Here is a 51,542-nt window from a genome sequence, read left to right on the forward strand (position 1 = left end):
CCTGGCTCCTCCTAATGATCTCTCTTCTCTCCTTTCTCTGTGACAGCCACGGTCACAGTTTGTCCTGAAGACCACCTGCTTTTATATCAAACCTTCAATCAATTATACTTGAATTAATTGTTTATTGACTAAATACGAAGAGGTCAAATCATTTGACCATAGAGCACAGTGTATACAGTGAAACACCATAACGCATCAGGAGGTCTCAACAACGGTCCATCAAAAAGACACCTGGGATTTGGTAAATGGTTTGTAGAGCACAATGGAAAAGTCTAAGTTTAATCACAAGAATAACATTAAAAAATACTGCTGTCCTACTATATTACCATAATGATATACATCTGTATCAGGTCCTTAGAGGAGCACTGTGAATGTATTATAATTTCACACAGAACAAGGAGACCCATTTTGTCTATAACCAGACCCAGCAGACTTTTCAAGATGGCCGCCATTTATTTCAATGGGGAGAAACTTAATTTATGTTTTAATGGCCATAACTGAATAAATAGTTGGTGTTATAAGACCAATGATGGCTTAAAATGTACAATGAGGACAACACAACATGATGGCCCAAGTATGTCATACAGTGCATTCGGAAAGTATTCAGACCCCTTTACTTTTTCCACATTTTGTTACCTTACAGCCTTATTCTAAAATTGATTAAATACATGTTTTTCCTCATCAATCTACAAACAATACCCCATAATGACAAAGCAAAAACAGGTTTTTAGAAATGTTTGCAAATTGATAAAACATTCAAAGCAGAAATACCTTATTTACATAAGTAATCAGTCCCTTTGCTATGAGACTCGAAATTGAGCTCAGGTGCATCCTGTTTCCATTGATCATCCTTGAGATGTTTCTACAACTTGATTTGAGTCCACCTGTGGTAAATTAAATTGATTGGACATAATTTGGAAAGGCACACACCTTTCTATATAAGGTCCCACAGTTGACAATGCATGTCAGAGCAAACACCAAACCACGAGGTCGAAGTAATTGTCCGGAGAGCTCAGAGACAGGACAACACAGTGGCCTCCATCATTCTTCAATGGAAGAAGTTTGGAACCACCAAGACTCTTCCTAGAGCTGGCCGCCCGGCCAAACTGAGCAATCGGGGGAGAAGTCAGGGAGGTGACCAAAAACCCGATGGTAACTCTGACAGAGTTCCAGAGTTCCTCTATGGAGATGGGAGAACCTTCCAGAAGGACAACCATCTCTCCAGCACTCCACCAATCAGGCCTTTATGGTAGAGTGGACAGACAGAAGCCACTCCTCAATAAAAGGCACATGACAGCCCGCTTGGAGTTTGCCAAAGGGCACCTAAAGGACTCTCAGACCATGAGAAACAAGATTCTCTGGTCTGATGAAACCAAGATTGAAATCTTTGGCCTGAATGCCAAGCGTCACGTCTGGAGGAAACCTGGCACCATCCCTATGGTGAAGCATGGTGGTGGCAGCATCATGCTGTGGGGTTGTGTTTCAGCGGCAGGGACTGGGAGACTAGTCAGGATTGAGGGAAAGATGAACGGAGCAAAGTACAGAGAGATCCTTGATGAAAACCTGCTCCAAAGCGCTCAGGACCTCAGACTGGGGCGAAGGTTCACCTTCCAACAGGAAAAATACCCCAAGCACACAGCCAAGACAATGAAGGAGTGGCTTCGGGACAAGTCTCTGAATGTCCTTGAGTGGCCCAGCCAGAGCCCAGACTTGAACCCGATCTAACATCTCTGAAAATAGCTGGCAACCTGACAGAGCTTGACAGGATCTGCAGAGAAGAATGGGAGAAACTTCCCAAATACAGGTGTGCCAAGCTTGTAGCGTCAAACCCAAGAAGACTTGAGGCTAAAATTGCTGCCAAAGGTGCTTCAACAAAGTACTGAGTAAAGGGTCTGAATACTTATGTAAATGTTGTGTATTTTATTTTTTTTAAATATAAATTTGCAAAACAATTACAACCTGTTTTTGCTTTGTCATTATGGGGTATTGTGTGATGATTGATGAGGGGTAAAAAAAATTAATTGAATCAATTTTAGAATAAGGCTGTAACGTAACAATGTGGAAAAAGTCAAGGGGTCTGAATACTTTTCGAATGCACTGTATGTATTTAGCTAAATATTATCAGAATATTGGTAAAATATGCCCAAAAAGTTTTGTAGCCGTTTCAAATATATTACATTAAAAACACTTATAAAATGTTATAGAAGCATACACTGATGTCTGATTAAAATGATATGCAATATGATTCTATAAATTGCGTTAATATCAAGAAATGTGACGTGAAACCTGCGCCGTACATTGCCCCCTATATGAAATCCCATTGGAATGCATTGCGTCCAGCAAATAGGTACAGGTAATCAATTTTAGCAAAATGCCTTCATAATGAGTGCACCAAACTTCACATATATCTAGGAAGTCTAAAGAATGATGCCTAGTAGCCATTGCTGAATGAACCACAAGGTACACATTTTCCAATATGGCCACCAACAAGCTTCATTAGTTTTTAATGTATTGGTCTGCCATCACCACAATATGTCAGACCATATTGGTAGAATATGCTTAATGATAACAAAAAAGTATTATAGTTATGCCGATAACACAACCAAATACACAATTATTCAAATATTTTGCCAAAAACACTATTTATATAACTGTTTTTTGTCAGCATTAGTATCCCTAATTTCTATATATTATTTTTTTTTACAATAAAAAATGGATCTATAATATTCCTTAAGGAATCTTTCACTGGTTTGTAGTGATTATAATGATATACAATATTATGCCATATTGTTAAATATAAAATCTCTATCTTGAATCCTGTCATATACACCGCATAACATTCTTACAAACCGAAAGATGATGAGGGCATCAACTTACATAGCTGGTGAAGGATTAAAGCCTTAGGTTTACAGCCTTTATAGACGGTGTCTCGTTACACTATTAATGGACAAATTGTATATTGTTGTATAGGGCCTACTGAAAAATGTATTGGTTAGTGGCTGCTGAGGGTTGTCGAGGGCATCAGCAATGATCCAATTGCTAAAAGGCTGGATTTTTTTCTAATCCCCAATTGCATAATTGTATATTTTAAATTTACATTTTTGGCATTTAGCAGACGCTCTTATCCAAAGTGAGTTACAGTTAGTGCATTCATCTTAAGATAGCTAGGTGGGACAACCACATATCACAGGCATAGTAAGTACAATATTCCTCGATAAAGTAGCTATCAGCAAAGTCAGAGCTAGTAAGGGGGGTAAAAGTCAAGGGTGAGTATTAGTTCACAATATATATATACAGTGGGGAGAACAAGTATTTCATACACTGCCGATTTTGCAGGTTTTCCTACTTACAAAGCATGTAGAGGTCTGTAATTTTTATCATATGTACACTTTAACTGTGAGAGACGGAATCTAAAACAAAAATCCAGAAAATCACATTGTATGATTTTTAAGTAATTAATTTGCATTTTATTGCATGACATAAGTATTTGATCACCTACCAACCAGTAAGAATTCCGGCTCTCACAGACCTGTTAGTTTTTCTTTAAGAAGCCCTCCTGTTCTCCACTCATTACCTGTATTAACTGCACCTGTTTGAACTCATTACCTGTATAAAAGATACCTGTCCACACACTCAATCAAACAGACTCCAACCTCTCCACAATGGCCAAGACCAGAGAGCTGTGTAAGGACATCAGGGATACAATTGTAGACCTGCACAAGGCTGGGATGGGCTACAGGACAATAGGCAAGCAGCTTGGTGAGAAGGCAACAACTGTTGGCGCAATTATTAGAAAATGGAAGAAGTTCAAGATGACAGTCAATCACCCTCGGTCTGGGGCTCCATGCAAGATCTCACCTCGTGGGGCATCAATGATCATGAGGAAGGTGAGGGATCAGCACAGAACTACACGGCAGGACCTGGTCAATGACCTGAAGAGAGCTGGGACCACAGTCTCAAAGAAAACCATTAGTAACACACTACGCTGTCATGGATTAAAATCCTGCAGCGCACGCAAGGTCCCTCTGCTCAAGCCAGCGCATGTCCAGGCCTGTCTGAAGTTTGCCAATGACCATCTGGATGATCCAGAGGAGGAATGGGAGAAGGTCATGTGGTCTGATGAGACAAAAATATAGCTTTTTGGTCTAAACTCCACTCGCCGTGTTTGGAGGAAGAAGAAGGATGAGTACAACCCCAAGAACACCATCCCAACCGTGAAGCATGGAGGTGGAAACATCATTCTTTGGGGATGCTTTTCTGCCAAGGGGACAGGACGACTGCACCGTATTGAGGGGAGGATGGATGGGGCCATGTATCGCGAGAAGATGGGTCGTGGCTGGGAATTCCAGCATGACAACGACCCGAAACACACAGCCAGGGCAACTAAGGAGTGGCTCCGTAAGAAGCATCTCAAGGTCCTGGAGTGGCCTAGCCAGTCTCCAGACCTGAACCCAATAGAAAATCTTTGGAGGGAGCTGAAAGTCCGTATTGCCCAGCGACAGCCCCGAAACCTGAAGGATCTGGAGAAGGTCTGTATGGAGGAGTGGGCCAAAATCCCTGCTGCAGTGTGTGCAAACCTGGTCAAGACCTACAGGAAACGTATGATCTCTGTAATTGCAAACAAAGGTTTCTGTACCAAATATTAAGTTCTGCTTTTCTGATGTATCAAATACTTACGTCATGCAATAAAATGCAAATTAATTACTTAAAATCATACAATGTGAATTTCTGGATTTCTGTTTTAGATTCCGTCTCTCACAGTTGAAATGTACCTATGATAAAAATTACAGACCTCTACATGCTTTGTAAGTAGGAAAACCTGTAAAATCGGCAGTGTATCAAATACTTGTTCTCCCCACTGTATATATATACAGTGAGGGAAAAAAGTATTTGATCCCCTGCTGATTTTGTACGTTTGCCCACTGACAAAGAAATGATCAGTCTATAATTTTAATGGTAGGTTTATTTGAACAGTGAGAGACAGAATAACAACAACAAAATCCAGAAATGTATAATTCTTTTATGAATTGATTAGCATTTTAATGAGGGAAATAAGTATTTGACTCTCAAACAGAAAGATTTCTGGCTCCCAGGTGTCTTTTATACAGGTAACGAGCTGAGATTAGGAGCACACTCTTAAAGGGAGTGCTCCTAATCTCAGCTTGTAACCTGTATAAAAGACACTTGTCCACAGAAGCAATCAATCAATCAGATTCCAAACTCTCCACCATGGCCAAGACCAAAGAGCTCTCCAAGGATGTCAGGGACAAGATTGTAGACCTACACAAGGCTGGAATGGGCTACAAGACCATCGCCAAGGAGCTTGGTGAGAATGTGACAACAGTTGGTGCGATTATTCGCAAATGGAAGAAACACAAAAGCACTATCAATCTCCCTCGGCCTGGGGCTCCATGCAAGATCTTACCTCGTGGAGTTGCAATGATCATGAGAACGGTGAGGAATCAGCCCAGAACTACACGGGAGGATCTTGTCAATGATCTCAAGGCAGCTGGGACCATAGTCACCAAGAAAACAACTGGTAACACACTACGCCGTGAAGGACAGAAATCCTGCAGTGCCCGCAAGGTCCCCCTGCTCAAGAAAGCACATATACAGGGCCGTCTGAAGTTTGCCAATGAACATCTGAATGATTCAGAGGAGAACTGAGTGAAAGTGTTGTGGTCAGATGAGACCAAAATGGAGCTCTTTGGCATCAACTCAACTCACCGTGTTTGGAGGAGGAGGAATGCTGCCTATGACCCCAAGAACACGGCGGCAGGTGGGCGGCAGGTGGCTTAGTGGTTAAGAGCGTTGTGCCAGTAACCGAAAGGTCGCTGGTTCTAATCCCCGAGCCGACTAGATGAAAAATCTGTCGATGTGCCCTTGAGCAAGGCACTTAACCCTAATTGCTCATGTAAGTCGCTCTGGATAAGAGCGTCTGCTAAATGACTAAAAAAAAAAAAAAAACACCATCCCCACCGTCAAACATGGAGGTGGAAACATTATGCTTTGGGGGTGTTTTTCTGCTAAGAGGACAGGACAACTTCACCGCATCAAAGGGACGATGGACGGGGCCATGTACCGTCAAATCTTGGGTGAGAACCTCCTTCCCTCAGCCAGGGCATTGAAAATGGGTCGTGGATGGGTATTCCAGCATGACAATGACCCAAAACACACAGCCAAGGCAACAAAGGAGTGGCTCAAGAAGAAGCACATTATGGTCCTGGAGTGGCCTAGCCAGTCTCCAGACCTTAATCACATAGAAAATGTTTGGAGGGAGCTGAAGGTTTGAATTGCCAAACGTCAGCCTCGAAACCTTAATGACTTGGAGAAGATCTGCAAAGAGGAGTGGGACAAAATCCCTCCTGAGATGTGTGCAAACCTGGTGGCCAACTACAAGAAACGTCTGACCTTTGTGATTGCCAACAAGGGTTTTGCCACCAAGTACTAAGTCATGTTTTGCAGAGGGGTCAAATACTTATTTCCCTCATTAAAATGCAAATCAATTTATAACATTTTTGACATGTGTTTTTTCTGGATTTTTGGTTGTTATTCTGTCTCTCACTGTTCAAATAAACCTACCATTAAAATTATAGACTGATCATGTCTTTGTCAGTGTGCAAACGTAAAAAATCAGCAGGGGATCAAATACCCTTTTCCCTCACTGTATATATATATATATATATATATATATTGGCTTGAGGTGGGGATGCAGGATTATTTAAGATACTATTTGGAGAAGTAGGGTTTCAGACGTTTTCGGAAGATGGGCAGGGACTCTGCTGTCCTAGCTTCAGGGGGAAGCTGTTTCCACCATTGGGGTGCCAGGAAAGAGAAGAGCTTGGATTGGGCTGAGCTGAGCAGGAGTTGCCCACCCGTAGGGGTGGGAGGGCCAAGAGACCAGAGGTGGCTGAACAGAGTACTCGGGTTGGTGTGTAGGGTTTCAGCATAGCCTAAAGGTAGGGAGGGGCAGTTCCTCTTGCTGCTCCGTAGGCAAGCACTATGGTCTTGTAGTGGATGCGAGCTTAGACTGGAAGCCAGTGGAGTGTGCGAAAGAGCGGGGTGACATGGGAGAACTTGGGAAGGTTGAACACCAGGTGGGCTGCAGCATTCTGCATAAGTTACAGGGGTTTGATGGCACAAGCGCGAGCCCAGCCAACATTGAGTTGCAGTAGTCCAGACGGGAGATGACAAGTGCCTGGATTAGGACCTGCACCTCTTCCTGTGGGAGGTAGGGTCATACTCTACAGATGTTGTAGAGCATGAACCTGCAGGAGCGAGTCACTGTTTTGATGTTTGCAGAGAACAACAAGGTGTTGTCCAGGGTCACACCAAGGTTATTTGCACTCTGGGAAGGGGACACCATGGAGTTGTCAACCGAAATGGAGAGGTCTTGGAGTGGGCAGGCCTTCCCCGGGAGGAAGAGCAGCTCTGTCCCACCTGGATGTCAGAAGGGGGAAGGAGAAAAGTAGTTGAGTGTCATCCGCAAAGCAATGATAGGAGAGACCATGTGAGGATATGATGGAGCCAAGTAACTTGGTGTATAGAGAGAAGAGGAGAGGGCATAGAACCGAGCCCTGGGGGACACCAGTAGTGAGAGTATGTGGTGCAGATACATATCCTCTCCACGTCACCTGGTAGGAGCGGCCTGCCAGGTAGTATGCAATCCAAGAGTGTCAGGAGCCTGAGACACCCAGCCCTGAGAGGGTGGAGAGTAGGATCTGATGGTTCACGGTGTCGAAGGCATTTTTAACATTTTTGAAATGCGTTTTTCTGGATTATTTTGTTGTTATTCTGTCTCTCACTGTTCAAATAAACCTACCATTAAAATTATAGACTGATCATGTCTTTGTCAGTGGGCAAATGTACAAAATCAGCAGGGGATCAAATACATTTATTCCAATATGGATTCAATTGTTTTTTCCCTCATCAATCTACACACCATACCCCATAATGACAAAGCAAACACAGGTTTTTAGAAATTTCTGCAAATTTATTTAAAATAAAAAGCTGAAATACCACATTTACATCAGTATTCAGACCCTTTACTCAGTACTTTGTTGAAGCACCTTTGGCAGCGATTACAGCCTCGAGCCTTCTTGGTTATGACGCTACAAGCTTGAAACACCTGTATTTGGGGACTTTCTCCCATTCTTCTCTGCATATCCTCTCAAGCTCTGTCAGGTTGGATGGGGAGCGTCGCTGCACAGCAATTTTTAGGTCTCTCCAGAGATGTTAGATCAGGTTCAAGTCTGGGCTTTGGCTGGACCACTCAAGGACATTCAGAGACTTGTCCCGAAGCCAATCCTGCGTTGTCTTGGCTGTGTGCTTAGGGTCGTTGTTCTGTTGGAATGTGAACCTTCGCCCCAGTCTGAGGTCCTGAGCGCTCAGGAGCATTTTTTAATCAAGGATCTCTCTGTACTTCGCTCCGTTCATCTTTCCCTCAATCCTGACTAGTCTCCCAGTCCCTGCCTCTGAAAAACATCCCCACAGCATGATGCTGCCACCACCATGCTTCCCCGTAGGGATGCTGCCAGGCTTCCTCCAGACGTGACACATGGCATTCAGGCCAAAGACTTCAATCTTGGTTTCATCAGACCAGAGAATCTTGTTTCTCATGGTCTGAGAGTCATTTAGGTGCCTTTTGGCAAACTCCAAGCGGGCTGTCATGTGCCTTTTACTGAGGAGTGGCTTCCGTCTGGCCACTCTAACATAAAGGCCTGATTGGCGGAGTGCTGCAGAGATTGTTGTCCTTCTGGAAGGTTCTCCCATCTCCACAGAGGAACTCTGGAGCTCTGTCAGAGTGCCTATTGGGTTCTTGGTCTCCTCCCTGAACAAGGCCCTTCTCCCCCGATTGCTCAGTTTTGCCGGGCAGGCCAGCTCCTAGAACAATCTTGGTGGTTCCAAACTTCTTCCATCGAAGAGTGATGGAGGCCACTGTATTCTTGGGGACCTTCAATGCTGTTGACATGTTTTGGTACCCTTCCCCAGATCTGTGCATCGACACAATCCTGTCTCTGAGCTCTTTGGACAATTCCTTCGACCTCATGGCTTGGTTTTTGCTCTGACATGCACTGTTAACTGTGGGACCATATATAGACAGGTGTGTGCCTTTCCAAATCATGTCCAATCAATTTAATTTACCACAGGTGGACTCCAATCAAGTTGTAGAAACACCTCAAGGATGATCAATGGAAACAGGATGCACCTGAGTTTAATTTCGAGTCTCCTAGCAAAGGGTCTGAATACTTATGTAAATAAGGTTGTTCTGTTTTATTTTATATTTTTATCAATATGGGATATTGTGTGTAGATTGATGAGGAAAAACATTAATTTAATCAATTTCAGAATAAGGCTGTAACGTAACAAAATGTGGTAAAGGTCAAAGGGTCTGAACACTTTCCGAATGCACTGTATACAGTACATTTTATCAGGGGCTTGTGGGGAACAATTTAATACCATCAAACCTTTGCCACCCCAAAGTGGACCAACTTTTGGTCTAGACCATGGACTAACTATCTAAAGGGCTAATTTAGAATTCTAAGAATATTCCAATTAGACTGTGATCCATTGACTGGGTTCTCTGATTTCCACAGTGTTAATTATGGAGTTTGGAGCACTTGAGTCTTCCTCCAGCGCATTGATAGCTGAGTGATTAATGTCTGTTTATCTAGCAGGAAGCTTTGAAAGATCTGAGAGCTCCTGTGTCTTTTCACGCCTCTTTTTGCTGCTGCCTCTCATCTGAGTGTTTGAGCTGCAGATGATGATGTTTGTTGCTCATCTCTTACCCTCCTCTCTCATTTTATCTCTCTGTCTCTCTCTCTGTCTCTCTCACTCCCTCTTCCATTCTGCATCTTGGAGAGGGGAGGGAGCTGGCGGTGAAAGAGAGTTCAATGGTTCACATGTTAATTCTGCCTGCCAAAACAACCCTCTCTCTCCCTCTCCCTTCTCTCTCTCTCTCTCTCTCTCTCTCTCTCTCTCTCTCTCTCTCTCTCTGTCTCTCTCTCTCTCTCTCTCTCTCTCTCTCTCCAGAAAATGAGGTTTCTATGGTTACCACCAGTAGGGGACAGGTCTCCATGGCAACAGCCTTCTGATAAACTCATTTTGCAGAGGTGGAGGGTGGAAACAGTGGGGGACCATGAAGGCAGGATGAGTGGGGTTCCTTCTGTCCGACAGACAACGGTTCAATGGACTGTCAGAATTCTAACACACACACACACAAACCTTTTCTCTCTCTTGGTGTCAACGTCAATGAGGTGAGATGTTTCCCCTGAACCCTCCTCTGATCACAGGTACACTGTCAAGACAAACTGCAGCTGCACTGAAAGAGCACACCCTGTGTTCCAGACACACCACCAAACAAACATATACACTCACAGACATCCTGGTCTGCATGCGTGGGAACAGCATCTCAACTCTCCCCAGAGCATTCACAAAGGGGGTCCTAGCTTTCTTAATTTCTGCATTTTGTATTATTTCAACTCTCTCAGTAATACAAACAAACATACAAACGAGGGGGAAGGGGAAATCGTAGCCAGCAGCGTTTGGTCTGTAGAGTAGTGAATCGCTCCAGTTAATGAATATGGATATGCATTGTGGCAGAACTAACAGACCTCCAGCACTACTAGCAATATGGTGCTGTACTAACAGGGATCTCTGGTCTCTCTTCTACACAACCATGATCTACTTATATGCCATCCACAAAGATAAATAGGAGCCCATTTAGTCCCACACAACATTACAATTAATACTAGGACTGGTTTTGAGAGAAGGAATATAAAAAAAGGCCCTGAGTGACTCCAACCCTTCAGCTCACTGCAAAGAATAACTGAATTAACCCTGAAAATGGAGTTTGGGATTGTGGAGAGGGAGATGAAGGAGTGCTGCTTAACCTGAGGTCAGGACAACTGCTGACCTGAAGCACTGGAGGACTGAAATGCAAAAAGCAGGTAAGGTTCTGTGCAATGCATACTTCAATGACTGAAACCCTTCACTTTCTTTTTGAAACATTTTTTAGTCACTTTAGCAGACACTCTTTCCAGAGCGACTTACAGTTAGTGCATACGTTATTTTATTTTTATTTTTCATACTGGCCCCCCGTGGTTACCTCACTTATACTCCCACTCCATTCAATATAAAAGTTCATAGTTGCTTATTATTGCTTTTAACCGAGTATTTGGGATGTGAATGTATACTCTACCGGGTTTGAGTATTTGGTTTTGCAATATAATGTTTCAGGGGGTAAGGGTTTGGGGGTGTCTGTGGTGGTGGTTGTCATGTGGGGTCTGCCAGCTCTCCAGCTGCAGTGACTCAGCAAGAACAACATCCTGCTGAGAGAAGCGAACAGGGTGGGTCAGAGACATGACCACAGCCACTCAGACGCGGAGATTAATGTCTGTAATACATCCACTCTGCAGCAACAATGCCAACGAGAGTGTGAGAGAGAGATAATGAAAGAGGGGCAGACAGGGGGACGCGACGGGCATTAAAAATTAAGTGACTGACGGTAAACTCACATCGTGTCTGCGGAGAGGGAGCGGGCAAGGACAGAGTGTGTGTGGTGGGTGTGTGAAGAAGTGAAGTTCAGACAAGAACTTCACCATAAACCCAATCCAAATGGAGTGAGTGTGTGTTTGCACAGCTCTGATGAAGGATGCAATGTGTACTTTTGATTTTAATAAAGCTCCATATATTTCTATGGAGTGTTGTGTCTGTCATTTGCACAGTTTGTCATTCATCACATTTAACTCTTACGGTATTTCCCTACTCTATAGCAGAGCAAGGTAGAGCAGCACAGCGCTGTCCATCTCTGATGAACAACCAACCGTCACGGTCACATTCACAGCCACACCGCAGAGGTCACCTGGCTTGTGTGTCGTCTGATCCGCTCCAGGCTATGTGCCAGGGACATGACTGTAGCTGGAAGGTCATAAGAGCGAGGGCACAGTGAACAGGGCACAGGGGATGTCTTAAAAGGGCTGATTAGACCAAACAAAATGGCTGCTGATGCTATCTTGGCCGCAGTGGCCAGAGAGACTGGTCTAATGAGGAGCCCAGAGACTGCAGGGATGAAATGTATCAGATTTGACCACGTTTCACCCGAGTCCCTGTTCTCTATTCTCTCTCTCTCGCTAGTTCTCTCTCATATAGTCTACTCTATAGAAGACATAAAATGCTTTCCCACTAGGCACACACTGGTTGAATCAATGTTGTTTCCATGTCATTTCAATTAAATTACGTTGAACCAACGTGAAATAGACGTTGAATTGACGTCTGTGCCCAGTGGGTTCTCAGTGTTTCTTCATAGACCTAAATGAGTTGGCTATAGACGTAAATCTGCCTGCTACCAAAAAGCCCTTGCTTGTTTTGTACTGACGAAAATGCGAAGACTACGCGCCCCGTGATGCAACGGGTGGACGACGCAACACTTGCTCCTATCTCCCGGAAGCAACACTTTATCATCACACACAAACAAACAACTTACAGGTTGATAACACGCGTCTGACATTCTGTATGCAATTTAGATAAGCTTTATACCATCAACATAACATGTTGTAGAGCACAATTAGTTGGAAGACCGTTTATCGCTCTCATCTGTTTCACCCGCATTGAGTCTTGCTGGCTCGCGCTGTGAGTGAAAGGCGCTATCTGCTGGAGAAACACAGCACACACGGACAGAGCAGGGATGTATTCATTACGTCTTGCAACGGAAACCAAACGGAAGAACCAAACGGAAGCAAACAGAGCAAACGGAACGAAACGGGGAGGGAACTACCTGAATTTGTTTTTCGAGTTTTCGTTGCAAAACGTTTTCTGTTTGGAGTAAACTGTATTGAATACACCCCTGTTAAGGCCAAACAGGGGGACCAGCGTGGTTACAGTTGCTTTCGTCTACAACCAATAACAGGTAATGAATGCATTTACAACACAGTATCATCAACCTTGCCCAAAAATGCATGTTCACACGAGAATAGTCTGATTGAGCCAAATGCAAGTTTAGCATTGCATGCCCTGACCAGTCCCTTTGGACAGTGGGTCTATCATGCTAAACTGATTCGCAACTTTAATATGACCCCAACACTATTTTCCGATGTATGCCTACATATCAGATAAACATGTCTGTTACTGTCACTTTCCATTATTTGCAAGCAAACAGCAATATGTAGGCCTACACTGTGCTAGCAATTATATTTAATGAGCTTATTTTATCACTGCAGGTTGTTTCCTATTCCACAGTCACTGGATCAGATGCAAGGAGGATGTCGTCATAGATCCCACAGAGAAAAGGTGGGGTGTTATGTATTGATTCATATAACTGTTGCTGGAGGATTAACAGGTGATGGCTATGCCTCGATGTATGTCTATTGGAATGTGGAATAAGAGTGGCACAATGCTGAAGCTTCGTGTGTTTGGAATGTTGCCTTACAGAAAATAAATGTTTAGGCTAAATGTGTTTTGAAGAATATTGTCTAGTCCTCGCAAACCCGAAAACAGTAGGCTAATTGTTGTTTAGTGTCACAGGATTCAGTGGATAACGTGCATTCAAATACTAAGGCTAATCATTGGGTCAACTTCAGTCAGTCGGTGCCTTCATTTAATCGCCGTGTGCAGTTCTAAAATGTCTCTCTGCGTGCCGCTGTGTAGCATCAGCCGCGAGCTGCTTTCAATTAAGTGCGCAGGCGCGACTCTTTCCCTCCCGCCCTAGCTCTCTATCCCTACAGTAAATACTGTAATGCGAGCGCAGCACTTGTGAACTATGTGTATTAGCCTACACACCGTGTACAATGTGTCCGTGTCCGGCTCTGTCCCATCAGTTCATCTGGTTGACATGCAGCTTCTTTATAGGTTGGGATTTAGCTCTTTTTAATCCACTATCTCTCTGTCACTACATTGGGCCTGGAATGGCAGCATCTTGCAGTATTACGTTTCCAGGTCGGAAACCAAGGCTATTTGCTGACATAGGGACGAGAAGAGGAAGCGTGAGAGTATTTCTACCACTTCCCCTGGTGACCGCTGTCCAAGGTGCTGAAAGTCCAAGGTGCTGAAACATGGTAGTTAAAGTGAACCATTGGGTTACTCTGTATTAATAATGGCTTTGTTTCCTCGTTAAATAGGCCTGCTGGTTACTATGAGTAGGCCTATACATAGATATACATATTATTTAACCTACATGTGTTTTAATTACGTGTGCGTAAATGTTTCCTGCATGCTTAGCAGTGTCATGTAAGTCTAATATGTCATTTCTAAAGTGCCGCTGTTCACCAGCTGAGGTTGAATATATAGTACAGCTCTCCTCCCACTGCTGTCGTATTCAGAGCTCAGGGTATGCCACTGATGCAGAAAACCGTGGAAACAGTCAGATTGCGCATTTTCTGGGTATATTTTGGCGTGACTTTTATCAAACCATATATCAGCCTGTGGAATATTCTTATGCTTCAAGTGATCTAAATGCAAGGGTATTTCTCCACCGTATTCTACGGATATAACACAAATGATTCTTGGTGACAGGCATGGTCGGCTGCGTTGCTTTCTTTCTGATGACGTTGCAGTCCACCTATGGAGACGTGAGCTATTATTTTCAGGAAGAGATGAAACGCGGATCTGTTATTGGAAATATAGCTAAGAATCTCGGGCTGGAGGCGAGCAGACTGTCCGCTCGTAAGGCCCGTATTGATACCGAAGGTAACCTTAAACGTAATTGTGAAAATCTGAATACCGGGGATTTTTGATTGTTGCAGAGTGGATTGACAGAGAGAGGCTTAGTGGCAAGAAGACTTCCTGCGTTTAAAACAGGATATTGTGTTAGAGAATCATTTGAAGCTGCAACGTATTAGTCTTCATGTTCAAGATATTGATAACTCTCCACAATTTAAAAAGGAGTTGATTCAATTTGAAATAGTAGAATCAGCAGATCAGGGGGCTCGCTTTTTACTAGATGAGGCCCGAGATGCGCATATAGGACAGAATACTGTTAAAAACGATATACTACAAAGGAATTACCATTTCGTTTTGAATGTGAATACAAAAAGTGGTGGACGCAAATACAGTAAGTTAGTCTTAGATAAAGAACTAGACCGTGAAAAACAGCAGGAGATGGAGGCATTCCTCAGAGATCAGGTACTGTAGTCATACACGTCACTGTACTGGATGCTAACGATAACGCCCCAGTGTTTAGCCATGTCATCTATAAAGTCAGTCTTCCTGAAAACTCTCCATTTGATAAGCTAATAATTGCCATGAGTGCCAACGATTTAGACGAAGGACCCAATGGCGAAGTTACATATGACTTCGACCATGTTTTATTTTGACCATGTTTCAGTTGAAAATGACATTGTATTTTCTATGGATCAAAATACTGGAGAAATAAGAGTTTGGGTCAATTGATTATGAAGAGGAGTCATCGTATGAAATGCAGATCAGTGCCAAGGATTGGTTAGGGTCAGCATCATATGCAACGTTGATAATAGAAGTAACGGATCTAAATGACAATGCCATACCTGAGAACACATCACCTGGTACAGAGGTGGGCATCATTAACGTGCAGGACAGAGACTCTGAGAATATCCGTCAGGTCCGCTGCTCCATTCAGCAGAACGTTCCTTTTAATCTGGTGCCATCCATCAAAAACTACTATTCTCTGGTGACCACGGGAGAACTAGACCGTGAACTAGTGTCTGATTACAACATTACAATCACTGCCACCGATGAGGGCTCTCCGCCTCTGTCCTCCTCTAAAACTGTTCAGTTATCTGTAGCTGACGTCAACGACAATCCACCTGTGTTTGAGGAACAGTCCTATAGCACCCATGTGACTGAAAATAACAAACCTGGTTCCTCTGTGTGTTCCGTTACTGCTCGAGACCCAGACTGGAGACAGAATGGTACAGTGATTTACTCTCTCTTACCCGGTGATGTGAACGGTGTCCCGGTGTCCTCGTTTTTATCCGTTAACGGAGACACGGGGGTGATCCACGCTGTGAGGTCATTTGATTATGACCAGTTCAGGAGCTTTAAAGTCCACGTCCTGGCCAGATACAACAAATCTCCAACACTCAGCAGCAATGTGACTGTCAGTGTGTTCATAACCGATGTGAATGACAACTCTCCTCAGAGACTATATCGCGCTCCGGACTGGAACTCCTTCATGACCGAGCTGGTCCCCAAAGCTGTGCACGGGGGCTCTCTGGTTTCCAAGGTAATTGCGGTGGACGTGGATTCCGGCCAGAACGCCTGGCTCGCCTATCATATAGTCTAATCCACTGACTTTTCACTATTGGTCTGCACAGCGGAGAGATAAGGACACAGCGGGACATTCTGAATCTGACAGCATGAAACAGAACCTTATTGTGGCAGTGAAAGATAACGGACAGCCCTCTCTATCTGCAACATGTGCCATGTATTTAGTGATTTCTGATAACTTGGCTGAAGTGCCAACTGAAAGATATATCTTATGATGAGAACAATTCCAAACTCACCTCTTATCTGATCATCTCGCTGGTCTCCGTCTCCACCTTTTTCCTCACCTTCATTATTGTCATCCTGGCCATGTGGTTTTGCCGCAGGAGAAAACCCAGACTGTTGTTTGATGGAGCGGTCGCCATCCCCAGCGCGTATCTCCCTCCCAACTACACAGAGGTAGATGGCGCGGGAACTCTTGGATGCACCTACAATTATGACACATACCTGACGATGGAGTCACGCATAAGTGACTTCAATGTAAGATCTTACATTGACAACACCCTGCCCGCGGATCAGACTCTGAGAAAAACTCCAACAGACTTTGTTGAAGAACTTGATGACACGGATGAGTCCCCAAAGATAGGCCTTTATTGTAAATAGAAATAAACTACATTTGTTTTCATAATATTGTGGAATAGAGCTATATTAGTAGACAATTACATGCTTTACAACATTTTCCTGGATAAAATGACCATTCCCCAGGACTATGTTAATGCAGATTGTCTATTTAGCTGACTTATTTGTTCCCCAGGTTGATATATATATATATATATATATATATATATATATATATATATATATATATATATATATATATATATATATATATACAGTGGGGGAAAAAAGTATTTAGTCAGCCACCAATTGTGCAAGTTCTCCCACTTAAAAAGATGAGAGAGGCCTGTAATTTTCATCATAGGTACACGTCAACTATGACAGACAAAATGAGAAATTTTTTTCCAGAAAATCACATTGTAGGATTTTTAATGACTTTATTTGCAAATTATGGTGGAAAATAAGTATTTGGTCAATAACAAAAGTTTCTCAATACTTTGTTATATACCCTTTGTTGGCAATGACACAGGTCAAACATTTTCTGTAAGTCTTCACACACTGTTGCTGGTATTTTGGCCCATTCCTCCATGCAGATCTCTTCTAGAGCAGTGATGTTTTGGGGCTGTCGCTGGGCAACACAGACTTTCAACTCCCTCCAAAGATTTTCTATGGGGTTGAGATCTGGAGACTGGCTAGGCCACTCCAGGAACCTTGAAATGCTTCTTACGAAGCCACTCCTTCGTTGCCCGGGCGGTGTGTTTGGGATCATTGTCATGCTGAAAGACCCAGCCACGTTTCATCTTCAATGCCCTTGCTGATGGAAGGTTTTCACTCAAAATCTCATGATACATGGCCCCATTCATTCTTTCCTTTACACGGATCAGTCGTCCTGGTCCCTTTGCAGAAAAACAGCCCCAAAGCATGATGTTTCCACCCCCATGCTTCACAGTAGGTATGGTGTTCTTTGGATGCAACTCAGCATTCTTTGTCCTCCAAACACGACGAGTTGAGTTTTTACCAAAAAGTTCTATTTTGGTTTCATCTGACCATATGACATTCTCCCAATCCTCTTCTGGATCATCCAAATGCACTCTAGCAAACTTCAGATGGGCCTGGACATGTACTGGCTTAAGCAGGGGGACACGTCTTGCACTGCAGGATTTGAGTCCCTGGCGGCGTAGTGTGTTATTGATGGTAGGCTTTGTTACTTTGGTCCCAGCTCTCTGCAGGTCATTCACTAGGTCCCCCTGTGTGGTTCTGGGATTTTTGCTCACCATACTTGTGATCATTTTGACCCCACGGGGTGAGATCTTGCGTGGAGCCCCAGATCTAGGGAGATTATCAGTGGTCTTGTATGTCTTCCATTTCCTAATAATTGCTCCCACAGTTGATTTCTTCAAACCAAGCTGCTTACCTATTGCAGATTCAGTCTTCCCAGCCTGGTGCAGGTCTACAATTTTGTTTCTGGTGTCCTTTGACAGCTCTTTGGTCTTGGCCATAGTGGAGTTTGGAGTGTGACTGTTTGAGGTTGTGGACAGGTGTCTTTTATACTGATAACAAGTTAAAACAGGTGCCATTAATACAGGTAACGAGTGGAGGACAGAGGAGCCTCTTAAAGAAGAAGTTACAGGTCTGTGAGAGCCAGAAATCTTGCTTGTTTGTAGGTGACCAAATACTTATTTTCCACCATAATTTGCAAATAAATTCATAAAAAATCCTACAATGTGATTTTCAGGATTTTATTTTCTCAATTTGTCTGTCATAGTTGACGTGTACCTATGATGAAAATTACAGGCCTCTCTCATCTTTTTAAGTGGGAGAACTTGCACAATTGGTGGCTGACTAAATACTTTTTTCCCCACTGTATATATATAAAATAAAAATATAAAATATAAAAAATATATATATATATATAAACCTTTATTTAGCTAGGCAAGTCAGTTAAGAACAAATTCTTATTTACAATGAAGGCCTACACCGGCCAAACCCGGACGACGCTGGGCCAATTGTGCGCCGCCCTATGGGACTCCAAATCACAGCCGGTTGTGATAGAGCCTGGAATCGAACCAGGGGGTCTGTAGTGACGGTTTCATGTAGGTTTCATGTACAGTTGAAGTCAGAAGTTTACATACACTTCGGTTGGAGTCATTAAAACTTGTTTTTCAACCACTCCACAAATTTCTTGTTAACAAACTATAGTTTTGGCAAGTCGGTTAGGACATCTACTTTGTGCATGACACAAGTAATTTTTCCAACAATTGTTTACAGACAGATTATTTCACTTATAATTCACTGTATCACAATTCCAGTGGGTCAGAAGTTTACATACACTAAGTTGACTGTGCCTTTAAACAGCTTGGAAAATGTGAGAAAATGATGTCATGGCTTTAGAAGCTTCTGATAGGCTAATTGACTTAATTCGAGTCAATTGGAGGTGTACCTGTGGATTTATTTCAAGGCCTACCTTCAGACTCAGTGCCTATTTGCTTGACATCATGGGAAAATCAAAAGAAATCAGCCAAGACCTCAGAAAAAACCTCCACAAGTCTGGTTCATCCTTGGGAGCAATTTCCAAACACCTGAAGGTACCACGTTCGTCTGTACAAACAATAGTACGCAAGTATAAACACCATGGGACCACGCAGCCGTCATACCGCTCAGGAAGGAGGTGCGTTCTGTCTCCTAGAAATGAACGTACAAATCAATCAATCAATTGCAAATCAATCCCAGAACAACAGCAAAGGACCTTGTGAAGATGCTGGAGGAAACAGGTACAAAAGTATCTATATCCACAGTAAAACGAGTCCTATATCAACATAACCTGAAAGGCCGCTCAGCAAGGAAGAAGCCACTGCTCCAAAACCGCCATAAAAAAGCCAGATTACGGTTTGCAACTGCACATGGGGACAAAGATCATACTTTTTGGAGAAATGTCCTCTGGTCTGATGAAACAAAAATTGAACTGTTTGGCCATAATGACCATTGTTATGTTTGGAGGAAAAATTAGGATGCTTGCAAGCCGAAGAACACCATCCCAACCGTGAAGCACGGGGGTGGCAGCATCATGCTGGGGGGGGGGGGGGTGCTTTGCTGCAGGAGGGACTGGTGCACTTCACAAAATAGATGGCATCATGAGGAAGGAATATGATGTGGATATATTGAAGCTACATCTCAAGACATCAGTCAGGAAGTTAAAGCTTGGTCGCAAATAGGTCTTCCAAATGGACAATGACCCCAAGCATACTTCCAAAGTTGTGGCAAAATGGCTTAAAAACATCAATGTCAAGGTATTGGAGTTGTCATCACAAAGCCCTGACCTCAATCCTATAAAAGATTTGTGGGCAGAACTGAAAAAGTGTGTGCGAGCAAGGAGGCCTACAAACCTGACTCAGTTACACCATCTCTGTCAGGAGGAATGGGCCAAAATTCACCCAACTTATTGTGGAAGGCTACCCGAAACGTTTGACCCAAGTTAAACAATTTAAAGGCAATGCGACCAAATACTAATTGAGTGTATGTAAACTTCTGACCCATTGGAAATGTGATGAAAGAAATAAAAGCTGAAATAAATCATTCTCTCTACTATTATTCTGACATTTCACATTCTTAAAATAAAGTGGTGATCCTAACTGACCTAAAACAGGGAATTTTTACTAGGATTAAATGTCAGGAATTGTGAAAAACTGAGTTTAAATGTATTTAGCTTAGGTGTACGTAAACTTCCGACTTCAACTATAATCTCGTTATGTGGTTTGATTTGTGACGGCCTATTTTGGGATTTATGTATTGGATTTTTCACATTCACACTGCACAGATTTGATGTTACAGGAAATGGGTTGATATAAGAGTTTGGCTCTGTTGGAGTCTAAGCTTATTTGGAATGAGTTTAGAAAAGAGAGAAATACGTTTTTGGAGAGCTACACTACATTACCAAAAGTATGTGGACACCTGCTCGTCGAACATCTCATTCCAAAATCATGGACATTAATGTGGAGTTGGTCCCCCCTTTGCTGCTATAACAGCCTCCACTCTTCTGGGAAGGCTTTCCACTAGATGTTGGAACATTGCTGCGGGGACTTGCTTCCATTCAGCCACAAGAGCATTAGTGAGGTCAGGCACTGGTGTTTGGCAATTAGGCCTGGCTCGCAGTCGGTGTTCTAATTCATGCCAAAGGTGTTCGATGGGGTTGAGGTCAGGGCTCTGTGCAGGCCAGTCAAGTTCTTCCACACCGATCTCAACAAACCATTTATGTATGGACCTCACTTTGCGCACTGGGGCATTGCAGTGCTGAAACAGGAAAGGGCCTTCCCCAAACTATTGCCACAAAGTTGGAAGCACAGAATCGTCTAGAATGTCATTGTATGCTGTAGCGTTAAGATTTCCCTTCACTGGAACTAAAGGGCCTATCCCGAACCATGAGAAACAGACAATTATTCCTCTTCCACCAAACTTTACAGTTGGCACTATGCATTGGGGCAGGTAGCATTCTCCTGGCATCCGCCAAACCCAGACTCAACTGTCGGACTGCCAGATGTTGAAGCGTGATTCATCACTCCAGAGAACGCGTTTCCACTGCTCCAGAGTCCAATGGCGGCAAGATTTACACCACTCCAGCCGACGCTTGGCATTGCGCATGGTGATCTTAGGCTTGTGTGTGGCTGCTCGGCCATGGAAACCCATTTCATGAAGCTCCCGACGGACAGTTCTTGAGCTGATGTTGCTTCCAGAAGCAGTTTGGAACTCAGTAGTGATTGTTGCAACCGAGGACAGACGATTTTTACGTGCTATGCACTTCAGCACTCTGTGGTCCTGTTCTGTGAGCTTGTGTGGCCTATCACTTCGCAGCTGAGCTGTTGTTGCTCCTAGGCGTTTCTACTTCACAATAACTGCACTTACTGTTAACAGGGACAGCTTTAGCAGGACAGAAATTTGACAAACTGACTTGTTGGAAAGGTAGCATCCTGTGACGGTGCCACATTGAAAGTCACTGAGCTCTTCAGTAAGGCCATTCTACTGCCAATGTTTGTCTATGGAGATTGCATGGCTGTGTGCTCGACTTTCTACAGCTGTCTGCAACGGGTGTGGCTGAAATAGCCTGATCCACTCATTTAAAGGGGTGTCCACATACTTTTGTATATATAGTGTATTTTTCACAGCGTAGGCCTAATGAGCGATACAGTGTGAGAGTGTCTGACGTGCAGCGGCCTCGCCATGTCGCTGACCATGGTGCTGAACACTCATACACTCCACTTTTAAGCCAGTGGGGTTTACTCAATGATTGTTGACTCTTATGACTTTTTTTCCCTTGCCATATTCTCTGCTTTTGTGTATTGCATTATAATATTTTCCTGGCTGAAGGACCAGCACTATAAATTGCATACATCTAATATTTGCATTGTAGTTTATATGCCCGATCACAGATCCGTTCCCTTTTGTAATGTATTAATTCCACCTGATCCTAACTCATATTAATAGAGTCCGGTTGATTGACAATTATGGATGTTTTTGTGGTTTTATTTGCTGCCGTTTGCTGTTTTTTTCTTTGGTTATTTCCAATAGTTTTTCGATCAATTCAGCCTAGGCTACTCATAGGCATTTTGAACGACTTTTCGTGAAATATTTTTTTGAGTCCGATTATACGTGTAATATATGAAGGGTACTCACTGTGTCGCTATTCACCAGCTATGTTTTTATAGATCAGTTCTCCACCCACTTGTGTTGTTACAAGGTTTGCGTGCTCTGGTGCCATTTAGCTTCAGAAAAGATTGGAGACGGTCAGATTGCGTGCACATTTACAGAATATAATTTTGATCAAACTGTATATTTTTGTGGAATACTATTTGTTAAAATTGTACTATCTTAATAATAAGGTGTTTTGACGTTTTAATCCCATGATGGGTCACAAAGGGTTTTCGGTGGCAGTCTTGGACTACTGGCTTGCTTTCTTTCTTCTAACGCTGCACTCTGCCTATGGAGACGAGAGCTATTCTTTTCCGGAGGAGATGAAACGCGGGTCTGTGATTGGAAATATAGCCAAAGATCTCGGGCTGGAGGCGAGCAGACTGTCCGCTCGCAAGGCCCGTATTGATACCGAAGGGAACCGTAAACGTTATTGTGACATTAATCTGAGCACCGGGGATTTGATTGTTACGGAAAGGATTGACAGAGAGGGGCTTTGTGGCAAGAAGGCTTCGTGCGTTTTAAATCATGAACTTGTTTTAGAGAATCCTTTGGAGCTGCAACGTATTAGTCTTCATGTTCAAGATATAAATGATAATTCCCCACAATTTAATGAGCACATGATAGATATGGAAATAAGCGAATCGGCATCTAAAGGTGCTCGTTTCTTATTAGGGGAGGCCCATGACGCAGACATAGGACATAACTCCGTCCAAACATACACGCTAGAAAGGAATGATAATTTCGTTTTGAATATTGACAGTAACAATGTTGAGCTTGTTCTAGAGAAAGAGCTCGATCGAGAACGAAAGAAGGATCTCAAATTATTACTGACAGCGATGGATGGTGGCACTCCACAGAGGTCAGGTACTGTAGTCATACACGTCACTGTACTGGATGCTAACGATAATGCCCCAGTGTTTAGCCAGGCCGTCTATAAAGCCAGTCTTCTGGAAAACTCTCCTTTAGATACTGTAGTGGTAACAGTGAGTGCTACAGATGCAGATGAGGGCGTGAATGGAGAGATGGCGTATGATTTCGATCACATTTCAGATGAGGATAAGACAGCATTTTCTATGGACCGTAAGACAGGATTAATTAAAGTTATTGGTGCAGTTGACTTTGAAGAGGTTCCGTCATTTGAACTGCGCATTAAAGCGAAGGATGGTTTAGGATTAGCCTCATATGCCAAAGTGATAGTAGAAATTACTGACATAAATGACAACGCCCCAGTTATATATCTAAAATCTCTGACTAACCCCATACCTGAGAACGCGTCACCTGGTACAGAGGTGGGCATCATTAACGTGCAGGACAGAGACTCTGATAATAACCGTCAGGTCCGCTGCTCCATTCAGCAAAACGTTCCTTTTAAGCTGGTGCCATCCATCAAAAACTACTATTCTCTGGTGACCACGGGCGAACTGGACCGTGAACTAGTGTCCGATTACAACATTACAATCACTGCCACCGACGAGGGCTCTCCGCCTCTGTCCTCCTCTAAAACTATTCAGTTATCTGTAACTGACGTCAACGACAACCCACCTGTGTTTGAGGAACAGTCCTATAGTGCCCACGTGACTGAAAATAACCAACCTGGTTCCTTAGTGTGTTCCGTTACTGCACGAGACCCAGACTGGAGACAGAACGGCACAGTTATTTATTCTCTCTTACCCGGTGAGGTGAACGGTGTCCCGGTGTCCTCATTTTTATCCGTTAACGGAGACACGGGGGTGATCCATGCTGCGAGGTCGTTTGATTATGAGCAGTTCAGGAGCTTTAAAGTCCACGTCGTGGCCAGAGACAACGGTTCTCCTCCACTCAGCAGCAACGTGACCGTCAGTGTGTTCATAACGGATGTGAATGACAACTCTCCTCAGATACTATACCCGGCCCCGGAGGGGAACTCCTTCATGACCGAGCTGGTCCCCAAAGCTGTGCACGGGGGCTCTCTGGTTTCCAAGGTGATAGCGGTGGACGCGGACTCCGGCCAGAACGCCTGGCTCTCCTATCATATAGTCAAATCCACTGATCCGGGGCTGTTCACTATTGATCTCCACAGCGGAGAAATCAGAACACGGCGGGACATTTCTGAATCAGACAGCATGAAACAGAACCTTATTGTGGCAGTGAAAGATAATGGACAGCCCTCTCTCTCTGCGACGTGTGCCATGTATTTAGTGATTTCTGACAACTTGGCTGAAGTGCCAGAACTGAAAGATATATCTCATGATGAGAGCAATTCCAAACTCACCTCTTATCTGATCATCTCGCTGGTCTCCGTCTCCACCTTTTTCCTCACCTTCATTATTGTCATCCTGGCCGTGAGTTTTTGCCGCAGGAGAAAACCCAGACTGTTGTTTGACGGAGCGGTCGCCATCCCTAGCGCGTATCTCCCTCCCAACTACGCAGAGGTGGATGGCGCGGGAACTCTCCGCAGCACTTACAATTACGATGCATTCCTGACGACTGGTTCGCGCACAAGTGACTTCAAGTTCGTCAGTTCTTACAATGACAACACGCTGCCCGCCGACCAGACTGTGAGAAAAACTCCCACAGACTTTGCTGAGGCTCTTGGTGACTCGGAGGGGTCTCCAGAGGTAGGCCTTTATTGTTAATAAAACCACATACATTTTACCCATTCATTTTCATCATAACATATCATTCTTAGTATATAATTGTCATGAGATGTTTTTTCCCAATTCTGCAGCCTATCTTGAATTATGATGTACTTGTTTTTGAGTAAGATTTATATATTTATAGGTTATATAGATTTTTTTTTTTTTTTCTTTGAGTGTGTGACTTTCAGGTATTTAATATTTTCGGGATGCTTATTGTGGATGAAATAGTGTGCGTATAATATGCGTATCGGAAAATCAACTAGGATTGTAGAACGAGAAGAGAAGTGATACTTTCCCTCATCTGTGTTTTTTTTTTCTTCTTCAGCCAGTCTATTCCTAGGCTTCATTGATATTTTAATCTGAATCTGATGAAGATTTGGTGGATGAAAGATCGACACATTAAAATAATGAAATTGTATTTAAGCTGTCTTCCCTCGGATTCCTAAACTTTACTGAGTGTGGCATATTCATCCCCCCACACACACCTTTTCGTCCAGTTGTCATGCCATAACCAATGGTTTATTATTGACTTTATCTTGATGTGTGTCGTTTTATTTGGCTTTAAATCGAAAGTGTGACGAGTATTTTTTCAAACTGAAGTTCGATGTGGTCAGTAATAAATGTCATTTCTAAATGGTCCTCACAGTGTCGCTGTTCACCAACTGAGCTAGGATAACTTCTGCTCTCCACCCACTCAGATTCACGAATAGCCTACACAGCTCTGGATTTGCCACTGCGCTGCAGAAAACCGTGGAAACAGTCCGTGTGTTAGTGTTTTCTCTGGTTAATTGGAATTAGGCTATTTTCGAATGAACAAAATACATTTTTGTGGAATATTTACATTACATACATCGATACACATAACTACAGCCTGAATATCACGCCGTTTACATGTAAGGATGGGACACAAAGGATTTTGCGTGGCAGGCCTGGTCTGCGGCTTTGCTTTCTTTCTTCTTACACTGCACTACGCCTATGGAGACGTGATCTATTCTTTTCCGGAGGAGATGAAACGCGGATCTGTGATTGGAAATATAGCCAAGGATCTCGGGCTGGAGGCGAGCAGATTGTCAGCTCGTAAAGCCCGTATTGATACAGAAAGGAACCGTAAACGTTATTGTGACATTAATCTGAGTACCGGTGATTTGATTGTCGCGGACCGAATTGATAGAGAAGCGCTTTGTGGAGAAAAGGTTTCTTGTCTTCTCAGATTCGAATTGGTCCTCGAGAATCCCTTGGAATTGCATCGTATATCACTTCAAATACAAGATATCAACGATAATGCACCCATTTTTCCAAAAGACATAATCAAACTAGAAATTACAGAGTCTGCTGTCAAAGGAGCTCGTTTTCTTTTGATTGAGGCCCATGATGCGGACATAGGACAACACGGAGTACAAAGCTATACACTGGAAAGGAATGAACATTTTGTGCTGGCTGTGCAATCTAGCGCAGATGGGGGTAAATATGGTGAGCTAGTTTTAGACAGAGAGCTAGATCGTGAAGAGAAACATGAGTTGAAACTATTGCTTACAGCGATGGATGGTGGCACTCTGCAGAGATCCGGTACTGTAGTCATACACGTCACTGTACTGGATGCTAACGATAATGCCCCAGTGTTTAGCCAGGCCGTCTATAAAGCCACTCTGATGGAAAACTCTCCATTAGATACTGTAGTGGTTACAGTGAGTGCTACGGATGCAGATGAGGGAGTAAATGGAGAAGTGACGTATGAATTTAGTCGAATTTCTGATACAGCTAGACACATTTTTGCTTTAAGCCAGAAAACAGGCGACGTAAAGATCATAGGGCCTATAGATTTCGAGGAAGAATCTGTGTATGAAATGCGAATAGAAGCGAAAGATGGATATGGTCTTACTTCCAATGCTAAAGTCATTATTGATGTTACTGACATTAATGACAACACCCCTGAGATATATCTGAAATCTCTGACTAACCCCATACCTGAGAACGTGTCACCTGGTACAGAGGTGGGCATCATTAACGTGCAGGACAGAGACTCTGATAATAACCGTCAGGTCCGCTGCTCCATTCAGCAAAACGTTCCATTTAAGCTGGTGCCATCCATCAAAAACTACTATTCTCTGGTGACCACGGGCGAACTGGACCGTGAACTAGTGTCTGATTACAACATTACAATCGCTGCCACCGACGAAGGCTCTCCGCCTCTTTCCTCCTATAAAACTATTCAGTTATCTGTAGCTGACATCAACGACAACCCACCTGTGTTTATGGAACAGTCGTATAGCGCCCAAATGACTGAAAATAACAAATCCGGTTCCTCTGTGTGTTCCGTTACTGCTCGAGACCCAGACTGGAGACAGAATGGTACAGTGATTTACTCTCTCTTACCCGTTGAGGTGAACGGTGTCCCGGTGTCCTCGTTTCTATCCGTTAATGGAGACACAGGGGTGATACACGCTGTGAGGTCGTTTGATTATGAGCAGTTCAGGAGCTTTGAAGTCCAGGTGCTGGCCAGAGACAACGGTTCTCCTCCGCTCAGCAGCAACGTCACCGTCAGTGTGTTCATAACGGATGTGAATGACAACTCTCCTCAGATACTATATCCCGCTCCGGAGAGGAACTCCTTCATGACCGAGCTGGTCCCCAAAGCTGCTCACGGGGGCTCTCTAGTCTCCAAGGTGATAGCGGTGGACGCGGACTCCGGACAGAACGCCTGGCTGTCCTATCATATAGTCAAATCCACTGATCCGAGACTTTTCACTATTGGTCTCCACAGCGGAGAGATCAGGACACAGCGTGACATTTCTGAATCTGACAGCATGAAACAGAACCTTATTGTGGCAGTGAAAGATAACGGACAGCCCTCTCTATCTGCAACATGTGCCATGTATTTAGTGATTTCTGACAACTTGGCTGAAGTGCCGGAACTGAAAGATATATATTTTGATGAGAACAATTCCAAACTCACCTCTTATCTGATCATCTCGCTGGTCTCCGTCTCCACCTTTTTCCTCACCTTCATTATTGTCATCCTGGCCGTGAGGTTTTGCCGCAGGAGAAAGCCCAGACTGTTGTTTGACGGAGCGGTCGCCATCCCCAGTGCGTATCTCCCTCCAAACTATGCAGAGGTGGATGGCGCGGGAACTCTCCGCAGCACCTACAATTATGATGCGTACCTGACAACGGGTTCACGCACAAGTGACTTCAAGTTCGTCACATCTTACATTGACAACACCCTGCCTGCGGATCAGACTCTGAGAAAAACTCCAACAGACTTTGCTGAAGAACTTGATGATTCTGATGGGTCCTCAGAGGTATGCATCTACTTTAAATGGATATACAGATTTTATTTATTTATTTTGTTATATATAACAGTAGCCTACACCCGAATATGTATAATAATGCGTAAAAATGGAATACGCTTGGCTTAGACATTGTTGTTTAATTCTCATAGGGTTAAACCAACTTGCTTCGTACTGATAAGATAGGGGATATCATCTCATGACAACATGTATCCATTTCCCTTCAACATTTACATTTATCAAGGATTTATTTCATAAACGGGATGGTTTTTAAGATCGCTAGTTGCTTGAATAATGCATATTGGTTGCGATAAGAATGCAAGGAATAGTTAGTTGTTCATGTGTCTCTCTTGCTGCTGAGTGTAGCTGTACTTGGTGCTGAAATAACAGTTTCCAGAGCATTTGGGTGAAATGTTGTTCATTGTTCTCTCTGATTTATTCCGTTTCCTGACAAATACTTTAGGCCTGCAGAATTTTTGTCCCTTTATTATTGCCCATAGTCAAGTGAATGTTCTTTGCAAAACATATCTGTTTAAATGCGTTGATGGAGTTGATGTGGTTTATACTAGCATGGTTTTGATAAAAACGGGGTCAATATATGTTACAATATTGTATCATGCATTCATGTATTTAGCAGACTGTATGATATGTGTAATTTCTGAAGGGTGCTCCCAGTGTCGCTATTCACCAGCTGAGCTAGAGTATATTCACTCTCCTTCCACTGCTCAAGATTTGCCATTGCGCTACATCTGTGGAAGTGGAGTGTTTCCAGCTCTTTTTGGTTTGCTGCAGTTTTGAGCTGAAAAATATTTAAACATTTGGATTATTTGTGTTTGTGGAACAGTCCTATAGAGCTCACGTGACTGCAAAACAAACCTGGTTCCTCAGTTTGTTCCCTTACTGCAGACTTTGCTGATGATCTTGATGACTCTGATGGGTCCCCAGAGTGACGCCTTTATTTTCAATAAAAACAGACTAGCTTTGGTTTTATTCAGCATATAATAGAGGCTATACTCTTTTACCGTTTCAGATAAGATTCTTTGCAAAACAAAATCATGCAGGGAACAATCAGTAGGCCTATTCGATCGGGATAAAATGTTATTACACCAGGTCGTCTATTAATGCAACATATTTTTTGCTACGGTTTTATTTGCAATGCATTGTAATTTTTCAATCCCCTTATGATTGAAGTAATACATCTTAAAATGCTTACATATGATTTGATTTGTGATGTGGCTATCTTCTGTTGGTTTATTGATAGTTTGACTGGGTTTGTTCACATGCACATTGCAGTTTGGAGAATATGTTTCTGTTTAGAGCTTGGCACTGCTGGAGTGAAAGCTAGTTTGGAATGGGGTAAAACAAGCAAAATACTGCATGTGGAAAGCTATTTAGACAGAATGATGAGAGTGGTTGTGCTAGTGTCCATGCCAAGTGCCGCGCTGCAGTCACTGTCCAAGGTGCTGAAATTGGAGAAAACAAACTCACAATCACTGTAAAAGCAGTAGGGCTTAGTCTATATTTATGGCTACTGATGAACTGCATTACTTTCCTTCTTTGCCACATCGACTTACTGTTTTATGTACTGTCATTTCCTATCTTTCTATTTGGTTGTATTAGCTAGGAGTAACACGTATTCCAATAGTTGCAGTAATCAATCATGCAGCCTACTTATTGGCCTTATCACGACTTTTCGTGAAATAAACATTTAATATTAGTTAAAAAGTGGAGCTTCTGGAAGGTTCTCACTGTGTCGATGTTCACCAGCTGAGTTTGAATATATACTGTTCTCCACCCACTGGTGTTGTCATAAAGCTCAGTGGCTTGGCTGCAATAGCGACGAAAAAGATTGGATTCGGTCAGATTGCGTGCACTTGTGGATATTATTTACATTGAACTACATATTTTTTTGTGGAATACTATATCTGTTTACACTGAAGTATATAGGCTATACAATTTGACTATTTTAATGACAGGATGGGGCACAAAGGAATCCTGATGATAAGCCTGGTTTGCGCTTTTACTTTATTTCTCTTATCGCTGCACTACGCCTATGGAGACCTGAGCTATTCTTTCCGGAGGAGATGATTCGCGGATATATGATTGGAAATATAGCCAAGGATCTCGGGCTGGAGGCGAGCAGATTGTCTGCTCGTAAGGCTAGTATTGACACAGAAGGGAACCAAAAACGTTATTGTGATATTAATCTGAGTACAGAGGACTTGATTGTTGCCGAGAGGATTGACAGAGTGGGGCTTTGTGGCAAGAAGGCTTCGTGCTTTTTACAACAATAACTTGCATTAGAGAATTATTTGGAGCTTCAACGTATTAGTCTTCATGTTCAAGATGCAAATGACAACTTCCCACAATTTAACGAGGATTTGATTAAGATGGAAATAAGTGAATCAGCAGCCAAAGGTGCTCGTTTCTGATTGGAGGTGGCTCAAGATGCAGATATAGGACAAAATGCGGTTCAAGGATACACATTAGACAAGAATGACAATTTTGCTTTAACTGAAATACATTTGAGCTAGTTTTAGAGAAAGAACTTGATCGTGAACAAAGGCAGGAGTTCAAAGTATTACTGACAGCGATAGATGGAGGTATTCCCTAGAGATCAGGTACTGTAGTCATTCACGTCACTGTACTGGATGTTTAGCCAGGCCTTCTATAATACTAGTCTACCTAAAAATCTCTCCTTTAGATACTGTAGTGGTTACAGTAAGTGCTACAGATGCAGATGAGGGAGTGAATGGGGAAGTGGCATACTGTATGACTTCAATCATGTTTCACATGAGGATAAGAAATGTTTTCAACCGACAAACTGGAGAACTTAGAGTTATTGGCACAGTTGATTTTGAAGAAGTCTCATCATTTGAATTGCGTGTTAAAGCGAAGGATGGTTTAGGGTTAGCTTCATATGCCAAAGTGATCATAGACCTGACAGATGTAATTGACAAAGCCCCTGTGATATATTTAAAGCAGGGGCGCAACTTTGGTTTTAGAAGTGGGGGGAACATATTATTATTTTTATTTTTATTTATTTTTATCCAGTCGGATAAACACTCCAAACAGCCTACCCGACCGCTCGGAGGCGTCCGCATGGTCCTAAAGCACACGGTTGACTCATTTTCTATCACATTCCAATGATAAAACTGGGGGGCACAAAAATGCAATTTCTGAATGTGGGAGCGATATGTCTCTTCCATCCCCAGTGAAAGTTGTTCCCCTGATTTAAAGTCTCATATTAACCACATACCCGAGAACGTGTCACCTGGTACAGAGGTGGACATCATAAACGTGCAGGATAGACTCTGAGAATAACCGACAGGTCCGCTGCTCCATTCAGCAAAACGTTCCTTTTAAGCTGGTGCCATCCATCAAAAACTATTATTCTCTGGTGACCACGGGCGAACTGGACCGTGAACTAGTGTCTGATTACAACATTACAATCATTGCCACCGATGAGGGCTCTCCGCCCCGGCCCACAGCTGATGTCAACGACAACCCACCTGTGTTTGAGGAACAGTCCTATAGCGCTCACGTGACTGAAAATAACAAACCCGACTCATCATTGTGTTCCCTTACCGCACGAGATCCAGACTGGAGACAGAACGGTACAGTGATTTACTCTCTCTTACCCGGTGATGTGAACGGTGTCCCAGTGTCCTCGTTTTTATCCGTTAACACGGGGGTGATCCATGCTGTGAGGTCGTTTGATTATGAGCAGTTCAGGAGCTTTAAAGTCCACGTCGTGGCCAGAGACAACGGTTCTCCTCCACTCAGCAGCAACGTGACCGTCAGTGTGTTCATAACGGATGTGAATGACAATTCTCCTCAGATACAATATCCCGCCCCGGAGGGGTACCCCTTCATGACCGAGCTGGTCCATAAAGCTTTGCACGGGGGCTCTCTGGTTTCCAAGGTGATAGGGGTGGACTCGGACTCCGGCCAGAACGCCTGGCTCTCCTATCATATAGTCAAATCCACTGATCCAGGACTTTTCACTATTGGCCTCCACAGCGGAGAGATCAGGACACAGCGGGACATTTCTGAATCTGACAGCATGAAACAGAACCTTATTGTGGCAGTGAAAGATAACGGACAGCCCTCTCTATCTGCAACATGTGCCATGTATTTAGTGATTTCTGATAACTTGGCTGAAGTGCCGGAACTGAAAGAGATATCTTATGATGAGAGCAATTCCAAACTCACCTCTTATCTGATCATCTCGCTGGTCTCCGTCTCCACCTTTTTCCTCACCTTCATTATTGTCATCCTGGCCGAGAGGTTTTCCCGCAGGAGAAAGCCCAGACTGTTGTTTGACGGAGCGGTCGCCATCCCTAGCGCGTATCTCCCTCCCAACTATGCAGAGGTGAATGGCGCGGGAACTCTCTGCAGCAGTTACAATTATGATGCGTACCTGACAACAGGTTCGCGCACCAGTGACTTCAAGATCTTACAATGAAAACACGGACCAGACTCTGAGAAAAACCCCAACTGACTTTATAGAAACTTTTGACGATTCTGAGGGCTCCCCAGAGGTAAGGCTTGAACTCTAAATAAAAATAAATTATAGATGTATTGTATTTATCATAGAATAGATGCCAAACTTTTCATACAATTACAGTTAAGCAGCTTTGTACAATAACGCATTTTTTGAAATTGAGAAAATCATGTAGCCTATTGAACGGGAGTACATTAATACCACAGCTTGTCTATAAGGCAACATGTTCATGCTTTAGGTTTGATGCAATTTGTAATGTAATTATGATTTTTTAAATCACCTCACAATTGAACTAGAAAAGATTGATGCTACTGCCTTGAGTTGTGTGGTTTGAGTATGCGGTTTGATTTGTGATGGTTCTGTTTGTGATTGGTTTTGTTCTTTGACATGCACACTGCACATGTTTGAGGTTAAAATGTGTTACTATTACGAGTTTTCCCTGTTGGAGTGGAGGCCTTTTTGGGAAGGGATTACGAAAAACAAATACTTTATGTATACAGCTATTAAGACAGTGATACGTGGTGTGATAGTGTCTGAAGTGCAGCAGCATTGCTGTGCCACTATCCATGGGGCTGAAATCCCATTTGTAGCTAGCAGTGTATACTTCTTATTGCTGTATCACTGTAATTACTTTAATTCATTGCCATACTCTCTGTTTTTGTATATTGCATTGATGAGTGTTCACTAAAATACCAGCATTATACATCTGATACTTGGAATGTAGAACTATAGCCTAATTTATCACAGATGCCTTCCTCTGTGCAATGTATTTCTTCTACCTAATATTAACTCATGAAAATAGTATGATGATGCTTTGATTGCCCTAATTCATGCTTTAGGTCTTTTATTGCCGTTTCCTGTGTTTCTTTTTGGTTATTTCTATAAGCTTGGGGTGATTTCCCCCGAATAGTTACAGTAATCAATCATGCATTAGGCTATTTATTCAACACATTGAGTAGGCCTACTGTTTAGACACTACACATATGAACAAACATTCTTCTAAATCTATATTTGGTGAAATAGAATCTACATTTTGTGAAACATAGATTTAGAAGAATGTTTGTTAATACAGTATGTATGTGTAATATCTAATGATTACTCGCTGTGTCGCTGTTCACCAGCTGTGTTTGGGTAGATCCAGTTCTCCACCCACTGGTGGTGTTACAAGACTCAGATGCCATTTAGCTGCGGAAAAGATTGGAAACGGTCAGATTTCTGGCACATTTTGTGGATTTAATTTAGATCATAGTGAATCTTTTGTGGAATACGATTTCTTTACATTGTAATATTTAGGCTTTTCAACGTTTTTAATGCCAGGATGGGGCACAAAGAAATATCGGTGACAGGCCTGGTCTGCTGTGTTGCTCTCTTTCTTCTTACACTGCATTCCGTGTGTGGAGATGTGAGCTATTCTTTTCCGGAGGAGATGAAACGCGGATCTGTAATTGGAAATATAGCCAAGGATCTCGGGATCGATGTGCGCAGACTGTCCGCTCGTAAGGCTCGTGTAGATACAGAAGGGAACCGTAAACGTTATTGTGACATAAATCTGAGTACTGGGGATTTTATTGTTGCCGAGAGGATTGACAGAGAGGGGCTTTGTGGAGAGAAGGTTTCATGTGCTCTAAAATTCGAGTTTGTGCTTGAAGATCCACTTGAGTTGCATCGAATCACATTGCAAATTCAGGATGTTAACGATAACACGCCTATTTTTCCAAAGGAGTCTATCAAGCTCGAAATTAGTGAGTTGGCTGTCAAAGGCGCTCGCTTTCGTGTGAATGCTGCCCACGATGCAGATATAGGACAGAACGCAGTACAAAACTACATGTTACAAAGGAATGGCCATTTTGTGCTGAATGTTCAAACCAATACGGTTGGTAGTAAATATGGTGAGTTGGTACTAGATAAAGAATTAGACCGCGAGGAGCAGCGGGAGTTAAAATTATTGCTTACAGCTGTAGACGGTGGCTCTCCGCAGAGATCAGGTACTGCAGTCATACACGTCACTGTACTGGATGCTAACGATAATGCCCCAGTGTTTAGCCAGGCCGTCTATAAAGCCAGTCTGCCGGAAAACTCTCCTCTAGATATTGTAGTGGCTTCAGTGAGTGCTACAGATGCAGACGAGGGAGTGAATGGGGAAGTGATGTATGAATTCAGTCGCATTTCTGACATAGCCAGAAAACTATTTGCATTAGATCAGACAACTGGAGAAATTAGACTAATAGGAGAAATAGATTATGAAGAAGAAGCTAAACATGAAATAATTATTGAAGGGAAAGATGGTTACGGTCTTTCATCTGACACTAAAGCGATTATAGACATCACAGACATAAATGACAATGCCCCTGAGATATATCTAAAATCTCTGACTAACCCCATACCTGAGAACGCGTCACCTGGTACAGAGGTGGGCATCATTAACGTGCAGGACAGAGACTCTGATAATAACCGTCAGGTCCGCTGCTCCATTCAGCAAAACGTTCCTTTTAAGCTGGTGCCATCCATCAAAAACTACTATTCTCTGGTGACCACGGGAGAACTGGACCGTGAACTAGTGTCTGATTACAACATTACAATTATTGCCACCGACGAGGGCTCTCCGCCTCTGTCCTCCTCTAAAACTATTCAGTTATCTGTAGCTGACGTGAACGACAACCCACCTGTGTTTGAGGAACAGTCCTATAGTGCCCACGTGACTGAAAATAACAAACCCGGCTCCTCCGTGTGTTCTGTTACTGCTCGAGATCCAGACTGGAGACAGAACGGTACAGTGATTTACTCTCTCTTACCCGGTGAGGTGAACGGTGTCCCAGTGTCCTCGTTCTTATCCGTTAACGGAGACACAGGGGTGATACACGCTGTGAGGTCGTTTGATTATGAGCAGTTCAGGAGCTTTAAAGTCCAAGTGGTGGCCAGGGATAACGGTTCTCCTCCGCTCAGCAGCAACATCACCGTCAGTGTGTTCATAACGGATGTGAATGACAACTCTCCTCAGATACTATATCCCGCTCCGGAGAGGAACTCCTTCATGACCGAGCTGGTCCCCAAAGCTGTGCACGGGGGCTCTCTGGTTTCCAAGGTGATAGCGGTGGACGCGGATTCCGGACAGAACGCCTGGCTCTCCTATCATATAGTCAAATCCACTGATCCTGGACTTTTCACTATTGGTCTCCACAGCGGAGAAATCAGGACACGGCGGGACATTTCTGAATCCGACAGCATGAAACAGAACCTTATTGTGGCAGTGAAAGATAACGGACAGCCCTCTCTCTCTGCGACGTGTGCCATGTATTTAGTGATTTCTGACAACTTGGCTGAAGTGCCAGAACTGAAAGATATATCTCATGATGAGAGCAATTCCAAACTCACCTCTTATCTGATCATCTCGCTGGTCTCCGTCTCCACCTTTTTCCTCACCTTCATTATTGTCATCCTGGCCGTGAGGTTTTGCCGCAGGAGAAAGCCTAGACAATTTTTTGACGGAGCGGTCGCTATTCCCAGTGCGTATCTCCCGCCCAACTACGCAGAGGTGGATGGAGCGGGAACTCTCCGCAGCACTTACAATTATGACGCCTACCTGACTACGGGGTCACGCACTAGTGACTTCAAGTTCGTCAGATCCTACAATGACAACACGCTACCCGCGGACCAGACTCTGAGAAAAACGCCAACAGACTTTGCTGAAGAACTTGACGATTCTGAGGGATCCGCCGAGGTAGGCCTTTCCTGCAAATAGAAATTGAGGAGATTTGCTTTTATGTTTTAAGAATATTATTTCACAGCAAGTTCTGTACAATGAGAGATAAAATGCAACGATTCAATCCCCTTTCATTTCAAAGGGAGACATTTTATTGATGTTGAAATGTTTGTGTTGTGACCGGTTTATTGTGCTTGTTTTTGTGATTGATAAATTGGCTGGATACTTGTACAGCATGTACGCTGTACAGATGTTACAGAGAATGTGTTCATGGTAGTTTTGTAAATTTTGGTTGGTAGTTAGGTAGCCTATTGTGGTACAGTTTACTTGTAGACCTGTTTGTATAGAATCATTTAGCGAGCTAAAGTGATGAGAAAATCAGCTATAACTCAGCAGTAAAAACAGCAGCAACTCTAAACGATTAGTGCTATCCGAGATCCTTGGGGCGTCCCTACCCTAAACCCTAACCATAACCATAACCATAACCATAACCCTAACCCTAATCTAACCCTAACCCTAACCTTAACCCTTACCGTAATCATTTTAAACGTGAACTTCAGTGTGCTAGGGACGTCCCAATGATTCCACATAGCAAGGACCAACTCTGAACTGAGTGTGGCTGTCCGAGGTGCTGAAATCATGTATTCAAGAGCGGTAAGACTAACTAGTCATTATTGTTTGAAAGTTATCACTTTGCTTACGTCAGTATTTTTATGCAGGACACAGATGAAAGACTGCTAACCTAAAGACCAACAGCAACGTACTATGGTTTATTTGTGGTGGTTTTAGGTTATATCCTGTCTTTCTATTCGGTTATTCATTGATCTAAAGAGATGAATGTATCGAATAGTTGATCAAGAATGCATGTAGCCTAGCACGTCTTTAATTGAAATGCATTCAGGACGATATCAGATCATTTGTGTAATTTCTGAAGGGTACTCACTGTGTCGCTAGATCTGGTGCCATTTCACTGCAGAAAGTAGTGGAGACGGTCAGATTGCGTACATATTTTGTTGATGACGTGGCGAATTTTCATAATCTTTTGTGGAATACTAGACTATTTATGAACATTGATTTATACACATTCATGGTGTTTCACCGTTTTTATTCAAAGGATGGGAAACAAATGATTTTCCGTGACAGTCCTGACTTGCTGCGTTGATTTCTTTCTTCTCATGTTGCACTCTGCCTATGGAGATGTGAGCTATTCTTTACTGGAGGAGATGAAATGCCGGTCTGTTATTGGAAATATAGCCAAGGATCTCGGGCTGATCGCGAGCAGACTGTCTGGTCGTAAGGCCCGTATTGATACCGAAGGGAACCAACAACGTTATTGTGACATTTAAGTGGCAATCAGCATTTGCTAAATCAAGTTTTGACATATACATTAATGTGTACCCATTGACCCGTGGTCCTCTGTAGCTCAGCTGGTAGAGCACGGCGCTTGTAACGCCAAGGTAGTGGGTTCGAACGCCGGGACCACCCATACACAAAAAAATATATGCACGCACGACTGTAAGTCGCTTTGGATAAAAGCGTCTGCTAAATGGCATATTATTATTATTATTGATTATTGAAGAATATAACTTATAAATGCCCCATGAGCTTAGTTCAACTGTCGTTCCCCATCAGAACTCTAAATATAAGCTATTTATTTACTCTGTTGTTTGTAAACAAAGAAAATGTAAACGAACACTATATAGCCTCTCAACATGGTTAAAACTATACTTTTGAGAGTGGTTATATTTCTCCAGCCCCATCACTCAGCTATGTTATTGTTTCTACTGCTTATTGCCGCTTTAATCTGAGTACCGGGGAATTGATTGTTGCAGAGAGGCTTGACAGAGAGGGGCTTTGTGGCAAGAAGGCTTTGTGCATTTTTAAAACAGGATGTTCAAGATATTCATGATAATTCCCCAGAATTTAAAAACGACATAAGTAAAATTTAGATAGCAGAATCTGCAATTAAAGTTGCGCATTTTCATTAGATGAGGCCCACAATGCAGATATCGGGCAGAATGGGGTCCAGAGCTATACAATGCAAACAAATGGCCATTTCGTTTTGAGCATTAATGCGAAAAGTGGTGGACGCAAATACTGTGAGTTAGTCTTAGACAAAGTGTTAGATCTTGAACATCAGCAGGAGATAAAATTGCTACTGACAACTGTAGATGGTGGCATTCCGCAAAGATCAGGTACTGTAGTCATACACATCACTGTACTGGATGCTAACAATAATGCCCCAGTGTTTAGCCAGGCCGTCTATGAAGCCCATCTGCCCTTTAGATACTGTAGTTACAGTGAGTGCTACATATGCAGATGAGGGAGGAAATGGTGAAGAGACGTACGACTTTGACCATGTTTCAGATGAGGATGTTTAACTATTCTCGCTTGATCCTAAGAAAGGGGAAATAAGGGTTATTGGGTCAGTTGATTATGAAGAGGGGTCGTCATATGAATTGCAAATTAGAGCCAAGTATGGGCCTGGGTTAACTTAATATTCTGTATTAATTATAGAAATAACCTACATAAATGATAACGCCCCTGTAATATATGTAAAATCTCTGAATAACCCCATACCTGAGAACGCGTCACCTGGTACTGTCACGTCTCCTCCCGTTGCTCCCCTCCCGCGCTCTGATTCGCCGGTCTACTGAGCCACCGGTCTGAGCGCACCACCTCGGCAACACTGGAATGGAAACCGAAACCGAACGTGCAGGATAGAGACTGAGAAAACCGATAGGTCCACTGCTCCATTCAGCAAAACGTTCCTTTTAAACTGGTGCCATCCATCAAAAACTACTATTCTCTGGTGACTACGGGCGAACTGGACCGTGAACTAGTATCTGATTACAACATTTCGAATCACTGCTACCGACGAAGGCTTTCTGCCTCTATCCTCCAACAGAATTAGCTGAAGAAATTGATGACTCTGATGGCTCCCCAAAGGTAGGACTTATTGTAAATAGAAATAAACTACATTTGGTTTCATAATGTTATGGAATACAGCTATATTTTCATTCAATTACAGCTAAGATGGTTTCTACATTTTTTCCACTGAAGAAAATCATTCTCCCAATGGGCCCACAGGAATGCGTAATTTAGCTTGTCTATTTAGGCAACTAGTTTGTTCTCCACGTGTGATGTCATTTACAACGCATTTCAATCCCCTTAAAGTTGTAGTGAGAAATCCAGGGATGCTAATATTATGTGGTTTGGTTTGTCATGTGGAGCCTACTGTTTGTGATTTCATTTTTCACATACACACTGTACAGTTTTGAGGTTACAGGAAAAGGGTTGATATAGGAGTTTGGCTCTTTTCGAGTGAAGTGCTATTTAGCTCGTTTTTGGAAGAAGATAAATACTTTATATTGAGAGCTATTTACACAGTGATGAGAGTAGCGGTGTGAGAGTGTCTGAAGTGCAGCGTCCTCGCAATGCCACTGTCCATGGTGCTGTAAATGCATACAATCCGATTTCACGCCAATAAGATTTACTGATTGTTTAGTGTCACAACGGTCATTTCGTGCCATACTCTGTTTTTCTGTTAATGGCACTGATGCTTTTGTAATGGCTGAAGGAGCGGCACTATAAATTGCATAGCCTAAGTCTGTTATTTGCATTGTAGCCTACATCCTATCAGAGATGTGTTCTCGTTTGTAATATATTCATTCCACCTGATCTTAACTCATATCAATAGAATGCGGGTTAATGGCAATCATTTATGGTTTTGTGGTTTTATATACTGTCGTTTGCTGTTCTTCTCTTTTGTTATTTCCAATAGTTTATCAATCAATTCAGCCTAGGCTACTCATAGGCCTATTGAAATACTTTTGGTGACACATATCAACGAATGTCAGATAATGTGTAATATCTGAAGGGTACTCGCTGTGTCGCTATTCACCAGCTATGTTTTTATAGATCCAGTTCTCCACCCACTTGTGTTGTTACAAGGCTCGGGTGCCATTTAGCTGCGGAAAAGGTTGGAGACGGTCAGATTGCGTGCACATTTTGAGGATGTAATTTCGATGAAACTGTATTTTTTTATGAAATATTATTTGTTTGCATTGTATAGTATCTTGGCTGTAAGGTGTTTTGACGTTTTAATCCCACAATGGGGCACAAAGGATTTTCGGTCGCAGTCCTGGTCTGCGGCTTTGCATTCTTTCTTCTTACACTGAACTCCGCCTATGGAGAGGTGAGCTATTATTTTCCGGAGGAGATGAAACGCGGATCTGTTATTGGAAATATAGCCAAGGATCTGGGGTTGGAGGCGAGCAGACTGTCCGCTCGTAAGGCCCGAATTGATACCGAAGGGAACCGCAAACGTTATTGGGACATTAATCTGAATAGTGGTGATTTGATTGTTACCGAAAGGATTGACAGAGAGGAGCTTTGCGGAGAAAAGGTGTCATGCCTTCTGAGCTTTGAGTTAGTCCTAGAGAATCCTCTTGAGTTACATCGCATATCACTTCAAATACAAGATATCAATGACAATTCACCCATATTTCCAAAGGATACAATTAAACTGGAAATCAGAGAATCAGCTGACAAAGGAGCTCGCTATCGTGTGAACGCTGCTCATGACGCAGACATAGGACAGAATGCAGTTCAAAGTTACATGCTACAAAGGAATAGCCATTTTGTGTTGAGTGTTCAAACCACTTCTGCAGGTAGCAAATACGGTGAGTTAGTGCTTGACAAAGAATTAGACCGTGAAGAGCAGCAGGAATTACAATTATTGATCACAGCTGTGGACGGGGGAACTCCGCAGAGATCAGGTACTGTAGTCATACACGTCACTGTACTGGATGCTAACGATAACGCCCCAATGTTTAGCCAAGCCGTCTACAAAGCCAGTCTGCCGGAAACATCTTCTTTAGGTACACTAGTTGTTACTGTGAGCAGTACTGATGCAGATGAAGGAGTGAACGGCGAAGTAATGTATGAATTTAGTCGAATGTCTGATAAGGCAAGGAAAATGTTTACATTGGACCAGAAAACGGGGGACATTACAGTAATAGGGGAGTTAGACTATGAAGAGGAATCCAAATATGAAATGTTTGTAGAAGGAAAAGATGGTTATGGCCTTTCTTCAGACACTAAAGTGATAATAGACATTACAGATATAAATGACAACGCCCCTGAGATATATCTAAAATCTCCAAGTAACCCGATACCTGAGAACGCGTCACCTGGTACAGAGGTGGGCATCATTAACGTGCAGGATAGAGACTCTGAGAATAACCGTCAGGTCCGCTGCTCCATTCTGCAAAACGTTCCTTTTAAGCTGGTGCCATCCATCAAAAACTACTATTCTCTGGTGACCACGGGCGAACTGGACCGTGAACTAGTGTCCGATTACAACATTACAAGCATTGCCACCGACGAGGGCTCTCCGCCTCTGTCCTCCTCTAAAACTATTCAGTTATCTGTAACTGACGTCAACGACAACCCATCTGTGTTTGAGGAACAGTCCTATAGCGCCCACGTGACTGAAAATAACAAACCTGGTTCCTCTGTGTGTTCCGTTACTGCTCGAGACCCGGACTGGAGACAGAATGGTACAGTGATTTACTCTCTCTTACCAGGTGATGTGAACGGTGTCCCGGTGTCCTCGTTTTTATCCGTTAACGGAGACACTGGGGTGATCCACGCTGTGAGGTCATTTGATTATGAGCAGTTCAGGAGCTTTAAAGTCCAAGTGGTGGCCAGGGACAACGGTTCTCCTCCGCTCAGCAGCAACATCACCGTCAGTGTTTTCATAACGGATGTGAATGACAACTCTCCTCAGATACTATATCCCGCCCCGGAGGGGAACTCCTTTATGACCGAACTTGTCCCTAAAGCTGCGCTAGGGGGCTCTCTGGTTTCCAAGGTAATTGCGGTGGACACGGACTCCGGCCAGAACGCCTGGCTCTCCTATCATATAGTCAAATCCACTGATCCGGGACTGTTCACTATTGGCCTCCACAGCGGAGAGATCAGGACACAGCGGGACATTTATGAATCAGACAGCATGAAACAGAACCTTATTGTGGCAGTGAAAGATAACGGACAGCCCTCTCTCTCTGCGACTTGTGCCATGTATTTAGTGATTTCTGATAACTTGGCTGAAGTGCCGGAACTGAAAGATATATCTCATGATGAGAGCAATTCCAAACTCACCTCTTATCTGATCATCTCGCTGGTCTCCGTCTCCACCTTTTTCCTCACCTTCATTATTGTCATCCTGGCCGTGAGGTTTTGCCGCAGGACAAAGCCCAGACTGTTGTTTGACGGAACGGTCGCCATCCCCAGCGCGTATCTCCCTCCAAACTACACAGAGGTGCATGGCGCGGGAACTCTCCGCAGCAATTTTGACGCCTACCTGACAACGGGTTCATGCACAAGTGACTTCAAGTTCGTCAGATCTTACAATGACAACACGCTGCCCACGGACCAGACTCTGAGAAAAACTCCTACTGATTTTGCAGAAACTTTTGACGATTCTGAGGGGTTCCCAGAGGTAGGCTTGATTTTATTTTATTTATATTTTCGAATTGGAAACTCATTGTAGAAAGATGAGCTCCGAGTTTCCCACTTGGAAAGTGTCAGAATCAACCAATAGGAATCTCTACGCAAAAAACGTACGCAAAGTTTTACTCAGAGGTTCTGAGTTTCCGAGTTGTCTTGAATGCACCATATTGGGCAACTTGTTCATGCTTTAGGTTTGTTGCTATTGATGATAATGTATATACCCTCAAAATTGAAGTGAAAAATGTTTATACTAATCTATTATGTGGTTTGAATTATTTTGATGTGATTATGTGCTTTGAGCTGTGATGTTTCTGTTGTGAATTATTTTGATTTTTGACATATACCTACACGCTGCATGTTTGAGGTTAAAATGAGTTAGTAGCCTAGTTTATGCCTAGTTTGTCCTGTTCGAGTGCAGGCCTATTCGGAAACGGGTTACAAAATAGAAATACGGTATATGGAGAGCTACTAAGCCAGAGTGTTGAGAGAAGCGTTGTGCAGCGGCTTTGGTATGTCGCTGTCCATTGTGCTGAAATGACCATTTTAAGACCTATAGGGTTTACTTTTAATCGTTTTTGACTGTCATTACTTTCATTCATTGCCATACTCTCTGTTTTTGTATATTGCATTGATGAGTTTGTGTTAACTAAAATACCGACACTAAAAATGAGACTTATACCTTTTTGGATATGTGTTCACTTTGGAACGTATTTTCTCCAATCTATATCTTAACTCTTTAAAATAGTCTGATATGGATTTTAATGCCTGGTAAATCCATTTGAACTCAATCACTTTTTGATATCACCCGTTTTGATTTGAAATGCAAAATAAGTCAACTTTGAGCACCTTTATCTCCTGAATGTTTTGGCATTCAGGTCCAAAAAGTCACGTTCTGACCACTTTTTCCATGGGCAAACATGAATAGAAAGTTTTGTTTAAGGGATGCTGTCAAAAAGTGATTGAATTCAAATGGATTTACCCTTCCGTAATTAATGTGTTGGGTGTTTTACTGCCAGTTACTGTTTTTCTATATATTTGGATTATTTCCATAAGGTTGGGGTGATTTCCCCCCAATAATTACAGTAGTCTACCTAGTCAATCATGCAGCCTACTTATATAGGCTACAGCTTTCTATGATGACGTTTCGTGAAATAAAGATTTAGAAGAATGTTTGTCACCATATGTAATTTCTAAAGAGTACTCACTGTGTCGCTATTCACCAGCTGTGTGGTTATACACCCAGTTCTCCACCCACTTCGTTCTGTTTCAAGGCCAGTGTGCTCTGGTGCCATTTAGCTGCGGAAAATATTTGGAAACGGTCAGAGTTCTGGCACATTCGGTGGATATTATTTTATTCTGACTCCATATTTTTGTGGAATACTATTTGTTTACATTCCAGTATTTAACTATATGGTCGTTTTCAGTTTATAATCCAAGGATGGGGCACAAAGGAATATCGGTGGCAGGCCTGGTCTGCGGCTTTGCATTATTTCTCCAAACGCTGTACTCTGCCTTTGGAGACGTGAGCTATTCTTTTCCGGAGGAGATGGAACTCAGATCTGTAATTGGAAATATAGCCAAAGATCTCGGTTTGAAAGCTAGCAGACTGTCCGCTCGTAAGGCCCGCATTGATACCGAGGGGAACCATGAACATTATTGTGATATTAATCAGAGTACCGGGGATTTGATTGTTGCGGAAAGGATTGACAGGGAGGAGCTATGTGGAGATAAGGTTTCGTGTATGTTTAAATTCGAGTTAGTTCTAGAAGGTCCGTTGGAATTGCATCGTGTATCACTACTGATTGAGGATGTCAATGATAATTCACCCATTTTCCCGAAGGACACCATCAAATTGGAAATTAGTGAGTTGGCAGTCAAAGGGGCTCGCTATCGTGTTAACGAGGCACATGACGCAGACATGGGACAGAACGCAGTGCAAAGGTATACATTACAAAGGAATGAACATTTTGTGCTGTCTGTTCACGATTACATTGACGGAAGAAAGAACGTAGAGTTGGTTTTAGATAAAGAACTAGATCGTGAGGAAAAGCGGGAGATGAGTTTACTGCTAACAGCAATAGATGGTGGCACTCCTCAGAGATCAGGTACTGTAGTCATACACGTCACTGTACTGGATGCTAACGATAACGCCCCAGTGTTTAGCCAGGCCGTCTATAAAGCCAGTCTTCCTGAAAACTCTCCTTTAGATACTGTAGTGGTTACAGTAAGTGCTACAGATGCAGATGAGGGAGTAAATGGGGAAGTGACGTATGAATTCAGTCGCATATCTGACAAAGCAATAAAGGTATTTTCTTTGGGCCACAGTACGGGAGAAATTAAGGTGATAGGTCCGATAGATTTCGAAGGCGACCCAAAATATGAAATGCGCATAGAGGGTAAAGACGGCTATGGCCTTTCATCTGATTCAAAAGTAATTATTGATATCACTGATGTAAATGACAACGCACCTGTGATATATCTAAAATCTCTGAGTAACCCCATTCCTGAGAACACATCACCTGGTACAGAGGTGGGCATCATTAACGTGCAGGACAGAGACTCTGAGAATAACCGTCAGGTCCGCTGCTCCATTCAGCAAAACGTTCCATTTAAGCTGGTGCCATCCATCAAAAACTACTATTCTTTGGTGACCACGGGAGAACTAGACCGTGAACTAGTGTCTGATTACAACATTACAATCACTGCCACCGACGAGGGCTCTCCGCCTCTGTCCTCCTCTAAAAGTGTTACGTTATCTGTAGCCGACGTGAACGACAATCCACCTGTGTTTGAGGAACAGTCCTATAGCACCCACGTGACTGAAAATAACAAACCCGACTCATCATTGTGTTCCCTTACCGCACGAGATCCAGACTGGAGACAGAATGGTACAGTGATTTACTCTCTCTTACCCGGTGATGTGAACGGTGTCCCAGTGTCCTCGTTTTTATCCGTTAACGGAGACACGGGGGTGATCCATGCTGTGAGGTCGTTTGATTATGAGCAGTTCAGGAGCTTTAAAGTCCAAGTGGTGGCCAGGGACAACGGTTCTCCTCCACTCAGTAGCAACGTGACCGTCAGTGTGTTCATAACGGATGTGAATGACAACTCTCCTCAGATACTATATCCCGCCCCGGAGGGGAACTCCTTCATGACCGAGCTGGTCCCCAAAGCTGCTCACGGGGGCTCTCTGGTTTCTAAGGTGATAGCGGTGGACGCAGACTCCGGCCAGAACGCCTGGCTCTCCTATCATATAGTCAAATCCACTGATCCGGGACTGTTCACTATTGGTCTCCACAGCGGAGAGATCAGGACACAGCGGGACATTTCTGAATCTGACAGCATGAAACAGAACCTTATTGTGGCAGTGAAAGATAACGGACAGCCCTCTCTATCTGCGACATGTGCCATGTATTTAGTGATTTCTGACAACTTGGCTGAAGTGCCGGAACTGAAAGATATATATTTTGATGAGAACAATTCCAAACTCACCTCTTATCTGATCATCGCGCTGGTCTCCGTCTCCACCTTTTTCCTCACCTTCATTATTGTCATCCTGGCCGTGAGGTTTTGCCGCAGGAGAAAGCCCAGACTGTTGTTTGACGGAGCGGTCGCCATCCCCAGTGCGTATCTCCCTCCCAACTATGCAGAGGTGGATGGCGCGGGAACTCTCCGCAGCACCTACAATTATGATGCGTACCTGACAACGGGTTCGCGCACCAGTGACTTCAAGTTCGTCAGATCTTACAATGACAACACCCTGCCTGCGGATCAGACTCTGAGAAAAACTCCCACTGACTTTGCTGAAGCATTTGATGACTCTGATGGGTCCCCAGAGGTAGGCAAATAATAATAAATTAGATTTGTTTTTAGGCCTACATATGTTAGAATAGAGGCTATACTTCTCTTAGAATCTCAGCTATAATGCTTTGTACAATCACTTTTCCCCCTGGAGAAATCACTAGGCTACTCCCACGGATTTATTCATTCCCTATTAGGTATCGATTATACATGGTTCAGGTTTCATGCAATTTGTGATGTTTTAGATAATTATTTCCACCCCCTGCAGTATAAATGATAACCTAAATCTTGATGTGTTATTATATGTGTTTTTTTAGACTTGTGATGGGGTAGGCCTATGTTTGTTATTGATAAACTACATGACCAAAAGTATGTGGACACCTGCTCATCGAACATCTCATTCCAAAATCATGGGCATTCATATGGAGTTGGTCCCCCCTTTGCTGCTATAAAAGCCTCCACTCTTCTGGGAAGGCTTTACACTAGATGTTTGGACATTGCTGCGGGGACTTGCTTCCATTCAGCCACAAGAGCATTAGTGAGGTCAGGCACTGATGTTCGGCGATTAGACCTGGCTCGCAGTCGGTGTTCCAATTCATCCTGAAGGTGTTTGATGGGTTTGAGGTCAGGGCTCTGTGCAGGCCAGTCAAGTTCTTCAACACCGATCTCAACAAACCATTTCTGTATGGACCTCGCTTTGTTCACAGGGGCATTGTCATGCTGAAACAGGAACTCTCCACAGCACTTACAATTATGATGCGTACCTGACAACAGGTTTGCTCACAAGTGACTTCAAGTTCGTCAGATCTTACAATGACAGCACGCTGCCCACGGACCAGACTCTGAGAAAAACTCCAACGGACTTTGCTGAAGCATTTGACGATTCTGAGGGTTCCCCAGAGGTAGGCCTCTGTATTCAGTAATACACGGTTGATATGTTTTCTACCATGTACATAGGCCTACATTTGTTATCCTGGTGATGCAAATTTATAAAATGTGATATGTTAGGTGGGAGTGTTTTTGAAATGTTGGAGCAATTTAGACAGAAGGACGAGAAGATATGCTTTTTACATTGTGTGTGCATCCTTGTTCCAGTTGGCTGCCACTGTCAATTGTACTGACCATCCTTTTTACATGTGAGAAAATATAATAATTTCCTTTTTGCCTTTAAATAATTTACGTGTTACATCTCATGCCAACGTTTAGGAATGTTTTATATATACTGCACTAGTTGAACTACAGCGATGAGATAAGAATACAAGAAACATTGGGATTACAGTATATGTTCAGTGTCGTAACACTCAGTATACATTACCAGTCAAAAGTTTGGACACACCTACTAATTCAAGGGTTTTTCTTAATTTGGACTATATTCTACATTGTAGAATAATAGTGAAGACATCAAAACTATGAAATAACACATATGGAACTATGTAGTAACCAAAAAAGTGTTAAACAAATCAAAATATATTATATATTCTTCAAAGTAGCCACCCTTTGCCTTGATAACAGCTTTGCACACTCTTGGCATTCTCTCAACCAGCTTCACCTGGAATGCTTTTCCAACAGTCTTGAAGGAGTTCCCACATATGCTGAGCACTTGTTGGCTGCTTTTCCTTCAGTCTGAGGTCCAACTCATCCCAAACCATCTCAATTGGGTTGAGGTCGGGGGATTGTGGAGGCCAGGTCATCTGATGCAGCACTCCATCACTCTCCTTCTGGTCAAATAGCCCTTATACAGCCTGGAGGTGTGTTGGTTCATTGTCCTGTTGAAAAACAAATGATAGTCCCAGTAAGCGCAAACCAGATGGGATGGCGTATTGCTGCAGAATGCTGTGGTAGCCATGCTGGTTAAGTGTGCCTTGAATTCTAAATAAATCTAAGTCTCACCAGCAGTGCACCATCACACCTCCTCCTCCATGCTTCACGGTGGAAACCACACATGCGGAGATCATCCGTTCACCTACTCTGCGTCTCACAAAGACATGGCGGATGGAACCAAAAATCTCAAATTTGGACTCATCAGACTAAAGGACAGATTTCCACTGGTCTAATGTCCATTGCTCGTGTTTCTTGGCCCAAGCAAGTCTCTTCTTCTTATTGGTGTCCTTTAGTAGAGGTTTCTTTGCAGCAATTCGACTATGATGTTGAGATGTGTCTGTTACTTCAACTCTGTGAAGCATTTATTTGGGCTGCAATTTCTGAGGCTGGTAACTCTAATGAACTTATCCTCTGCAGCAGAGAAGAACACAAAGAAGAACTTTCCTGTGGCGGTCCTCATGAGAGCCAGTTTCATCTTAGCGCTTGATGGTTTTTGCGACTGCACTTGAAGAAACTTTCAAAGTTCTTGAAATGTTCCGGATTGACTGACTTTCATGTCTTAAAGTAATGATGGACTGTCGTTTCTCTTTGCTTATTTGAGCTGTTCTTGCCATAATATGGACTTGGTCTTTTACCAAATAGGGCTATCTTCTGTATGCCAACCCTACCTTGTCACAACACAACTGATTTGCTCAAACGCATTAAGAAGGAAATAAATTCCACAACTGAACTTTTAAGAAGGCACACCTGTTAATTGAAATCCATTCCAGGTGACTACCTCATGAAGCTGGTTGAGAGAATGCCAAGAGTGTGCAAAGCTGTCATCAAGGCAAAGGGTGGCTACTTCGAAGAATCTCAAATATAAAAATATATTTGAATGTTTTGAACACTTTTTTGGTTACTACATGATTCATTATGTGTTATTTCATAGTTTTGATGTCTTCACTATTATTCTACAATGTAGAAAATAGTAAAAAATAAAGAAAAGCCCTGGAATGAGTAGGTTTGTCCTAACTTTGGACTGGTACTGTATGTCTTCGTCCATTTCATCGTGTGCAATTCGACAACCTAATTGGTGCAGTTTTGTCTTGCAAATACACTACCGTTCAAAAGTTTGGGGTCACTTAGAAATGTCAAATTTTTTGTCCATTAGAATAACATCAAATTGATCAGAAATACAGTGTAGACATTGGTAATGTTGTAAATGGCTATTGTAGCTGGAAACGGCTGATTTGTAATGGAATATCTACATAGGCGTACAGAGGCCCATTATCAGCAACCATCAGTCCTGTGTTCCAATGGCACGTTATGTTTGCTAATCCAAGTTTATCATTTTAAAAGGCAAATTGATCATTTGAAAAGCCTTTTGCAATTATGTTAGCACAGCTGAAAACTGTTGTGCTGATTAAAGAAGCAATAAAACTGGCCTTCTTGAGACTAGTTGAGTATCTGGAGCATCAGCAATTATGGGTTCGATTACAGGCTCAAAATGGCCAGAAACAAATAACTTTCTTCTGAAACTCGTCAGTCTATTCTTGTTCTGAGAAATGAAGGGTATTCCATGCGAGAAATTGCCAAGAAACTGAAGATCTCGTACAACGCTGTGTACTACTCCCTTCACAGAACAGCACAAACTGGCTCTAACCAGAATATAAAGAGGAGTGGGAGACCCCAGTGCACAACTGAGCAAGAGGACAAATACATTAGTGTCTAGATTGAGAAACAGACGCCTCACAGGTCCTCAATTGGCAGCTTCATTAAATAGTACCCGCAAAACACCAGTCTCAATGTCAACAGTGAAGAGGTGACTCTGGGATGCTGACCTTCTAGGCAGAGTTGCAAAGAAAAAGCCATATCTCAGACTGGCCAATAAAAATAAAATATTAAGATGGGCAAAAGAACACAGACACTGGACAGAGGAAGATTGGAAAAAAGTGTTATGGACAGACGAATCGAAGTTTGAGGTGTTCGGATCACAAAGAAGAACATTTGTGAGACACAGCCAAATGAAAAGATGCTGGAGGAGTGCTTGATGCCATCTGTCAAGCATGGTGGAGGCAATGTGATGGTATGGGGTTGCTTTGGTGGTGGTAAAGTGGGAGAGTTGTACAGGGTAAAATGGATCTTGAAGAAGGAAGGCTATCACTCCATTTTGCAACGCCATGCCATACCCTGTGGACGGCGCTTGATTGGAGCCAATTTCCTCCTACAACAGGACAATGACCCAAAGCACAGCTCCAAACTATGCAATAACTATTTCGGGAAGAAGCAGTCAGCTGGTATTCTGTCTATAATTGAGTGGCCAGCACAGTCACTGGATCTCAACCCTATTGAGTTGTTGTGGGAGCAGCTTGACCGTATGGTATGTAAGAAGTGCCCATCAAGCCAATCCAACTTGTGGGAGGTGCTTCAGGAAGCATGGGGTCAAATCTCTTCAGCTTACCTCAACAAATTGACAACTAGAATGCCAAAGGTCTGCAAGGCTGTAATTGCTGCAAATAGAGGATTCTTTGACAAAAGCAAAGTTTGAAGGACACAATTATTATTTCAATTAAAAATCATAATTTCTAACCTTGTCAATGTCTACATTTCCTATACATTTTGCTATATTTCCTATTCAAACTCATTTCATGTATGTTTTCATGGAAAACAAGGACATTTCTAAGTGACCCCAAACTTTTGAACGGTAGTGTATGTGTCATGTAAAACGCAATTATTGATTGGATTTAACGTCTTTGCCACATGTGTAGGCTACATGTCTGTTGTTGAAGTGACATTATAGACTTTTACAACAACTTCTTGACAACTTTAAA

The 51,542-nt window shown here is 42.9% G+C and overlaps 3 protein-coding genes and 3 pseudogenes across 6 annotated transcripts; all 6 read left to right on the top strand.

Moving 5' to 3' along the window:
- Positions 1-15,409: 15,409 nt before the first annotated feature.
- On the top strand, positions 15,410-16,839 carry LOC311120692 (protocadherin gamma-A12-like; annotated as a pseudogene). Its single transcript has one exon. The product of its transcript is annotated as a protocadherin gamma-A12-like (transcript).
- Positions 16,840-22,688: 5,849 nt separating this feature from the next.
- On the top strand, positions 22,689-25,091 carry LOC311120693 (protocadherin gamma-A11-like; the record flags this gene model as incomplete). The annotated part of the gene is made up of 1 exon (XM_084195268.1): positions 22,689-25,091. The coding sequence occupies one exon, from the start codon at positions 22,689-22,691 to the stop codon at positions 25,089-25,091; it is 2,403 nt and encodes an 800-aa protein (XP_084051394.1).
- Positions 25,092-25,993: 902 nt separating this feature from the next.
- Positions 25,994-28,510, top strand: LOC311120694 (protocadherin beta-15-like; the record flags this gene model as incomplete). Its single annotated transcript, XM_084195269.1, has 1 exon — positions 25,994-28,510. The coding sequence occupies one exon, from the start codon at positions 25,994-25,996 to the stop codon at positions 28,508-28,510; it is 2,517 nt and encodes an 838-aa protein (XP_084051395.1).
- Positions 28,511-30,358: 1,848 nt separating this feature from the next.
- Positions 30,359-31,506, top strand: LOC311120695 (protocadherin beta-16-like; annotated as a pseudogene). Its single transcript has 2 exons — positions 30,359-31,388; positions 31,496-31,506. The product of its transcript is annotated as a protocadherin beta-16-like (transcript).
- Positions 31,507-31,564: 58 nt separating this feature from the next.
- On the top strand, positions 31,565-32,943 carry LOC311120696 (protocadherin gamma-A12-like; annotated as a pseudogene). Its single transcript has one exon. The product of its transcript is annotated as a protocadherin gamma-A12-like (transcript).
- Positions 32,944-34,260: 1,317 nt separating this feature from the next.
- On the top strand, positions 34,261-46,945 carry LOC311120697 (uncharacterized protein; the record flags this gene model as incomplete). The annotated part of the gene is made up of 3 exons (XM_084195270.1): positions 34,261-36,606; positions 40,703-43,100; positions 44,532-46,945. Coding segments are annotated over exons 1-3 (7,104 nt in total), but the record flags the coding sequence as incomplete, so codon positions are not given.
- Positions 46,946-51,542: the final 4,597 nt, after the last annotated feature.

The sequence above is a fragment of the Coregonus lavaretus genome (assembly GCF_964263955.1).
Source record: "Coregonus lavaretus genome assembly, contig: HAP1_SCAFFOLD_4324, whole genome shotgun sequence".
Taxonomy (NCBI): domain Eukaryota; kingdom Metazoa; phylum Chordata; class Actinopteri; order Salmoniformes; family Salmonidae; genus Coregonus; species Coregonus lavaretus.